This window comes from Miscanthus floridulus, unplaced genomic scaffold, assembly GCF_019320115.1.
Source record: "Miscanthus floridulus cultivar M001 unplaced genomic scaffold, ASM1932011v1 fs_31_1_2, whole genome shotgun sequence".
Taxonomy (NCBI): domain Eukaryota; kingdom Viridiplantae; phylum Streptophyta; class Magnoliopsida; order Poales; family Poaceae; genus Miscanthus; species Miscanthus floridulus.
This window is the reverse complement of record NW_027096572.1, coordinates 6689-78777: the sequence shown is the minus strand read 5'-3', so window position 1 is coordinate 78777 and position 72089 is coordinate 6689. Positions and strand designations below refer to the sequence as shown.

Sequence of the window (72089 nt, the reverse complement as noted above, 5' to 3'; positions counted from 1 at the left end):
CTCTTGCCCATTTGTTCAGCTGAGAATCACCTTTGGAGTGCAAGGGAGAGCAAGAGCCTAGTGGGGTGATTGAGATTTGATAATCCAATATTAAGGACCTCATTAGTGCATAGGGAGTAGCAAGTGTGCATCCACCTTACTCATTAGGCTTATCTTGGTCAAGTGAGAGTTTGTGCTTGTTACTCTTGTTGATCGCCATCACCTAGATGGCTCGGTGGTGATTGGGAGTTTGGTGATCATCCAGCGGAGCTTGTGGATGACCCAAGTCACTTTGTGAGCGGTTGTGGGTGATTCACCGCAATGGAGTGTCAAAGAATCAATCCATAGGGAGCACTTGATCCTTGTGCGGATCAAGGAGGAGCTATACCCTTGCGCGGGTGCTCCAACGAGGACTAGTGGGGAGTGGCGACTCTCCGATACATCAGGAAAACATCGTTGTGTTCCTTTCCCTATCTTTATTTTGAGCATTTACATTTAAACAATTCATTTTATATCTTTACATTCCTAGAATTGTCATGCTAGAGTAGGATTGGAACCTAGGGTGTAAAACTTTTGTGTGGGAGAACAATAGTAACACATTCTAGACATAAGGGGTCAAATAGGCTAAGTGTAGGGATTAATTATTACAAAAAATTAGAATTAGCCCAATTCACCCCCTCTTGGGCATCTTAATCCTTTTCACTTTGTTCCTTTCCCCACTCGTGATCGGCACATTGGTGATGGAGGCGGCGCTCAGGCTCGGGCTCTCAGCGATGGCGTGGTAGTCCCAAGCTTGGTGGTGGTGTCAGCGGCTCCCCCTCCTGCCTCTCACCCTCACCTTCATCCTCCACACATCGATCGACAACCCTACGTACGCACCTCCCACTCCCCTCCTGCCTTCACTGGACCGTCGACAACGCCCGACCATTAGGGCTGCACTGCACGCCGTGCGCGGCCAGTGGGCAGTAGGAGCAAGTAGCCGCTGCTCCACCATGGCCGTCGCGCCGCATTGGGAGCGCTTATGCCCTATAGCAAAGTGCTACCCGTCCTCTTAGAGCAACTCCAGCAACACTAAGAGCAACTTCAGCAGGCGCTCCCAAATCAGGGCCCCCAAATCTTATTTGGGTGCTGCTCCCTACTTTTGTTGGCCTAAAATTTTAGTTATACTCCAGCAGCACCACAAACAAAGGCCCACAAATACATATTGGCTGACAATGACATGGGGGACCCAATCATCATTGGGTCAAACCTCTCTTCCCCTCTCCTAGACACATAGGCACACGTAAGGAGGAGCGCATGGCCAGGCGCGGGAAGGAGCGCATGGGCGAGGCATCGAGGCTACGACCACCGAAGGGGGGAGAGAGAGCGTGTGGCAGCCGATGGAAAGCCATCGCCGCGGGCGCCGAGGTAGAGGCCGTGAGCAATGGGGTAAAGGCATTGAGGATGTGGTTGGATCTCGCCTGCGGGTGGCTGGATCCTCTCATCCAGTGGCCGCATGGACGGTGGACGGTCGGGGAGGGCGACCGTGCTCACCGGAGGAAGGCAACTAGATCTGCTCCTCTGGTGGCCGCACGAGGAAGGATAAAGGTTGCTCCCATGTGCTCACACTTGTGGTGGAAGGGAGGCGCTCGCTGAATGGGAGGGGGCACGATCGCCGGAGGGGGGTGCACCTTGAGAAGGGGAGGAGTCACGATTCCATACGGTGCGGGAGGAAATGACCGGATGGGGTCAGAGGGGTGAGCCCCCAGTAATGGGGACTGAAGGGTGGATTTGGGTGCCCACTCAAATTTCGGGACCAGAGTAGGGGTCTCACTGGAGCATGTTTTTTGGCCTGGGGCCTCATATTTAGCTATAGAGGCTCAAGTAGGGGCTCTGCTAACTATCCCACTACTTATCCACGATTTGGGTAGTGAAGGGAAAAAATCTACTCCAAACTACCTATTAGCCATGTTCATCGGTTCAGCAAACCCAGTGACCAACCTATACCCAAAGCATGCATGACCAGTCAGGCATCTTATACATGGGCTGGGTTGGGTTCCCATCAAAACCAGCTTAATGGCAAGTAGTTCTAATGGGTCACGGGTTGAACCCATGTAACCCATGGAACCCATCCTCTTCCTCTCCCCCTCCATGCTCCTCTCGAATCTCTACCGGAGACAACGTCGGTGCACCGACAGAGAAGCAGGAGGGTGGTGTCGTGTCATGGCGGCAGCAGAGGAGCTGGTGGAGAAGAAGTTGGTGCCACCGACGAGAGCCACCATGAGGTCGTGTCGTGCCATGAGGAGGCGAGGAATGAGGTCACATCGCTGGCGATTAGTCCCACAGGTGGTCGCCATGTCGCTACCGGTGGTGCATCGATGGTTTCAAGTGGTCGACCTGGAGGTCGAATCAGCCTTCCTTAGAGTCCCAGTCAGGCAGCACGGAGGCGGCGCACATGCCAATGCCCTAATCCTCTCGGTCACACCCATTGACATCTCGTCCGCTTCGTCCTTGGTGTTTGAGTCCTAGAACACGTCGTGCAACATGCTCTTAGGGGATAGCAACTCCTGCTTCGCCGGCGGCTCGTCCAAGTCACGGGCGACGGCGATGAATGGGTGCGCCACGATCTGTGTGGCTGTGGACTAGGCACCGCCGCCTCCTCCTCCTCCCTGTCCTCTTGCCCCACCTTCTCCACCTAGTCATCTAGCTCGGCGTCGATGCTCGCCACCACCTCCCTCACCTAGTCATCCGCCTCGGCACCGATGTCCCTACAGCCGCTATAGCAGCATGGCGAAACCCTTGAGGGAACCCATTGACCAACCCAACCCAGCGATTCCTTGAACCTGCCTTGAAATCACAAAAAATCAACCCAAGCAACTCGTATACTACTACTGCGGTTTGGGTTACAAATTAACCAAAAACCAGGAAACCCGGACCATAAAAAGGCTGACTACCTATGAGGCCTCCCAAATTTGTCGCCTACCCGAATACCCCTCCACTGCCCGGAGCCGGATTCAGTGACTTAGCTTCTCCAAGTCATAATGTAACATACCTTCTTATATCTGCCATTCAATGTGAATCCAAGGGCTGACAATGCTCGTAGGTGATCCAGGCCTAAAGACTACTTTTTTTAGGAGCACGCGGAGCCTCCTCGGCAAAGCACATGGATGGATGCGTTTTCCCGTGGCCGCGTGACTCCGCTCTCCCATCGCCGGGGCCCTTCCACGCCATGCCCTTCCGCTCTCCCGCCACCACAGCTCTTCCACGTCGTGCCACTCCGATCTCCTACCGCCGTAGCTCTCATGTGCTATGCCACGCCACGCCAGACCTCAGGCGCCGCCCTGGCCCAGCCATCGCGACACGCCTCGTTGCCCTCCCGCGTCGTGTTGCCCTGAGCCTAAGCAGGTTGACACTCGTGGAGGAGCTCTCTAGTGCCGTGCTGCCCCCGCCGAGGAGAAGGTCGAACTCGTGCTGCTGCTTGGGCCCCATCGTGGAGGAGGGTTCAGAGGTCGGCCTTTTCAGTAAGCTTCTCTTATTTCGATGACTTTCACAAATTAAATTTTAGTCGAACAATGCTTATGAATTTTAGATTCAGGGAACCAATTTTAGGTTAAATTGTTCGATTTAGTGATAGGATTATCATCTGCTATAGTTTTATATGCAGTTAATATTTTCATACACACTGTTATGGTATTGTTTGGGTTACAAAATTAGTTAATGTTTGGATTCTAGAACACAACTTTTGTGCAATTGCGAGTGCTGTGGAAAGGAATAGCATAATTCATCCAGGAGACACCAAAAGTTGGTTTTAGGTTTAGAAATCCAGAGGAGGCCTGGCAATACTGGGTGGCATATGGTGGTCGTATGGGCTTTGATGTGAGGAAAAGGTATACAAATGTGAGCAGCTATGATCGTAAGGTGACTTCATGCAGATATGTTTGTTCCAATGAGGGCCATCGAAGGAAAGGACTAACAGACCATGTGACAAAGTGTTTTAGAGCTGAAACAAGAACTGATTGCGAAGCTCGAATGACTCTCACATTAGATCGAGGGGAAGATAATTATGAAGTCACTGATGTTGTGCTTGAACACAATCACCTTTTTCACTTGCCAGAAACTCACCACTTGATGGCATCGCAAAGAAAAATTTCAGACTTACAAGCATTTGAAATTGAAACTGCTGATGATTCTGGAATTAGGCCAAAAGTTGCACATGAGTTGGCTAGTTGTCAAGTTGGTGGACAGCTTAACCTCAGCTACACTTGTCGTGATCGCAAAAATTATTTGCAAAGCAAATGACAGAGGGAGTTGGCTTTTGGGTAGGCTGGTAGTATGCTGAAGTATTTTCATGACAAAATCTCTGAGAACCCATCATTCCAATATGCTTTGCAGCTTGATTGTGAGGAGCATATAACCAACATATTCTGGGCTGATGCAAAAATGATCCTTGACTATGCACATTTTGGTGACGTAGTGACATTTGACACTACATTTGGCACAAACAAAGAGTATAGGCCATTTGGTGTTTTTCTTGGGCTCAACCAGTTTAGAGAAACCATTATTTTTGGTGCTGCAATACTCTTTGATGAAATAGAAGACTCTTTTACATGGCTCTTTGAGACTTTTGTAGCTGCACATAATGGAAAACAGCCTAGAACTATTTATATAGATCAAGATGCAGCTATGGGAAAGGCTATAAAATGTGTTCACAGAGTCATACCATGGTTTGTGCACCTTTCACATAATGCAGAATGCTGTCAAATATTTGTCTGCAGCAAAGGGCGAAGATGATGGTGAAGAGGAAGATGAAGAATCTCATATTCTCTCTGATTTTAGTGCTTGTATGTATGGCTATGAGGACAAGGCAGAATTTCAAGAAGCATTTGACAATATGCGATCTAAAGTGCGTAAGCAAACTTGGTTAGATAGTATCTACAAGGTGAGAGAAAAGTGGGCTGAATGTTACATGAGAGATGTCTTTAGTTTGGGGGTGAGAAGTACACAACTAAGTGAGAGCTTCAATAATTCATTGAAGAACCATTTGAAATCAGATTTTGATATTGTTAGATTTTTGAAGCACTTTGAGAGAAGAGTGGAAGAAAAAAGAGATAAGGAATTGGAATCTGAATTTGAAGCAAGAAAAAAGATACCAAGAATGCGAATGTGCACACCTATGTTGGTGCAAGCAAGCAAAGTGTACACTCCTGTTATATTTGAAGCTTTCCAGAGTGAATATGAAAGATCCATGGCTGCATGCTCTAGGCTGTTGTAACACCTCGGGTGTTAGCCTTGCATAACTTGACTTGCATAACATGGGCATGAGCATCAAGCATTCATAAATCATCATTTACATTGGAAACATCTGATCGAAACATATGAAACATTGCTTGTTATTTCATGTTCCTTGTAACATATGCATATGATCATGTGCAAATAAATGCTAGTGTGTAATGTTGGTCACTATAACACCTTAGCTACACTTAGATTAACAAAAGGAACCTTGTTCATGAAGGCCACATTTCATGATCAAGCACTTAAGCGATATTTCATGTGTTGACCTGAATAGCTATATGAGTGACCACTGCATAAAATGATTGTGTGACCTTATGAATTGCTTAAACATGTTTAGAATATCATCATGAACAACTTTGGTATTTAGTGCTAGGGCTAGTTTGGTCATTTAGCCATAGTTTGAGTATGAATCATGATTTCAATGTGACATGTTTGACTAAGGTTGAACTAGGTGTTAGGGACCTTGCATGGAGGAGTTCACTAAAGCAAAGTTGTAGTGTTTGACATAAGGAACAACTTTTATTTTTATGACATGGACTGATTTAGCTTCTAACATGCTTGAATGGGTCCCACAAAAACCAGCAAATCCAGCCTTCAACACTTAGGAAATTTTTTTCGAAGTATTTGATCAACTGGCCGACTGACAGCCAAGGTTGGGCACGAGATTACTCCATATCTATTGCGAATTAGAGCTCGATCATTGAACAACAATTGAAGCTGGTACATAGGGCTATAAATTTCGTTTAGACGTCTTATGCTTTGGAGCGACGGATTAGCGGGAAAATCAGCGGCAAATCTCGTCGTCAGGCTCGGCCATCACGTTCTGACGTAACTGAATCGCAAATGAACATGGCCGACCGGTTTCAGGCTTTGTGCGCCGCGTGTCCCCGGCGGCGGCCGCGCGTCGCCAGCGCCCTGACCGCGCAGGCCACGCCGCGCCTGGGTGCGGCCTTAACCCCGCCAGCGTCCGCCCGAGTCGCCCCGCGCTTCATTTCCATTTTCTGCTCCGTCTTCCTCGCCGCAGCGACAGCCGAGCTCGGCCCGCACCTCCGCCGTCGCCATAGCCGTCACCAGCTCATCCTCGCTGCTCCTTCGCCACCGCAATAGCACTACCGTCTCCCCAGCACCCCGTAGCTCCTTCTAGTGCCCGCCATTCGCGTTCGGTAAGCTCCAGCCGCGTGCACAGGCTCGCCGGAGTTCCGCCGTGAGCCCCGTCGTCATGGCCACGCCGCCACAGCCCTCCTCCCGCTCCGTTAGCTAGCGAGCTAGGTCCGCCGTAGTACCCTGGTGCTCGTCCGAGCCTTAGATCGAGCCACCGAGGTCGTCACCGGCGTTTTGCCGTGGTCCAGCTCCGCCGCCCCGCCATGGCCGCCGCCGTAGCCGCTAGCTCCGATGAGAAGGCCACCCAAGTAGCTCAATCGCTCCGCTAAGTCGAGTAGGTCATCGTGTGATGATGTCACCGCCGGCGAACTCACCATCGACGAGCCGTGGCCGCGCGAGCTTGCTCAGCGCCGCCGGCTCTGTTTTTACGTCACTGACGCGTGGGTCCCGCGTGTCAGCGACTCAATATTTCAAATCCAGTTCAGTTTGAATGCAGTTTCACATGTGTTTTGTTATTTTTGTATCTTTAGTTTGGTAGCTCCTAAAATTGTGAAATAAATATTATTGTGTTGCTTAGGAAGTGTAGTATTTAAGAAAAATATGTTCTTGGTTTCAACAGTAGAAATTTCAGGAGATTTAAATAGGGATTTCAAATGTGCTTTTGAATGCATTCAAATTTGTTTATTTTATATCTAGAGTTCCTGTGCTCCAAAAATTATGAAATTTTTGTGGTAGGCTATTCTTGTTATACATGAGCTTGGATAAAAATTTGAGGACCAGTGCATGTGTAGATCTATAGTTATAGATTTTTCTTTTATAAATAGTTAATCCTTGCATGAATTTTTATAAATTAATTATAAGTCCAAAATTCATGAGATTTATTGGAGATGATACTAGTACCATATGGATGTTAAGAAAAATAAGAAATCTGTTGCTTGACACTTTTCAATAGGATTTTCCATTTATGCTATTTCAAGCCTTGCTTCCTTATCATTTTTGTATAGGATGCTCTACTTAGTAAAATGACATGAAATTTTTATAGTAGTCCTTTGATAGCATTAGTAAGGCTCTGTAAATTTTTGAGAATTTATTAAGCACATCTGTTATATATTTATTATTTAACCTAGATATCTAAATAAAATGATAAAGGCAATTTAATAAATAGTTTGGGCTTTGCCATTATATTATCTTAACTATGTTTGGTATGCTTAAACTGTTGGTAGGTTCTAGGTTGTCAAATTGTGAATGATTACATAAAGTAGAGGTGCTATTACTTTATATTGCATGTTAAATCATTTCCGGACTGATTCTAGAGTATGAGGAGTTACATGTTGAAACTGATGTAGACTGTAAAAATGGTTAATAACAAGGTTGTAGAAAATTTGATAAGCTTTCCAGAAAGTCTAGGATCACTAGATTTGGAATTGCAGAACTCCAGTTATGAGTGAAACAAGTAGATACTGTTTATGGCATAGTCGATGCTTTGTAGAAGTAGTTAAGTAGTAAGCGAGAAGAGATATGCACCTACTCAAACAACGTGATGCACTTGTTAACATATATGCATTCGTAATACTTATACCATACTCATGCATCTAGGATCGGAGGAAGAGATCACGTTGCTGGAATTCGAAGAAGCAGAGGAAGGGAACCCGCAGCAGGATCCGCAAGCCGCAGCTCCCGAAGGCGTGGAGCAGAACCCTGAAGAGCTTCCGGAGTGCCCTGACCACCGTCCTACTTCCTTTCTACGAGGCAAGCCCCGGAGCATTATAAGTCTCCCAGTAATTTACAAATGTTTAATTACATACTTATGATTGATGCATTAGGTTATAAGAGTTGAATGAAACCACTTGATGCATGTACATTCCTTGTCCAGATATTACACCTTTAACCGGTATAGGTCCAGGATCGAATATATGCTTAGCCATGCTTAGACCGGTAGAAGTCGGGTGATTTCCTGTCACCTGCGAGATATAGGTGGATACCGGAGCACGATTGGTCATAATCGTCAGTGTGGAAAAGAACCATGGTTAATGTAAATGGAGACCGGGCGGGATACTGATAGAAAAGCAACAAGGCATGGAGGTCTTGGGTGTGGATCTATCCCCGTCTGTGTCGATCAAGGACCGTACCGTTGTTGGAACTTCTGACAAGATTGAACGCATGCCTCTCACTTAGCTGGCCGGATAACTCGTTCCGACCGCGAAGCCGAGTAATTCAACTCAGGCCGGGAATCGTTCTGTTGTGCGCTCTTTCCGGGGAACGATCAGACTGAGCCCAAGGGTAGGATTGGCCTGAGCATCCTGGCATCTGGTGTTCCAGATTGTGCGGCACAGTACGAACCCGCGAAATGTGTACCGGAGTTGTACCAAAGGTGACCTAAGACTATCGTGGCTGGTAGATCTGGGTTTGTGTTAGGAATAAATTCCCAGCTGGTAGAAATCGATTCGAATCGCCGTCTCTCCCGGATAGTGAGAAACTTGGCTAGCTCCAACATCGTAGTAACTGTGTTATGAAACATGATGGTTCGGATGAATATGGAATTACAATACCTGCTATGGTTACTATTGTATGATTCTAAATAATATACTACATGTTTGGCATAGGGTAGTTGCTAATCTAGAAATGGATAGTTATAATTAACTTGGTAAAGGAATCACAAGTGTACAAAGATTAATCGCCGTTTTCGCAAAACTGTTGTCAAGTTACGTCCACTTATACAGCCTTGCATGATCCTTGGAGTCATTTTATTTCTGGTTCATGACGGGTAAGTCTAGCTGAGTACCTTCTCGTACTCAGGGTTTATTTTCCCATTGTTGCAGATGGCACTGTGTATCATGGTTATTGCAAGAGTTGCTTCTATCCCGCTGTGGATGAGGAGTAAGCCTTGGGCAGGCTTCCTTAGTAATTCCTATCTTTGCTTTTGTGGATCGTGATCTGTTTTGGCACTGTATCAAACTATGTTGGAAACTTTATCTTTGAACTTATTTGCTTCCGCTTAATTTATCAAACTCGGTTTGTAATAACTTTCTATTCGTACTCTGATGATGAAACGTATCTGTGAACTTTATGTAATATGTGGCATGTATGTTGAATCCTGTACGATCTTGGTTGTTGTAAATCGTTTATCGAGACCCGTCGTGGTACTCGACGGACTACCGGGTTTATATGGGTTCAAGTATGACAGTGCGACCGCTTGCGGATTGCCATTGTACTTGTATTCTTATAAATTGGTCGGTTCTGCGACAGCTGGTATCAGAGCAAGATTCAACGTTAATTGTCACAAGTGTATTTAAAACAAAAGTTTTTGTTTTCCAAAAACCCTTCTCTAGCAACTAATAGTCAAATAATAGATATTTGAAATCTAAAGTGTGCCATTGATCACTTTCCTTATGCCCAAATTAAGGACTATTAGGTGTCTATTTAAGTACTAACATGGGGGTTTTTACTTCGTCGTCCATACGGCGTGCTATAGTATGGATGCCATTCACTTGAGTGGTAATGTATGGATCAAATGCCTCTACGCCAAGGTAAGATGAGAGTATGACCGTAAGATGTGAGCGTGCGGTCGGGAAGAGTTAGCTTTGGTACGACTATGTATACATGATTGCATGTGTATACGGTACGTATTTAATTGTGGGTTTAAATTCTTGTCGGGTAGATTGATATGGAAGTATATGTATGGGTATACATATATGGAAGTATTTACAATTACATTCTGCATATTCATTATGGGTTTAGGGCTGAAATGAAATTTTATGCAGGTACACTAACAACGAAACGTGTAGCTCGACTAGTTACGCTATTTATGAGAGAACGTATGTATGCCACCGTGTCTACCGTTAGAAACAAATTTTTCCTAAGTTTGTGAGGACGTACGGCACGAGCATGCATCATGTTAAAATACCATTCACCTAATTACATTTGTTCCTCCCCTTATAAAATTCTTACTCGGTTATGTAACTCTTATCCATTACGGCATTGTCTCACCAAGGGGTACATGTTAATGGTGCAGATGGCACGCACCAAGCAGACTGCTCGCAAGTCCACCGGAGGAAGAGCTCCTAGCCGTCAGCTTGCTCCACGTACCCGTCAACGTCACACGTTCCTTGGAGAGTTTGGGATGCCTACACTTTTGTGGAGAGTGCTCAGCTATGTAGGTTATCCTGATGGAATGGAACCCCGCTACTTCTGGGCGAATGAGCGGTTGGGAGAAGGTCTCTTAGTTACTGTGGAGGCCGTTGTTCGTCCCCGAGGTGACGATTCAGAGTGGACAGGCTGGTGCTATGAGTCGACTGGCAGGACTGCTGAAGAAGCAGCTGGTAGGGCAGCTTTTGGGATCTTGAGGAATATCATGGATCGTTTTCCTCAGGAGCTAGCAGCCGCTTTGGTTGGAGTCTTTCCAAGAGGTAATCCCTCCACTGACTCATGGCAGCAGGCAAGAGGAAGATCTTTAGAAATTGGTGCAGCAGAAAGGCAGAACAGCGATAACCCTGCAATGAGTGCCATGTTCGCAGTGATGAGAGTGTTGGATGGAGTTGAAGGTAGCCTCAGACGTGTGTCTGGTGCTCTTGGTCATGCCCACGAGGACCGCCGTCAGCTTCAGAGGGAGCACGACGCCGAGATTGAGAGGCTCACTGAAGAGATGACTCGGTTAACTCACCAGCGGAATGCAGCTTGGTCTAGGGAAGATGTCCTGAGGGCTCGACAGTTTGAGCTGGGACAGCAGCTGGCCAATGCGGAAGAATACAACGATAATCTGCATGAAGAGGTTCATCTACTGCACAATCAGCTCCACCCTTATGTCCCACCTGGAGCCGCAGAAATGGATCTAGAGGGATACGAGGAAGAAGAAGAAGAAGTGGCACCTGAAGAAGAAATAGAACCTGGGGAAGGAGATGACTCTGCGTCTGACCTCAATAGTGATCATGATGAGGATTAGATTGCTTAGCGTGTAGTGGGAAGACTAATGTATCACCTCTATTTATGTAATGGACCTGTAGTTCCAAGTTGGCACTAGTAACCAGACTATCATGTAATGTTGATCGCACGTTTGGATGAACGTCAATGCAATTCCTGTACTTTGTCGTGAACCACACTTTAAAATTGCATGCGTTATGAGCACGATAAGTGGTCAAATTGGTGATGTCATGTTGCGAGAAAGAATTATTATGCCTCTGTTTTTATTGTGATTTTGAGAATTTTCTCCAGTAATTTCAGTTTGGCATGAGTATCTAATTCATCTGCAATCTCTTGGCATCAACCAATAATCACTTATTGTTGCAACTTCGCAGATGACGCGTACCCGTGCAGGAGCTAGTAGCAGCCAGGATGGCAACCATGATGACTTGCCACCCCCACCCCCACCGTCTGCTCAGGAGTTCTTTGCCCAGTTCCTGGGTAGCCAGAGGACAATGGAAGAAGCTTTGCGCCTCATCGCGCAAAACACTGCTCGAGGCCACCCACAGCAACCAGGGGCCGAGCCAAATCAGCACAGTTCATTCAAGGAGTTTCTGGACACGAAGCCGCCAATCTTCAAGGTGGCTGAGGAACCACTGCAGGCCGATGAGTGGCTGAATACCATCGAGCAGAAATTTCGTCTGCTAAGGGTCACAGAGCACCTGAAAGCAGAATATGCTTCTCACCAATTACAAGGACCAGCAGGAATCTGGTGGACGCACTTTCTGTCGTCTCTGCCTGCTAATGCGAGAGTGACCTGGGATCAATTCAAGTTGGCTTTCAGGGGACACCATATTCCCCCAGGCCTAATGCGCATGAAAGCAGCAGAATTTATGAGGCTCACTCAGGGAACCAAGTCACTCACAGAATATATGCACGCATTCAACAACTTGTCAAGATATGCTCCAAGTTTCGTGGATACTGAAGAGAAAAAGATTGAGAGTTTCAAGCGAGGGTTGGGTACCAAATTAATGAAGACGATGGCAAATTCTCGATGTGCCACGTACAATGAGTTTATTAGCGATGCCTTGACCCAAGAAAACCACAACAACATGCATGCAGTTGCTAAAGGTCGCAAGAGGGCCTATGAGGCCGGTGCATCCGGATCTTTCCAGTCAAAAGCGCCTATCGCAGCTAGGCCACAATTCCGTCCACCTGCACCTAAGTTCAGGCCTCCACCACCGAAAGCTCAGAATAACAGGCCACAGAAACCATTTCGTAAGGCGTTCACTATTGCCTTACCAAAAGGGAATGGTAATCAGGACAGCTCCGCCGGATTCAGAAGCAATCAACCTTGTTTCAACTGCAACCAACTGGGTCATTGGTCCAAGGAGTGCCCCCACCCCAAGAGGAATGGCAACCCAAATCAGAACAATCAGAGGCAGGTGAATGCCAGGGCACGTCAGGGACAAGTGCATTATACTGCTGTGGAGGAGGTGCCCGCCGGAGAAGTTGTCACGGCTGGTATGTTTCTTGTCAACAAGCACCCCGCTGTTGTTTTATTTGATTCAGGAGCTTCTCATTCATTCATGAGTCAAGCATTTGCATCTAGACATGATCAAGAAATAATAGAAGTAAGTAAAGGGGGTTTTAACATAAGTTCAGCAGGGGGAACAGTTACTACCAAAAAGATAGTCAAAAATGTACTCATCTTGATACAAGGGAGGGAGTACACAACAGATTTGATAATATTGCCGGGGTTGTCGATAAGTGTAATCTTAGGCATGAATTGGATGAAGTATCATGGTGCTCTTATTGACACTAGCACCCGTACCATTATGTTGAGAGAACCCACGGGAGGGAATGCTTTTCTAGTTCCACTCTCCCGCGAATTCGAACCCCAACATCTAGCCTGTGCTATCCAAGCCACCACCATATGTGATATTCCCGTGGTTTGTGAGTTTCCGGATGTATTTCCAGAGGAATTACCAGGTCTACCACCGGATAGGGACGTGGAATTTAAGATTGAATTAGTGCCAGGTACCGCACCCATATCCAGAAGGCCCTATAGGATGCCACCCAATGAGTTAGCAGAACTTAAGGTTCAATTGCAAGATCTATTGGACAAAGGTCTTATCCAACCTAGCTCATCTCCGTGGGGATGTCCAGCACTGTTTGTGAAAAAGAAGGATAAGTCACTGAGGATGTGTGTTGATTACAGACCGCTCAATGCTGTGACCATCAAGAACAAATATCCGTTACCCCGCATCGACATCTTGTTCGATCAGCTAGCAAAGGCAAAAGTATTCTCCAAAATTGACTTAAGATCAGGTTACCATCAGATAAAGATCAGACCGGAGGATATACCCAAAACTGCTTTCTCTACTAGGTACGGCTTATACGAGTATTTGGTTATGTCATTCGGACTAACAAATGCTCCAGCCTATTTCATGTACCTAATGAACTCGGTATTCATGCCCGAACTGGATAAGTTCGTGGTCGTGTTTATCGATGACATATTGATTTATTCAGAAAGTGAGTCAGATCACGAAGAGCATCTGAGGATTGTCCTATCCAGACTGAGGGAGCATAAGCTATATGCCAAGTTTAGCAAATGTGAATTTTGGATGAGCAAAGTACCATTTTTAGGTCACATTTTATCGAGAGATGGAATCTCAGTAGACCCATCCAAAGTACAAGAGGTCATGGATTGGAAAGCCCCAACTTCGGTGCATGAAGTTCGGAGTTTTCTAGGGTTAGCAGGATACTATCGCCGATTTATTCCAGATTTCTCAAAGATAGCTAAGCCTATGACCAGACTACTTCAGAAAGATGAGAAGTACAAATGGACACCAGAATGTGAAACAGCTTTTCACACCCTCAGAACTTTGTTGACTACCGCACCAGTGCTAGCACAACCAGACATTGAGAAGCCTTTTGATGTATTTTGTGATGCATCAGGAATAGGTTTGGGATGTGTACTTATGCAAGAAGGGAGAGTAATTGCATATGCCTCTCGGCAACTGAGAAAACATGAAGTCAACTACCCTACACATGATTTGGAACTTGCAGCCGTTGTCCATGCATTGAAGATATGGAGACATTACTTGTTGGGCAATGTATGTCATATCTATACTGACCATAAAAGCCTCAAGTATATCTTTACCCAGCCAGAACTGAACATGAGACAACGTAGATGGTTGGAATTGATTAAGGACTATAATTTGGAAGTGCATTACCATCCAGGTAAAGCTAATGTAGTAGCCGATGCACTTAGTCGAAAGTCCCATTGCAACACAGTGGAAGCGCTATTGGAAGATGGATTCAACTTGCTACATCCTGCTGTACTACACAATATTACAATCAGTTGTTCGCTTGAGGGCAAAATCATAGAGCTACAGCAGACTGATGTAGGAATAAGTCACATCAAGAGAAAAATGCAAGAGCAAGAGACCAAACATTTTAGGTTGGACGAAAGAGGTGTATTATGGTTTGAGGACCGACTAGTGGTGCCAAAAGACCGTGAGCTAAGGAATCAAATTCTAGAAGAAGCTCACTCGTCCAAATTGTCTATCCACCCGGGTAGTAGTAAAATGTATCAAGATTTGAAAACTCATTTTTGGTGGACTAAGATGAAGAAAGAGATCGCAGCCTATGTTGCTAGGTGTGATAACTGCAGTAGAGTGAAAGCCGTCCATTTGAAAACCGCTGGATTACTTCAACCATTGCCTATTCCAGGATGGAAATGGGAGGAAATCAGCATGGACTTTATCACAGGCCTTCCAACAACGCCCCAAGGTCACGATTCAATCTGGGTCATTATTGATCGTCTCACCAAGTCAGCACATTTTGTACCAGTTCACACAACATATCACGCAGGTAAATACTCTGAGTTATATGTTTCCCAGATCGTGAAATTGCATGGAGTACCCAGGACCATAATCTCAGATAGAGGACCACAGTTCATAGCTCGTTTCTGGGAGCACTTACACCAAGCTTTGGGAACCAAGCTAATCAGAAGCTCAGCTTATCATCCGCAAACTTCAGGACAGACAGAGAGAGTAAACCAAATCCTAGAAGATTTACTTAGAGCGTGTGTTATATCTTCAAAAGGTTCATGGGAGAAATGGTTACCTTTAGCGGAATTCTCCTATAACAACAGTTATCAAGCGAGTATCAAAATGGCTCCATTTGAAGCCTTGTATGGCAGAAAGTGCAGAACTCCATTGAATTGGATTGAGCCCGGTGAAAGGAGATATTTTGGGATTGATTTTGTCAATGAAGCCGAAGAACAAGTACGTATCATCCAACAACACATGAAAGCAGCTCAATCAAGACAGAAAAGTTATGCCGATAGAAGAAGAAGACCACTAACTTTTGAAGTAGGTGACTATGTGTACTTGAGAGTATCACCCATGAAAGGTGTGAAGAGATTTGGGATGAAAAAGAAGCTTTCACCAAGATATGTAGGGCCATACAAAATTTTGGAACGAAAAGGAAATGTTGCGTACAAGCTACAACTCCCACCAGAGATGAGTGCAATCTTTGATGTGTTCCATGTTTCGCAGCTAAAGAAATGTCTTCGAGTACCGGAAGAAGCTATTGCACCCACCAACGTGCAACTTCAATCGGATTTGACCTATGAAGAAAAGCCAATTCGAGTATTAGAAGAGATGGAGAGAGTAACAAGAAGTAAGATCATTAAGTTTTATAAGGTGGTGTGGAACAATCATAGTGAACAAGATGCTACATGGGAAAGAGAAGATTATCTGCAAGAAGTTTATCCCGCCTTTTTCCAAGAATGGTAGGTCTTGCAAATCTCGGGACGAGATTTTTATAAGGGGGAGGGGCTGTAACACCTCGGGTGTTAGCCTTGCATAACTTGACTTGCATAACATGGGCATGAGCATCAAGCATTCATAAATCATCATTTACATTGGAAACATCTGATCGAAACATATGAAACATTGCTTGTTATTTCATGTTCCTTGTAACATATGCATATGATCATGTGCAAATAAATGCTAGTGTGTAATGTTGGTCACTATAACACCTTAGCTACACTTAGATTAACAAAAGGAACCTTGTTCATGAAGGCCACATTTCATGATCAAGCACTTAAGCGATATTTCATGTGTTGACCTGAATAGCTATATGAGTGACCACTGCATAAAATGATTGTGTGACCTTATGAATTGCTTAAACATGTTTAGAATATCATCATGAACAACTTTGGTATTTAGTGCTAGGGCTAGTTTGGTCATTTAGCCATAGTTTGAGTATGAATCATGATTTCAATGTGACATGTTTGACTAAGGTTGAACTAGGTGTTAGGGACCTTGCATGGAGGAGTTCACTAAAGCAAAGTTGTAGTGTTTGACATAAGGAACAACTTTTATTTTATGACATGGACTGATTTAGCTTCTAACATGCTTGAATGGGTCCCACAAAAACCAGCAAATCCAGCCTTCAACACTTAGGAAATTTTTTTCGAAGTATTTGATCAACTGGCCGACTGACAGCCAAGGTTGGGCACGAGATTACTCCGTATCTATTGCGAATTAGAGCTCGATCATTGAACAACAATTGAAGCTGGTACATAGGGCTATAAATTTCGTTTAGACGTCTTATGCTTTGGAGCGACGGATTAGCGGGAAAATCAGCGGCAAATCTCGTCGTCAGGCTCGGCCATCACGTTCTGACGTAACTGAATCGCAAATGAACATGGCCGACCGGTTTCAGGCTTTGTGCGCCGCGTGTCCCCGGCGGCGGCCACGCGTCGCCAGCGCCCTGACCGCGCAGGCCACGCCGCGCCTGGGTGCGGCCTTAACCCCGCCAGCGTCCGCCCGAGTCGCCCCGCGCTTCATTTCCATTTTCTGCTCCGTCTTCCTCGCTGCAGCGACAGCCGAGCTCGGCCCGCACCTCCGCCGTCGCCATAGCCGTCACCAGCTCGTCCTCGCTGCTCCTTCGCCACCGCAATAGCACTACCGTCTCCCCAGCACCCCGTAGCTCCTTCTAGTGCCCGCCATTCGCGTTCGGTAAGCTCCAGCCGCGTGCACAGGCTCGCCGGAGTTCCGCCGTGAGCCCCATCGTCATGGCCACGCCACCACAGCCCTCCTCCCGCTCCGTTAGCTAGCGAGCTAGGTCCGCCGTAGTACCCTGGTGCTCGTCCGAGCCTTAGATCGAGCCACCGAGGTCGTCACCGGCGTTTTGCCGTGGTCCAGCTCCGCCGCCCCGCCATGGCCGCCGCCGTAGCCGCTAGCTCCGATGAGAAGGCCACCCAAGTAGCTCAATCGCTCCGCTAAGTCGAGTAGGTCATCGTGTGATGATGTCACCGCCGGCGAACTCGCCGTCGACGAGCCGTGGCCGCGCGAGCTTGCTCAGCGCCGCCGGCTCTGTTTTTACGTCACTGACGCGTGGGTCCCGCGTGTCAGCGACTCAATATTTCAAATCCAGTTCAGTTTGAATGCAGTTTCACATGTGTTTTGTTATTTTTGTATCTTTAGTTTGGTAGCTCCTAAAATTGTGAAATAAATATTATTGTGTTGCTTAGGAAGTGTAGTATTTAAGAAAAATATGTTCTTGGTTTCAACAGTAGAAATTTCAGGAGATTTAAATAGGGATTTCAAATGTGCTTTTGAATGCATTCAAATTTGTTTATTTTATATCTAGAGTTCCTGTGCTCCAAAAATTATGAAATTTTTGTGGTAGGCTATTCTTGTTATACATGAGCTTGGATAAAAATTTGAGGACCAGTGCATGTGTAGATCTATAGTTATAGATTTTTCTTTTATAAATAGTTAATCCTTGCATGAATTTTTATAAATTAATTATAAGTCCAAAATTCATGAGATTTATTGGAGATGATACTAGTACCATATGGATGTTAAGAAAAATAAGAAATCTGTTGCTTGACACTTTTCAATAGGATTTTCCATTTATGCTATTTCAAGCCTTGCTTCCTTATCATTTTTGTATAGGATGCTCTACTTAGTAAAATGACATGAAATTTTTATAGTAGTCCTTTGATAGCATTAGTAAGGCTCTGTAAATTTTTGAGAATTTATTAAGCACATCTGTTATATATTTATTATTTAACCTAGATATCTAAATAAAATGATAAAGGCAATTTAATAAATAGTTTGGGCTTTGCCATTATATTATCTTAACTATGTTTGGTATGCTTAAACTGTTGGTAGGTTCTAGGTTGTCAAATTGTGAATGATTACATAAAGTAGAGGTGCTATTACTTTATATTGCATGTTAAATCATTTCCGGACTGATTCTAGAGTATGAGGAGTTACATGTTGAAACTGATGTAGACTGTAAAAATGGTTAATAACAAGGTTGTAGAAAATTTGATAAGCTTTCCAGAAAGTCTAGGATCACTAGATTTGGAATTGCAGAACTCCAGTTATGAGTGAAACAAGTAGATACTGTTTATGGCATAGTCGATGCTTTGTAGAAGTAGTTAAGTAGTAAGCGAGAAGAGATATGCACCTACTCAAACAACGTGATGCACTTGTTAACATATATGCATTCGTAATACTTATACCATACTCATGCATCTAGGATCGGAGGAAGAGATCACGTTGCTGGAATTCGAAGAAGCAGAGGAAGGGAACCCGCAGCAGGATCCGCAAGCCGCAGCTCCCGAAGGCGTGGAGCAGAACCCTGAAGAGCTTCCGGAGTGCCCTGACCACCGTCCTACTTCCTTTCTACGAGGCAAGCCCCGGAGCATTATAAGTCTCCCAGTAATTTACAAATGTTTAATTACATACTTATGATTGATGCATTAGGTTATAAGAGTTGAATGAAACCACTTGATGCATGTACATTCCTTGTCCAGATATTACACCTTTAACCGGTATAGGTCCAGGATCGAATATATGCTTAGCCATGCTTAGACCGGTAGAAGTCGGGTGATTTCCTGTCACCTGCGAGATATAGGTGGATACCGGAGCACGATTGGTCATAATCGTCAGTGTGGAAAAGAACCATGGTTAATGTAAATGGAGACCGGGCGGGATACTGATAGAAAAGCAACAAGGCATGGAGGTCTTGGGTGTGGATCTATCCCCGTCTGTGTCGATCAAGGACCGTACCGTTGTTGGAACTTCTGACAAGATTGAACGCATGCCTCTCACTTAGCTGGCCGGATAACTCGTTCCGACCGCGAAGCCGAGTAATTCAACTCAGGCCGGGAATCGTTCTGTTGTGCGCTCTTTCCGGGGAACGATCAGACTGAGCCCAAGGGCAGGATTGGTCTGAGCATCCTGGCATCTGGTGTTCTAGATTGTGCGGCGCAGTACGAACCCGCGAAATGTGTACCGGAGTTGTACCAAAGGTGACCTAAGACTATCGTGGCTGGTAGATCTGGGTTTGTGTTAGGAATAAATTCCCAGCTGGTAGAAATCGATTCGAATCGCCGTCTCTCCCGGATAGTGAGAAACTTGGCTAGCTCCAACATCGTAGTAACTGTGTTATGAAACATGATGGTTCGGATGAATATGGAATTACAATACCTGCTATGGTTACTATTGTATGATTCTAAATAATATACTACATGTTTGGCATAGGGTAGTTGCTAATCTAGAAATGGATAGTTATAATTAACTTGGTAAAGGAATCACAAGTGTACAAAGATTAATCGCCGTTTTCGCAAAACTGTTGTCAAGTTACGTCCACTTATACAGCCTTGCATGATCCTTGGAGTCATTTTATTTCTGGTTCATGACGGGTAAGTCTAGCTGAGTACCTTCTCGTACTCAGGGTTTATTTTCCCATTGTTGCAGATGGCACTGTGTATCATGGTTATTGCAAGAGTTGCTTCTATCCCGCTGTGGATGAGGAGTAAGCCTTGGGCAGGCTTCCTTAGTAATTCCTATCTTTGCTTTTGTGGATCGTGATCTGGTTTGGCACTGTATCAAACTATGTTGGAAACTTTATCTTTGAACTTATTTGCTTCCGCTTAATTTATCAAACTCGGTTTGTAATAACTTTCTATTCGTACTCTGATGATGAAACGTATCTGTGAACTTTATGTAATATGTGGCATGTATGTTGAATCCTGTACGATCTTGGTTGTTGTAAATCGTTTATCGAGACCCGTCGTGGTACTCGACGGACTACCGGGTTTATATGGGTTCAAGTATGACAGTGCGACCGCTTGCGGATTGCCATTGTACTTGTATTCTTATAAATTGGTCGGTTCTGCGACAGCTGTTGGGTAGAGATAACATATACGGTGTTTCTATTGGTAATTTAAGTAGTGATATAAGTTTTGAGGAAGAGCGGATAGTGACAGGTGATCCTTTCAACCAAACAACTTCATGTAGTTGTGGAATGTTCAATAGGACAGGAATATTGTGCGCACATGGCTTGAAAGTTCTTGATTTAATGAATGTAAAAATATTGACAACACATTATGTTTTAAAGAGATGGACTAGAGAAGCACGCAATGGAAGTATACAAGATAGGCAAGGAAGAAAAGTTTTAGAAAATCCAAGACATGAAGCTCAACTCAATTACAAGTGTTTGTCTTATAAATTTCTGAACTTGACATACAAAGCAGCTAGCTCTCTAGAATGTTGTTTGCTACTATACAATGCATTGGATTGCCTTGGTACACAGCTGGAGGAAAAACTAAATATTTCTTCTAGTGTGATGAATGAAAAATCATGTAATGACCAAGAAAATGTTGAGCCAAATGTGCAACAAAGAGATGACTTGCTTAGTGCTGCACAATTGAAGAAAAAGGACATTCAGTCCAAAAACTCAAGGCGAAAGAGAACTTGGATCGATAAGTTATATAAGGTGAGGCGCAAGTCGACTAAATCTTCTGTGGCAACAAAGAAGACAGCAAAGGTGTGTTGCAGCTACAATTTTAACATTTCTATATGTACTGCAATCTATAAACTAAGTAGTTGACATCTCTATATGTTGCTTTTTTTAGATCAATCTCTATATGTTGCTGTTATCCTAAACTAATTATATGTGCTTCATTGACAGCAGCAAAAGAAAAAAGGTGGTATAGAGCCTCAAGTAGAACTGGAACATGATGGCAACAACAAAGAAGTTGAGCTTCAAGAGTACGTTGTTATTGGGAATTTTACCCAGCTCATAACAACTCCAACTTTGGCAAATGTGGAGCTTCCAGATCTGTTCTAGCTTCTAAAGCTAGTTAGATAGTATTTTGGACATAGTTGACTATAGTATTTTACGGGATAACTATAACATTTTGTGTAGTATGTCACAATGCCAATCAATACAAATGTAAGTAGTTCATGGTTGTTTTTAAGCACTTGATTAGCTATGCTCTTGTTGCTACTGTTAGAAAGCACCAAGCAATAGCATAATTGAATTGCTCCAGGGACTTGTTTGTCAGCCCAAGGCTAATATTTGGATAATCAGTACTCAGCGACTTCTTGTCAATTGAAGCCTAATATATTTGAATGATTTAGTGTTATGCACGTGCTCTTTTTTTTCTTGTGCTATATTTGTTAGTACTAGCGGCAGCTGGGAAGTATATCACTGATTGATTAATTCGTGATTGATTAATTTCTACTATTATTGTTGCGGAGGTCTGTCTTCACAGTTGAGAAAAAAGACTAAGTTCCGGTCCTAGATCACTTATAACCATTATCACTCTAGATTTATGCTGGACAATAGGTGGAAGAGGTATGTTACGTTGTGACTTGGACAAGCTAAGTCACTGAATCTAGCTCCCCCACTGCCCAGTCGTGTTGGGCCAAAACACAGTAACAGACTACCCAAAAATCCGCTCGTTCGTTTTTCTCCCGCAGGCGCGCGGCTTCCTCCCGTCCGCCCCCATCCCGTGGTCGCCGGCCTCCGTCCCCACCACCACCGCCGCCCCAGGCCCGTCGCCGGACCTCCCATCTGCCGGATCGGGAGGTCCTCCGCCGCGGCTGCGGCTTTCCTCCGCCGGATCCGGATCCCGCCGCTCCGTCCTCCCCCGGCGAATCCCGCCCGCCGCCCTGTCCATCGCCGGCCGGGAGGCTCCCCGACGCCCTGTTCAACGTCGGCCAAGACTCCGCCAGCCGCTCGCCCCCGTCCCCTGCACAGCCGCTGCCGACGCATCTCGGGCGCCCCACCGTCGCGTCCTCGTGGCCTCCCCGACGCCGACGTCCATTATACGCGCTCGCCGCCTTCCATCCTCCCTGACCACAAGGTATGACGCCCTACTGTGCGAAACTGCTGCTCCCATATGAAGCTGTCTGAATAATTTCATATGTGGAACCCTGATTTGTATATCATCCTTGCAGATTATTTCTTTGGTGCACTCATGATTTAGCACCAGCCACATTGTCCTCCAACTCTGGTGACATAGGCTGTTGCTAGGGTAGCAAATCAAGAGCTAAGAATGGCGGATTCAATGGTAGCGAGCTTCTGGGGGCCTGTTACATCAACGACTGAGTTGTGCGAGGAGAATTATGCACACTCATCATATATCGCAGAATTCTACAATACCATCTCTAATGTCCCATGCGTTCTTTTGGCGCTTATTGGATTAGTGAACGCTTTCCGCCAAGGTTTTGAGAAACGGTTCAGTGTCCTTCACATATCCAATATGATACTTGCTATTGGGAGTATGATTTTCCATGCCACCTTGCAACTTCTGTAAGTTTTCTCTTAAATTGAAACTTCTTTATGTTTATGTGAAATGTCACTTTTAACTTTGTGATTACTGGTAATTACTTGAGAAACTGTTATAACTAGAGCTTATTATTTTCCCAATGCACTTGATCGAGTTCAGGTCATTATGGAATGGCCTTGTGCATTGTATTCTTGTGTTGTTTGTTTGCCATGGTATACCTTCTCTTGGTGTTATAAGTTATTAATTAATTACCTATATGTTTTTCTCTACTCCCTCCGGTCACAAAAACATGTCGGTTAAGACAAGATTTGGTCAAACCTTAATAAAAATTAGAAACATGAATAATTTTTGAATTATTGAGTTTGGAAACATGTAATTCATATTAAAAAATACTCTAGAAGTCAAAGATATGCATCAAAGACCATTAGTCAATTGTGACAAGTATTTTTTGACTGGAGGGGGTATGTATGTATTAAAGTTAGAACTGTCGATACCATTTTTGGGAAAGGGCCATTGGCATAAGGCTGGAAATTATTTCTCCATCTAGCCGTTTTGCGTATAAAACTGCACAGAAGATGAGCTGTTCATCTGTTATAAAATAAAAGTGTGTTAGCCATTAACTGTAAGGAGATTTCTAATTTATTGCTTCTAGATTTGATGCTTCATCAAGAACATCTGCATTATTTATCTTTCTTGAGTATTCATCTTTTTGCTTTTCTCTGTAGAATTATAGATATGGAACTGATCCAATGTTTCATAGTTTTTTATATATAAAAAAATTTCATTACACAGTTGGCTTGCTCCTTTTATTTTGTGCAATCTTTTCTAGTATTATATATTTTGACTCAAAACCGGAAGATATCTATCTCTTGGATTATGTGCAAATTCAGTAGATGAACTTTCAGAATATTGAGATACCTATTAAGCGGCGAAGCCAGGAAAAAACATTTGAGGGTGGGGGCATAGCAATATTAAGTTACTAGGGTCCTAAACTTGAATTTTTGAGTGACTTATATGGTGAATACACGTGCATATGGTGGGTGCACCAGGCATTTTTTTGGGGGGGGGGGTTAATTGGGTGAACTTTGCGTGCATTCTGTCAAAACCACCAAGGAACTGTTGATTTAAGATTTGTTGCTACAAGGCTACATATTTTAGCGCAATTTGTTGTGTTGAGCTGAAGGCCATTGGGTGACATGGAACATAGCATTATTGGGCTCTTTTTGTGCAATCTTTCCCTTTTTGTCACGCGCATTGCAGTTTTCACGTGCATTTGGCGCTGCACAGTGGGCTCAGGATGTAGCGTTTGCATTGGTCTTCTGTTTTTGTGCAAAAAAAGTCACAGCTTACAACAATTCTGTTACTACACATATGGTTCCATTTTTGGCAATATATTGATGCACTTGCTGACCAACACACCGATTGGCATATGTTGTGATTGTGATGCCCAAAATTCTCTGTTCTGATGTCCATTGATAAATCTCAGCATTTGTCTACCGCATTTGTTGAAAGATCTGCTTTTGTTCTATTTTGTTGTATCTGCTTCTAATCAGTCTTCATCAACAGAAGATGAGCTGTTCATCTGTTATAAAATAAAATTGTGGTTGCCATTAACTGTAAGGAGATTTCTAATTTATTGCTTCTAGATTTGATGCTTCATTCAAGAACATCTGCATTATTTATCTTTCTTGAGTATTCATCTTTTTGCTTTTCTCTGTAGAATTATTGATATGGAACTGATCCAATGTTTCATAGTTTATTATATATAAAAAAAATTCATTACAGTTGGCTTGCTCCTTTTATTTTGTGCAATCTTTTCTAGTATTGAAGGGCGGGCCTGGTGCAAGCGGTAGAGTCTTACCGCCTGTGACCGGAAGGTCCCGGGTTCGAGTCGTGGTCTCCTCGCATTGCACAGGCGAGGGTAAGGCTTGCCACTGACACCCTTACCCAGACCCCGCACAGAGCGGGAGCTCTCTGCACTGGGTACGTCCTTTTAATCTTTTGTAGTATTATATATTTTGACTCAAAACCAGAAGATATCTATCTCTTGGATTATGTGCAGATTCAGTAGATGAACTTTCAGAATATTGAGATACCCATTAAGCGGCGAAGCCAGGAAAAAACTTTTGAGGGTGGGGGCATAGCAATATTAAGTAACTAGGGTGCTAAACTTGAATTTTTGAGTGACTTATATGGTGAATACATGTGCATATGGTGGGCGCACCGGGCATTTTTTTTTGGTGTGTGTGTGTGGGGGGGGGGGGGGGGGGGGGGGGGGTTACTTGGGTGAATTTTGCGTGCATTCTGTCAAAACCACCAAGGAACTGTTGATTTAAGATTTGTTGCTACAAGGCTACATATTTTAGCGCAATTTGTTGTGTTGAGCTGAAGGCCATTGGGTGACATGGAACATAGCATTGTTGGGCTCTTTTTGTGCAATCTTTCCCTTTTTGTCACGTGCATTTGGCGCTGCACAGTGGGCTCAGGATGTAGCGTTTGCACTGGCCTTCTATTTTTGTGCAAAAAAAGTCACAGCTTACAACAATTCTGTTACTGCACAAGCTTTCTCAGGAGTGTTCTTCTACATAATGTCTTGATTGACATGAGTCCATGTGTCGGTGTTTCGTACAAGCACCGGCAAGTAAATTTATAGTAATGCGCGTTAGGCCCGGATGGTGCACTAAAGGACACAAGATTTATACTGGTTCGGGCCGAATGTCCCTACGTCCAGTCTGTTGTTGCTCGTGTTATTAGCACCGAAAAATAGTTCGTAGTAGGGGGGTACAAACGATCGAGAGAGGGACTGGTCCCAAGTCTCTGATAGAAGGATCGAAAGGATGCCAAGAGCTTGGTAGCAGCTTGACTATGTGTGTTGTGTTGTCAAGAGTCGGTCCCTTTGTTGGAGGAAGCACATCCCCTTTTATAGATGAAGGGGACGGCTTTATAAGTAAGAGGTCTAGGGTGTGTACGCTACCTAGCCTTGTTGTTCACGTCTACCAAGCCTTGTTGTCCATTCCGGTGTGTGTGAAAGGATGATAAGCGCCTACAATACTATCGATGCCACTGTAGAATGTTCAGGATGGCTACAGAGTACTGCTCCGCGTAGGGTATGGACGCTGGTACAGTGGTTTTGACTTATGAGCCTTGCCCAGCCTTGCTCCGCACGCCTTCTGGTTCCTATGAGTCTCTGTCGGAGGGACGCGGGGTCGGGGTCCGGAGTAGCGCTGTGGGCAAGGTCTTCCGATTGGAGAGGGTGTCCGGAGGCTGAAGCGAGCTCTCCGATCTGGTGGACCCGAGGGGCCGGGAAGCGGACGCCGCTCCCCTGTGATCATAACGTGGTGACCGCACATCCGTCATTTGTGGAGGACGCGAGTCCTTTCCTGGACCGTAGTGGTTGTCGCATATCTACGTCGGGTTCCGTGTCCCAGAGCTGAAGGCGGCGCCTACAACTCTACAGGGCGAAGAGCACGCACCCGCAACACTTTTCAGACTCTGCTACGTCCGGGAGGGTCTAGAGCACCCATCCCGTCGTTCCCTGGCAGTACTTTTCCTGCCGAGGCGCGGGGTATGGTCCTTGAAGCCGCAGTTGACCCGAACGTCTTGTCCTACCCTGCACCTATCATCATGAGGGAACGGGGAGAGGTTGTCAGGCAAGACGAAACCAGTCCTTGGACATCGAGTGAGGCGAGGTTCGTCCTCGGACGTCGGGCGAGGCAGAGTTCAGTCCTTATCCCTCGGGCGAGACCGAGCCCATCCCTCGGGGGTCGGGCGAGGCGGAGTCAATCCCCAAGCTCTCGGGCGAGGCGGAGCTGGCCCTTATCCCTCGGGCAAGACCGAGCCCATCCCTCGGGGGTCGGGCGAGGCGGAGTCAATCCCTAAGCTCTCGGGCGAGGCGGAGCTGGCCCTTATCCCTCGGGCGAGACCGAGCCTGGCCCTCAGGGGTCGGGCGAGGCGGAGTCTATCCCTAAACCCTCGGGCGAGGTGGAGCTGGCCCAAAGGCGTCGGGCGAGGCGGAACCAAACTCCCGTCACTCGGGCAAGAAACGCAGCGGCGCCCTTGTCCGTCCAGAAGTTTTTAACGTTCGATGGTTATTGGTTCCACCTCCTGGGGTACCCCGGTGTTAGGTCCCCGACACCATGTGCTAGAGTAGTGTGTCAACTTCTGGCACAGGTCTTTTAACAGTAGCATGCACAAAATTTATTTCCACTCTAAACCCTGAAAGCATAGCTCTCCTGCACAAAAATTCTAGCTGGCAAACAAAGATGGTTGAAATTGTCTGTAAAACATTGGTATATTGCTTAGATGTTCGGTATTCTTTCTTGTGTTCCGTTTCGGATTCTTGGGTTCATTTTGTGCAAAAAATGGTTCCTGATCTACCTCTTAAGTTAACGGCTCCCTGGACGCACCAAATACACTTTGCATGCACATGCCTGCAGAAACTACCTCAAATGCATAAATTTTGTGTTCCATTTTGGCACATATGGTTCCATTTTTGGCAATATATTGATGCACTTGCTGACCAACACACCGATTGGCATATGTTGTGATTGTGATGCCCAAAATTATCTCTGTTCTGATGTCCATTGATAAATCTCTGCATTTGTCTACCGCATTTGTTGAAAGATCTGCTTTTGTTTCATTTTGTTGTATCTGCTTCTAATAAATCTTCATCAACAGTTTCATGGAAAAAACCAAGGTAATCTAGTCATCTCTTATGATGGATGAACTGGCAGCTTCAGCCTGACCAATCATTGAGTGTATCGAATGACAAAAAACCACTAACATGTAACAATGGTTAATTTTGACCTTTGCCATATACTAAACTCAGCATAGAGAACTCATTTGAAATTGGGGCGCATCTGTTTAACTTTATATTGCCTGCCTGAAACGAGGACTAGAATCCATACTCAAAGCTCAAGGGTTTCTCTGCCTTTTAGGAATGTGAGGGGTTGTAATTTGCTGGATCATCACCTTTTGTGTGTGTTTGGGGGGGGGGGGGCACTGTACTTTTAGCATACTGGTCACTGTTGGATGTTTTCATAAACTTCCTACCTCTGTGACCTGTTTAGTCATCTTGTAGTTAATTTCCATAACGTTTACTCTATTTTGTGCAACATATCCTTTTTTGGTAACATGCTGCTTTGTCGATGTTCTGTTTTCCAGTCTACAACAGAGTGATGAGACTCCGATGGTTTGGGAGATCCTTCTTTATATGTATGTCCTTTATTCACCGGACTGGCATTACAGGAGCACGATGCCAACTTTCCTTTTCCTATATGGTGCTGCCTTTGCTGTAGTTCATTTCCTTTGCCCGGTTCCAAGTTGTATTCAAGCTGCATTACATTGGCCTCTGCTTCCTCTGCATCCCCCGGATGTACAAGTACTACATGCAGACGAAAGACGTGGCTGCGAAGCGGCTTGCAAAGCTGTGGGTTCTTACATTAACCCTTGGGACTCTCTGCTGGCTAGTTGATCGCATCTTCTGTAAGAAGCTTTCGCATTGGTACGTCAACCCGCAGGGGCACGCATGGTGGCATGTGCTTATGGGCCTCAACTCATACTATGCAAACACATTCCTAATGTTCTGTCGAGCTCAGCAACGTGGGTGGGAGCCGCGGATCACACACCTTCTTGGATTCTTGCCTTATGTCAAGGTCCAGAAACCAGAAAAGAGGGAATGATTTGTCTCTGTTGAACACTCTATTCAGTCCGCCACCAGTAAGCTAATGCCCCCCAATGTGCGCAGACAAGTTGTGGCATTTTTGTATATGGGCATCCAAATGATTATGGACTATAATGTTCTGATGTCACAATAGATTTTGGTAACTTTTGACTGACACCTGTTCTGTACCATACTTAATCATCGAACAGATATTAGTTGGTTGTGTTGGTGTCCTAGTTTTGGCCATCTTTCTTTTGGTTTCTTTGCAATTGCCTTTTGGTGCTAATAGGACTGAGTTATTTATTTATTCGTTTGTGTCGTTGAATGAAGTCCAGTTGTACTAGTTACCACTCCGCATGGAGATACATCCATCCATATGATGACCGTTGATTCATTGACTTGTGTTGCTGCCAATAGACAACTCTCCTGAGTTGAGCTGTTCTTGCTCTGATGGTTATTTTTGTATGCACTGCGTCGGAGGAAGCATGCCTGCTGGTGTCCTAGTCTGTTTATCTGGATAGGAATAATTAGTAAAAGTGTGTCTGCGGTTGGCGTAGGCTGTTTATATCAGGAAAGTAAAAGCGTGCCTGCCGGTTGGCGTAGGCTGTTTATCTGGAAATGGTTATTATGCGCTCCCATTGTTTGCACGGTATCCTACTTGTGGAAACATCTGCACTCTTTGGAGGGTTCGTGCCATTTGTGGATGTTTGGATGACTACACAGTATTCTCTGCCAGCAAGCAAGTTGCAAACACTCATCCAACAAAAGCTTACATGTCAACAACAAAAGTGCTAGAGCTTCTTCACATGGATCTATTTGGACCAACAACTAACAAGTGTTTGGGAGGAAATCTCTATTGTCTTGTGATAGTTGATGACTACTCTAGATATACTTGGGTGTTCTTCCTTCATGACAAGACCGAAGTGGCTGCATGTTTTAAGAAGTTTGCCAAGAGAGCATAAAATGAATTTGAAGTGAACCTCAAGAAGATAAAAAGTGACAACGGAAAATAATTTGACAACACAAATATTGAAGCATACTGTGATGAAGTAGGGATCAAACATGAGGTCTCCGCAACATACACCCCTCAACAAAATGGCATAGTAGAGAGAATGAACTGGACACTTATCACCCTTGCAAGAACAATGCTTGATGAGTACAATACACCCAAAGCTCTATGGGCAGAAGCTATCAACACCGCATGTTATTCATCCAATCACCTATTTCTTCAAAAATTTCTTGGCAAGACCCCTTATGAGTTGCTCAATGGGAAGAAGCCAGACGTATCATTCTTCTGGGTGTTTGGTTGCAAATGCTACATCTACATCAAGTGGTAACACCTAGGGAAGTTCCAAAGATGTTGTGATATTAGTTTTCTTATTGGTTACTCATCAAAGTTTAAAGCATATCGAGTATTCAATCATGCCACTGGCTTGGTTGAAGAAACATATGATGTGGAATTTGATGAATCTAACGGCTTCCAAGGAGCACATGAGAACCTTGATGATGTAGGTGATGAACCATTGATGGAGGCCATGAAGAACATTCCGGTTGGAGACATCAAGCCCAAAGATGATGAAGATTGTGTACAAGTGATTGATCCACATTCTTCATCAAATGTGCTACACGATGATGATAAAGATGGAAGAGTAGAAAATGAAGATACTCATATCTCTGATGATCAAATGGTGGCACAAGCTCAAGATGTTGATGCTCCACAACCTCCCCCTCAAGTGGTTGATAGAAGAAATTCACCTCTACTACAAGCACATCCACAAGATCTCATCACAGGGAGTCCTTCAAATGGTGTAATGACTCACTCTCAAAAACTTGCTTCATTTATTTAATATCACTCGTTTGTTTCTTGCATTGAGCCTAAAAATATAAAAGAAGCTCTTTAAGATCCGGATTGGATAAATGATATGCATGAAGAATTGAACAACTTCACCTGAAATAAAGTTTGGACACTTGAAGAGCGACCACAAGATGCAAGAGTCATTGGAACAAAGTGGGTGTTCCACAACGAACAAGATGATCAAGGCATCGTTGTTAGGAACAAGGCAAGGCTAGTTGCGAAGAGGTTCTCCCAAGTTGAAGGGTTCGATTTTGGAGAGACCTTTGCACCGGTTGCAAGACTTGAAGCCATTCGTATCTTTCTTGCATATGCATCTCATCATAAAATAAAATTATATCAAATGGATGTTAAAAGTGCATTTTTAAATGGTTTCATAAATGAGCTAGTCTATGTTGATCAACCTCTTGGGTTTGAAGACCCTAGATATTCTAATCATGTCTATAGGTTGTCCAAGGCGCTATATGGGCTTAAGCAAGCCCCAAGAGCTTAGTATGAGCGCCTTTGGGATTTCCTCATTAAGAAGGGCTTCACCATTGGGAAGGTCGATACCACACTATTCACTAAGAAGTTTGATGGAGAGATCTTCATTTGTCAAGTATATGTTGATGATATCATTTTTGGCTCATCAAATGAAGACTATTGCAAAGAGTTTGGTGAATTGATGTCAAAGGAGTTTGAGATGTCTATGATTGGAGAGCTTACATTCTTTCTTGGTTTTCAAGTCAAGCAAATGAGAGAGGGGATTTTCATCTCTCAAGAAAAATATACCAAGGACCTTCTCAAGAGGTTCAAAATGGATGAATGTAAGCCAATCAATACACCAATGCCATCTAATGGACATCTCAACCTAGATGAGGGAGATAAATCGGTTGATCAAACTCTCTACCATTCTATGATGGGTAGTTTATTATATTTGACCGCATCTAGGCCCGACATCATGTTTAGTGTGTGTATGTGTGCTAGATTTCAAGCTAATCCTAAGGAGGATCACATGGTTGTCGTTAAAAGAATCCTTAGGTACCTTAAGCCACACCAAGCATTGGTCTTTGGTATCCCAAAGGAGCTAGATTCCAACTAGTTGGCTATTCTGATTCAGATTATGCTAGTTACAAAATTGATAGAAAAAGCACATCCGGAGGGTGCCATTTGCTTGGTAGATCACTAGTGTCTTGGTCCTCCAAGAAGCAAAATAGTGTGGCTTTGTCCACCGCCAAGGCGGAGTACATTGCCACGAGTGCATGTTGTGCACAAATTCTTTACATGAAACAAACTCTTCTAGACTATGGTGTAGTTCTAGAAAAGGTACCTCTCTTATGTGACAATGACAGCACGGTAAAGCTTGCTAATAATCTGGTTCAACACTCTCACACCAAGCACATAGATATCCGCCATCATTTTCTTAGAGATCAAGTTGCGAAAAATGATATATCACTAGAAGGTGTAAGGACCGAGGATCAATTCATGGATATCTTCACTAAACCGCTAGATGAGGCTACATTTTGTCAGTTGAGGAATGAGCTTAATGTGCTTGACTCTAGTAACTTCACTAAAAAATAAGCTTGTGTTGTCCCTTGCATTGCATTGTGATATAAAATATGTTTAATTTTTAGTAATGCATTGAGGGCTTGTCTAACATGGTTAAGATAACCGCCAAAAAACATGTGAAGAAGCTTAACCTTGGATCAAACTTGACAAGCAACTAGACTTACTTTCAAGTATTGCATTGCATGTGCATATGTGTTGCTTTGTCGTTTCTTTTCGGTTATCTTTTGAGCATCGGCTGTGTTTATCCACAAATAGGGAGAGCATTTGAAGCTCCTATTGGTCATAAAACCCTCTTGTGTGGTCACATGGTGCTCCTCGCCCCTTTTGTTGCCTATTTTCTTAAAAAGAATTATAGCCAAAGGCAAATTATTTAGCAAAACTTGAGGGTTTGAGAGAAGTCTCTCATATCAGTCCAAATTTGTATTTTATTAGGATCTTATTGAAGTTTGGGACTTGATTGGGAGAAAGCGTCGCGAAGAAAGGAGGAGTTTCAGCAGTTGAAGAGGGACCGGACACAGGGACCGAACTCACCTGTTGCAGCATCCGGTCAGTACAAAAGGAGGAGATACAGTTGCTGAAGGAGGACCGGACGATAAACAGTGTTTCTACAGCGTCCGGTGTGACGATGTTTCTATGTCCAGTCAGTGCAGGATGGATCTTAGGTAAGGATCAGACTCTGTGCTGAGTTTGGTCAAGGGTCATCGGACACGTTCGGTCATGATTTGAGGGTCTTTGGACCTCTCTATTGTTGACCGGTCTCTGGAGGGTTGCGTCTAATCATCTTTGCCGGTGCGTCCGGTCACTGGAGTGCAAGTGGAAACGTTTTCTCTTTTCTTTCCTTGTCTGTCATGGGGGGGCCATCGTATTACCGTTCTCTCTCGCCGCACCCGCACCCGTGCCTACGCCTGCATCTCCACCGCCTTGCCCTTGCCATGCCCATGCCTGCATCTCTATCGCTGCACCCATGACTGCCTCTCTGCCACCACACCCATGCCTACCTCTCTACCATTGTGCAGCCCACACACCCGCACTGCCTGCATCGTGCTGCCGTGCCACCAGATGTGTCTCACCTGCCGCCATGTGCTCGTACTCCACTCCGCTGCCGCATGCTTGTGCACCACCAGGTTTCCATCCTCTCGTGCCGATGGTTTCCTAGCGCTGCGCCTTCTCGGCCGCTGCAATGCTTCATAGCACCAACCCTAGCCCTAAGGTGCCATTGTCGTTCCCATGTGGTGTCCCTATGATTGATAACTATCCCTTCGCACATCTCGAGATTATTCTAAGGTAGCAAGCCATATTCGCTCATTACTTTCCTACTGCTTGCTTTCCCTTAGGTCATTCACTTCCCTAGTATATAAAGTTGCTTATATATACTTCCTATACTATCGTGCAGTTAGTTCGAGCAGTGAGTCGGCTTGGCTGTTGGGTAGTTAATAGATTTACTCGGGGCCAAGCCTATGAGTATGGATTAAGGCCAAGCCTCATGAGTGTCAGTTGGCAGTTGTTCCTTATCAGTGGTAGTGATTCTTGTCATCTTCAGAGATGGCTCGTTGCAAGAACATCGTGGGTGGTTACGGCGATGAGGATCCAATGCCTCTGCCTCACCTGACTGCTCAGCAAAAAGGAAAGGCGAAAAAGACTACAAAGAAGAAGCGCAAGTTCAATGATGTTGAGGTAGAGAGAGCAGTAGCAGTTGCAGCCGCCGTAGAGCAAGCTAAGATAGGTGGATCTGGTAGTGGCATTCGCATAGGGGATCAGTTGTCACTGGCTTAGAGAGCCGCCGTCAAGAGGATTGAGGCTGATCTTGGTAGTCCACCCGAGACCATCATGCTTGGAGGACGGCATGTATCTTTAGAGGAGAGTCAGACTCAGGGGGTGACTGAGCAGCAGACACAGTCGACAAAGCAGACAGAGGACGTTCAGCAGGGAGAGCAGGTTGAGGAGACAGAGCAGGCAGTAGAGCCATAGCTTCAACGCTTTAGTCGCACATGCACTCAGGTGTCACCAAGGCCTCAGACACAGAGGTAGGGCTCTCATCCACCTCCTAGACCATAGGGTCTACCTCCAGTGGTTCACCTTGACCTAAGGGCAGCCACGACCAGATAGGTGCAACAGCTATGGTTCGTACAGTTTGAGGATTGGTTTCCGTCGAGGTGGGATGAACGTGCCTCAGAGCACTTCTACATTATGTTGCATGAGGACTTCTATAGTGCATATCTCAATAGCGGTGTTGCTTTCAGACCTTAGCGTGTCTGCTCCCTAGAGTCTCTAGTTACAGCTGCAGGCGAGCAGATCCGTTCTCCCCTCTCTTATCTGCCAGGCTTGTTAGATCTCCTTGGATGGGTTGGTCAGTATGTTCCATCTTGGGTCCGTGAGTTCTACTCCTCCTTGTGGATTGACCCGAGACACAAGTTTATTCATTTTCCTTTCTGAGGGCATGACTATAGGCTCTAGAGCTTGAGGGTTAGAGAGATACTAAGAATTCCAGAGTCACCTATTCGTCTTCACGAGACATGCTATGGACAGGTAGAGCCTCCAAGATGCCCTCACGGTGGACTTATGCTACCTAAATATCTTGTCAGACCATGCTTCACAGAGCTGTTTGGCGAGGGGTCGAGCAGGACACCTCGTGACCTTACACCCACAGCTCAGCTCCTTGATGCTATTATGAGGACTCTGCTTTAGAGGATGGGATACCGCGAGGGCCTGACTCGAATTCAACTATGGCTAGTGCATTACCTAGTGTCTTAGACTATCTTTGATATTTAGGATGTGATGCTTTCAGAGATGGAGGACACACTAGTAGAGGGCTTTAGAGGTCACCGTTAGCAGCCTTATGCTCAATGGATCACTTTCTTACTCCAAAAGGCAGTTTCACACAAGTCCCTAGAGACAATGGTAGTGGATAGGTGCTACTACTGAGTTTCCATAGTATGACATGAGCCAGATGCTACCTCATAGTCCTGCGAGGACACCTTGCCAGCCGAGTAATCGCCTAGAAGTACTAGAGATATCAACTCAGCAGGATGAGATCATCAGGGGCATCGTAGAGACAAAGGAGGAGGAGCTTGATGCACAACAGGAAGATGAGGTCGAGAATGACTTGAGTGACAGCTCAGACAATGACTATCAGCCAATTCCACAGATGGCACCTCGTCCACACGACAGAGAGGCCAGTGGCTCTAGCTTAGCTCCACCACAGCCACCATAGATAGACCCAGCACTTCTAGCTATACTTGGGCGGATGAGGCAAGACCAGGCACACTAGGCATAGGAGACCATAGCTACACTTGCTCAGGTTCAGGCACAACAGGATGAGTTTCAGCGGCAGCAGCAGGCCATGCAGCAACAACAGCTAATGATTCAGCAGCAGTTACTTGGCTTCATGCAGCATGTATTCACTGCTATCGGGGTTGATCCTCAGCAATCTACATTTCAGATAGGCTAGCCTACCACCACTACTCTAGTGACTCTAGCTGTATAGCCCAGTGGGCTTCTAAGTCAGAGATAGCCAGCTCCTCAGTTTGCCTCACCTACAGGGCAGGTGTCTCAGTGGTTTGCTTCACCAGGGATAGCTCAGGGTACACATTTTACTCCTATTGTTACATGCTTCACTCTGACTCAAACTTCTTCGGCGTTGGTGATAGACACCCCAGTCTCCAAGAGTCTCAGCGCTACCTTTAGTGAGCTTATAGGGCAGCCTACACCTCCAGTGTTCTGAGGCTCTGGTCCTACCACAGCTGCTCTAGTTACTAGGACTACCAAGACAATTTCGTCGTCTATTGCATCATCTGGGCCACCTCAAATAGTCACTCCTCCACTTGAGGCTTCAGCGACAACGACAACGATAGATGTGGCTCCCCTTCCTACAGTGACACCTACATAGTCACAGGCTGCGCCAGTTACTGACCAGACCCAGATTGCTTCACCTTCACTTCTAGCGATAGAGGGTCAGACCCCTCAGAGTTTAGGGTCAGAGGATGATCCAGCTCAGTTCTAGGTCTCTCACCGCACCTCAGCGCCCGACTCGACTGCTCCTGTCCCATCGTTCGACCTTTAGATTTTGATGCTTGACGCCAAAGGGGGAGAGGGACCAAGTATATTAGATTTAGGGGGAGTGTGTGAGATGGACTCGATTTGGTCTTTCGTGTGTGATACTTTGGACTCGATTCTTTTGGTCTTTCGTGCGTGATACTTTGTGCATTCATGTTACTTTCATGCATTGTATTTTATACATGTGATGGTGAGACTTATGTGATATGTGTGCTCTCTACATTGTTTTATATATGTCATGTCACTTGGTTATGCTCATTGGCTTTGCTTTCGTGTTTTACTCCGATTCAAATGAGTTTTACTTCATATACTCATGCTTAATTCATATCTTTTGAGTACACCATGTTGGCTTGAGTCATATAAGCATGCCTAACTTCCTTGTTCTTATTGTCAAAAGCTTATGTGAACCAAGTATGTTGAAAACCTCACTCATCTCTTTTACATACTCGAGGTTGTGTTATCATCAATCACCAAAAAGGGGAAGATTGAAAGCATCTAGGCTCCCAATTGGGGTTCGGTGATTAATGATGACATGAGATTACTATGACTAACGTGTGTTTTGTAGAGGCAATTGGAGTTAGGTCATGGTAATGGAAATTGATTGGACAATCATGGTTGTCATGCCCCTATCGATGGAAATCATTTTGGTTTTCAAAGGATGGATGACAAGGTTAAGGATGGACTAGTTCTAAGTATCGTTTGGTGTTGGAGAGACACTTAGAATAGTTTAGGACTTTGTTTTTTCTTTGGCCATACTATTAAGGGGGTATGGACTAGTAGCTTAACCTAGGTGAGTCTAATGGATTAGATGTGGTGCACACTTGTTAAACTTAGCACTAGGTAGCTCAGGAATAGCCTTAAGAATGATAGAAGACAACTTCATTTACAAAGAAATTCGAATTGGAAGTAAATGGAGTCAAATGACTGACCAAACGCTCATTTGGTTATGACCGGACGCAGCTTGGAGAGTCCGGTTAGTTCATTTGATCGACAGTGGTAGTCAGAGTGCGACCGGACGCTGGACACCAGTATTCACCGGACGCGACACTAGCCATATCTGTAGAAGCGTGGACAGGCTGTTGACCACAGACCGGACGCTAAACAGAGAAGTGACCAGAATCTAGGTACCAGCATCCAGTCAACATCAGTAAGGTTCTAGAGAGGGTTTTTGATGACCGGACGCGTCTGGTGGGTGCTGATCGGACACAAGCCAGAGTCTAGTTAGAGCAAACAGCACTTTCTGACACGCTGATGTATTGCACTGACCGGTGCGTCCGGTCACCTTGATCGGAGCGTCCGGTCATCCCAATACTTGCTGAGTTGGACCTCAACCATTATGTTTTGAATGGGGGGGTATAAATACATATCCCACTTGTCCATTTGAGGTCTCTTGCCCATTTGTTCAGCTGAGAATCACCTTTGGAGTGCAAGGGAGAGCAAGAGCCTAGTGGGGTGATTGAGATTTGATAATCCAATATTAAGGACCTCATTAGTGCATAGGGAGTAGCAAGTGTGCATCCACCTTACTCATTAGGCTTATCTTGGTCAAGTGAGAGTTTGTGCTTGTTACTCTTGTTGATCGCCATCACCTAGATGGCTCGGTGGTGATTGGGAGTTTGGTGATCATCCAGCGGAGCTTGTGGATGACCCAAGTCACTTTGTGAGCGGTTGTGGGTGATTCACCGCAATGGAGTGTCAAAGAATCAATCCATAGGGAGCACTTGATCCTTGTGCGGATCAAGGAGGAGCTATACCCTTGCGCGGGTGCTCCAACGAGGACTAGTGGGGAGTGGCGACTCTCCGATACATCAGGAAAACATCGTTGTGTTCCTTTCCCTATCTTTATTTTGAGCATTTACATTTAAACAATTCATTTTATATCTTTACATTCCTAGAATTGTCATGCTAGAGTAGGATTGGAACCTAGGGTGTAAAACTTTTGTGTGGGAGAACAATAGTAACACATTCTAGACATAAGGGGTCAAATAGGCTAAGTGTAGGGATTAATTATTACAAAAAATTAGAATTAGCCCAATTCACCCCCTCTTGGGCATCTTAATCCTTTTCACTTTGTTCCTTTCCCCACTCGTGATCGGCACATTGGTGATGGAGGCGGCGCTCAGGCTCGGGCTCTCAGCGATGGCGTGGTAGTCCCAAGCTTGGTGGTGGTGTCAGCGGCTCCCCCTCCTGCCTCTCACCCTCACCTTCATCCTCCACACATCGATCGACAACCCTACGTACGCACCTCCCACTCCCCTCCTGCCTTCACTGGACCGTCGACAACGCCCGACCATTAGGGCTGCACTGCACGCCGTGCGCGGCCAGTGGGCAGTAGGAGCAAGTAGCCGCTGCTCCACCATGGCCGTCGCGCCGCATTGGGAGCGCTTATGCCCTATAGCAAAGTGCTACCCGTCCTCTTAGAGCAACTCCAGCAACACTAAGAGCAACTTCAGCAGGCGCTCCCAAATCAGGGCCCCCAAATCTTATTTGGGTGCTGCTCCCTACTTTTGTTGGCCTAAAATTTTAGTTATACTCCAGCAGCACCACAAACAAAGGCCCACAAATACATATTGGCTGACAATGACATGGGGGACCCAATCATCATTGGGTCAAACCTCTCTTCCCCTCTCCTAGACACATAGGCACACGTAAGGAGGAGCGCATGGCCAGGCGCGGGAAGGAGCGCATGGGCGAGGCATCGAGGCTACGACCACCGAAGGGGGGAGAGAGAGCGTGTGGCAGCCGATGGAAAGCCATCGCCGCGGGCGCCGAGGTAGAGGCCGTGAGCAATGGGGTAAAGGCATTGAGGATGTGGTTGGATCTCGCCTGCGGGTGGCTGGATCCTCTCATCCAGTGGCCGCATGGACGGTGGACGGTCGGGGAGGGCGACCGTGCTCACCGGAGGAAGGCAACTAGATCTGCTCCTCTGGTGGCCGCACGAGGAAGGATAAAGGTTGCTCCCATGTGCTCACACTTGTGGTGGAAGGGAGGCGCTCGCTGAATGGGAGGGGGCACGATCGCCGGAGGGGGGTGCACCTTGAGAAGGGGAGGAGTCACGATTCCATACGGTGCGGGAGGAAATGACCGGATGGGGTCAGAGGGGTGAGCCCCCAGTAATGGGGACTGAAGGGTGGATTTGGGTGCCCACTCAAATTTCGGGACCAGAGTAGGGGTCTCACTGGAGCATGTTTTTTGGCCTGGGGCCTCATATTTAGCTATAGAGGCTCAAGTAGGGGCTCTGCTAACTATCCCACTACTTATCCACGATTTGGGTAGTGAAGGGAAAAAATCTACTCCAAACTACCTATTAGCCATGTTCATCGGTTCAGCAAACCCAGTGACCAACCTATACCCAAAGCATGCATGACCAGTCAGGCATCTTATACATGGGCTGGGTTGGGTTCCCATCAAAACCAGCTTAATGGCAAGTAGTTCTAATGGGTCACGGGTTGAACCCATGTAACCCATGGAACCCATCCTCTTCCTCTCCCCCTCCATGCTCCTCTCGAATCTCTACCGGAGACAACGTCGGTGCACCGACAGAGAAGCAGGAGGGTGGTGTCGTGTCATGGCGGCAGCAGAGGAGCTGGTGGAGAAGAAGTTGGTGCCACCGACGAGAGCCACCATGAGGTCGTGTCGTGCCATGAGGAGGCGAGGAATGAGGTCACATCGCTGGCGATTAGTCCCACAGGTGGTCGCCATGTCGCTACCGGTGGTGCATCGATGGTTTCAAGTGGTCGACCTGGAGGTCGAATCAGCCTTCCTTAGAGTCCCAGTCAGGCAGCACGGAGGCGGCGCACATGCCAATGCCCTAATCCTCTCGGTCACACCCATTGACATCTCGTCCGCTTCGTCCTTGGTGTTTGAGTCCTAGAACACGTCGTGCAACATGCTCTTAGGGGATAGCAACTCCTGCTTCGCCGGCGGCTCGTCCAAGTCACGGGCGACGGCGATGAATGGGTGCGCCACGATCTGTGTGGCTGTGGACTAGGCACCGCCGCCTCCTCCTCCTCCCTGTCCTCTTGCCCCACCTTCTCCACCTAGTCATCTAGCTCGGCGTCGATGCTCGCCACCACCTCCCTCACCTAGTCATCCGCCTCGGCACCGATGTCCCTACAGCCGCTATAGCAGCATGGCGAAACCCTTGAGGGAACCCATTGACCAACCCAACCCAGCGATTCCTTGAACCTGCCTTGAAATCACAAAAAATCAACCCAAGCAACTCGTATACTACTACTGCGGTTTGGGTTACAAATTAACCAAAAACCAGGAAACCCGGACCATAAAAAGGCTGACTACCTATGAGGCCTCCCAAATTTGTCGCCTACCCGAATACCCCTCCACTGCCCGGAGCCGGATTCAGTGACTTAGCTTCTCCAAGTCATAATGTAACATACCTTCTTATATCTGCCATTCAATGTGAATCCAAGGGCTGACAATGCTCGTAGGTGATCCAGGCCTAAAGACTACTTTTTTTAGGAGCACGCGGAGCCTCCTCGGCAAAGCACATGGATGGATGCGTTTTCCCGTGGCCGCGTGACTCCGCTCTCCCATCGCCGGGGCCCTTCCACGCCATGCCCTTCCGCTCTCCCGCCACCACAGCTCTTCCACGTCGTGCCACTCCGATCTCCTACCGCCGTAGCTCTCATGTGCTATGCCACGCCACGCCAGACCTCAGGCGCCGCCCTGGCCCAGCCATCGCGACACGCCTCGTTGCCCTCCCGCGTCGTGTTGCCCTGAGCCTAAGCAGGTTGACACTCGTGGAGGAGCTCTCTAGTGCCGTGCTGCCCCCGCCGAGGAGAAGGTCGAACTCGTGCTGCTGCTTGGGCCCCATCGTGGAGGAGGGTTCAGAGGTCGGCCTTTTCAGTAAGCTTCTCTTATTTCGATGACTTTCACAAATTAAATTTTAGTCGAACAATGCTTATGAATTTTAGATTCAGGGAACCAATTTTAGGTTAAATTGTTCGATTTAGTGATAGGATTATCATCTGCTATAGTTTTATATGCAGTTAATATTTTCATACACACTGTTATGGTATTGTTTGGGTTACAAAATTAGTTAATGTTTGGATTCTAGAACACAACTTTTGTGCAATTGCGAGTGCTGTGGAAAGGAATAGCATAATTCATCCAGGAGACACCAAAAGTTGGTTTTAGGTTTAGAAATCCAGAGGAGGCCTGGCAATACTGGGTGGCATATGGTGGTCGTATGGGCTTTGATGTGAGGAAAAGGTATACAAATGTGAGCAGCTATGATCGTAAGGTGACTTCATGCAGATATGTTTGTTCCAATGAGGGCCATCGAAGGAAAGGACTAACAGACCATGTGACAAAGTGTTTTAGAGCTGAAACAAGAACTGATTGCGAAGCTCGAATGACTCTCACATTAGATCGAGGGGAAGATAATTATGAAGTCACTGATGTTGTGCTTGAACACAATCACCTTTTTCACTTGCCAGAAACTCACCACTTGATGGCATCGCAAAGAAAAATTTCAGACTTACAAGCATTTGAAATTGAAACTGCTGATGATTCTGGAATTAGGCCAAAAGTTGCACATGAGTTGGCTAGTTGTCAAGTTGGTGGACAGCTTAACCTCAGCTACACTTGTCGTGATCGCAAAAATTATTTGCAAAGCAAATGACAGAGGGAGTTGGCTTTTGGGTAGGCTGGTAGTATGCTGAAGTATTTTCATGACAAAATCTCTGAGAACCCATCATTCCAATATGCTTTGCAGCTTGATTGTGAGGAGCATATAACCAACATATTCTGGGCTGATGCAAAAATGATCCTTGACTATGCACATTTTGGTGACGTAGTGACATTTGACACTACATTTGGCACAAACAAAGAGTATAGGCCATTTGGTGTTTTTCTTGGGCTCAACCAGTTTAGAGAAACCATTATTTTTGGTGCTGCAATACTCTTTGATGAAATAGAAGACTCTTTTACATGGCTCTTTGAGACTTTTGTAGCTGCACATAATGGAAAACAGCCTAGAACTATTTATATAGATCAAGATGCAGCTATGGGAAAGGCTATAAAATGTGTTCACAGAGTCATACCATGGTTTGTGCACCTTTCACATAATGCAGAATGCTGTCAAATATTTGTCTGCAGCAAAGGGCGAAGATGATGGTGAAGAGGAAGATGAAGAATCTCATATTCTCTCTGATTTTAGTGCTTGTATGTATGGCTATGAGGACAAGGCAGAATTTCAAGAAGCATTTGACAATATGCGATCTAAAGTGCGTAAGCAAACTTGGTTAGATAGTATCTACAAGGTGAGAGAAAAGTGGGCTGAATGTTACATGAGAGATGTCTTTAGTTTGGGGGTGAGAAGTACACAACTAAGTGAGAGCTTCAATAATTCATTGAAGAACCATTTGAAATCAGATTTTGATATTGTTAGATTTTTGAAGCACTTTGAGAGAAGAGTGGAAGAAAAAAGAGATAAGGAATTGGAATCTGAATTTGAAGCAAGAAAAAAGATACCAAGAATGCGAATGTGCACACCTATGTTGGTGCAAGCAAGCAAAGTGTACACTCCTGTTATATTTGAAGCTTTCCAGAGTGAATATGAAAGATCCATGGCTGCATGCTCTAGGCTGTTGTAACACCTCGGGTGTTAGCCTTGCATAACTTGACTTGCATAACATGGGCATGAGCATCAAGCATTCATAAATCATCATTTACATTGGAAACATCTGATCGAAACATATGAAACATTGCTTGTTATTTCATGTTCCTTGTAACATATGCATATGATCATGTGCAAATAAATGCTAGTGTGTAATGTTGGTCACTATAACACCTTAGCTACACTTAGATTAACAAAAGGAACCTTGTTCATGAAGGCCACATTTCATGATCAAGCACTTAAGCGATATTTCATGTGTTGACCTGAATAGCTATATGAGTGACCACTGCATAAAATGATTGTGTGACCTTATGAATTGCTTAAACATGTTTAGAATATCATCATGAACAACTTTGGTATTTAGTGCTAGGGCTAGTTTGGTCATTTAGCCATAGTTTGAGTATGAATCATGATTTCAATGTGACATGTTTGACTAAGGTTGAACTAGGTGTTAGGGACCTTGCATGGAGGAGTTCACTAAAGCAAAGTTGTAGTGTTTGACATAAGGAACAACTTTTATTTTTATGACATGGACTGATTTAGCTTCTAACATGCTTGAATGGGTCCCACAAAAACCAGCAAATCCAGCCTTCAACACTTAGGAAATTTTTTTCGAAGTATTTGATCAACTGGCCGACTGACAGCCAAGGTTGGGCACGAGATTACTCCATATCTATTGCGAATTAGAGCTCGATCATTGAACAACAATTGAAGCTGGTACATAGGGCTATAAATTTCGTTTAGACGTCTTATGCTTTGGAGCGACGGATTAGCGGGAAAATCAGCGGCAAATCTCGTCGTCAGGCTCGGCCATCACGTTCTGACGTAACTGAATCGCAAATGAACATGGCCGACCGGTTTCAGGCTTTGTGCGCCGCGTGTCCCCGGCGGCGGCCGCGCGTCGCCAGCGCCCTGACCGCGCAGGCCACGCCGCGCCTGGGTGCGGCCTTAACCCCGCCAGCGTCCGCCCGAGTCGCCCCGCGCTTCATTTCCATTTTCTGCTCCGTCTTCCTCGCCGCAGCGACAGCCGAGCTCGGCCCGCACCTCCGCCGTCGCCATAGCCGTCACCAGCTCATCCTCGCTGCTCCTTCGCCACCGCAATAGCACTACCGTCTCCCCAGCACCCCGTAGCTCCTTCTAGTGCCCGCCATTCGCGTTCGGTAAGCTCCAGCCGCGTGCACAGGCTCGCCGGAGTTCCGCCGTGAGCCCCGTCGTCATGGCCACGCCGCCACAGCCCTCCTCCCGCTCCGTTAGCTAGCGAGCTAGGTCCGCCGTAGTACCCTGGTGCTCGTCCGAGCCTTAGATCGAGCCACCGAGGTCGTCACCGGCGTTTTGCCGTGGTCCAGCTCCGCCGCCCCGCCATGGCCGCCGCCGTAGCCGCTAGCTCCGATGAGAAGGCCACCCAAGTAGCTCAATCGCTCCGCTAAGTCGAGTAGGTCATCGTGTGATGATGTCACCGCCGGCGAACTCACCATCGACGAGCCGTGGCCGCGCGAGCTTGCTCAGCGCCGCCGGCTCTGTTTTTACGTCACTGACGCGTGGGTCCCGCGTGTCAGCGACTCAATATTTCAAATCCAGTTCAGTTTGAATGCAGTTTCACATGTGTTTTGTTATTTTTGTATCTTTAGTTTGGTAGCTCCTAAAATTGTGAAATAAATATTATTGTGTTGCTTAGGAAGTGTAGTATTTAAGAAAAATATGTTCTTGGTTTCAACAGTAGAAATTTCAGGAGATTTAAATAGGGATTTCAAATGTGCTTTTGAATGCATTCAAATTTGTTTATTTTATATCTAGAGTTCCTGTGCTCCAAAAATTATGAAATTTTTGTGGTAGGCTATTCTTGTTATACATGAGCTTGGATAAAAATTTGAGGACCAGTGCATGTGTAGATCTATAGTTATAGATTTTTCTTTTATAAATAGTTAATCCTTGCATGAATTTTTATAAATTAATTATAAGTCCAAAATTCATGAGATTTATTGGAGATGATACTAGTACCATATGGATGTTAAGAAAAATAAGAAATCTGTTGCTTGACACTTTTCAATAGGATTTTCCATTTATGCTATTTCAAGCCTTGCTTCCTTATCATTTTTGTATAGGATGCTCTACTTAGTAAAATGACATGAAATTTTTATAGTAGTCCTTTGATAGCATTAGTAAGGCTCTGTAAATTTTTGAGAATTTATTAAGCACATCTGTTATATATTTATTATTTAACCTAGATATCTAAATAAAATGATAAAGGCAATTTAATAAATAGTTTGGGCTTTGCCATTATATTATCTTAACTATGTTTGGTATGCTTAAACTGTTGGTAGGTTCTAGGTTGTCAAATTGTGAATGATTACATAAAGTAGAGGTGCTATTACTTTATATTGCATGTTAAATCATTTCCGGACTGATTCTAGAGTATGAGGAGTTACATGTTGAAACTGATGTAGACTGTAAAAATGGTTAATAACAAGGTTGTAGAAAATTTGATAAGCTTTCCAGAAAGTCTAGGATCACTAGATTTGGAATTGCAGAACTCCAGTTATGAGTGAAACAAGTAGATACTGTTTATGGCATAGTCGATGCTTTGTAGAAGTAGTTAAGTAGTAAGCGAGAAGAGATATGCACCTACTCAAACAACGTGATGCACTTGTTAACATATATGCATTCGTAATACTTATACCATACTCATGCATCTAGGATCGGAGGAAGAGATCACGTTGCTGGAATTCGAAGAAGCAGAGGAAGGGAACCCGCAGCAGGATCCGCAAGCCGCAGCTCCCGAAGGCGTGGAGCAGAACCCTGAAGAGCTTCCGGAGTGCCCTGACCACCGTCCTACTTCCTTTCTACGAGGCAAGCCCCGGAGCATTATAAGTCTCCCAGTAATTTACAAATGTTTAATTACATACTTATGATTGATGCATTAGGTTATAAGAGTTGAATGAAACCACTTGATGCATGTACATTCCTTGTCCAGATATTACACCTTTAACCGGTATAGGTCCAGGATCGAATATATGCTTAGCCATGCTTAGACCGGTAGAAGTCGGGTGATTTCCTGTCACCTGCGAGATATAGGTGGATACCGGAGCACGATTGGTCATAATCGTCAGTGTGGAAAAGAACCATGGTTAATGTAAATGGAGACCGGGCGGGATACTGATAGAAAAGCAACAAGGCATGGAGGTCTTGGGTGTGGATCTATCCCCGTCTGTGTCGATCAAGGACCGTACCGTTGTTGGAACTTCTGACAAGATTGAACGCATGCCTCTCACTTAGCTGGCCGGATAACTCGTTCCGACCGCGAAGCCGAGTAATTCAACTCAGGCCGGGAATCGTTCTGTTGTGCGCTCTTTCCGGGGAACGATCAGACTGAGCCCAAGGGTAGGATTGGCCTGAGCATCCTGGCATCTGGTGTTCCAGATTGTGCGGCACAGTACGAACCCGCGAAATGTGTACCGGAGTTGTACCAAAGGTGACCTAAGACTATCGTGGCTGGTAGATCTGGGTTTGTGTTAGGAATAAATTCCCAGCTGGTAGAAATCGATTCGAATCGCCGTCTCTCCCGGATAGTGAGAAACTTGGCTAGCTCCAACATCGTAGTAACTGTGTTATGAAACATGATGGTTCGGATGAATATGGAATTACAATACCTGCTATGGTTACTATTGTATGATTCTAAATAATATACTACATGTTTGGCATAGGGTAGTTGCTAATCTAGAAATGGATAGTTATAATTAACTTGGTAAAGGAATCACAAGTGTACAAAGATTAATCGCCGTTTTCGCAAAACTGTTGTCAAGTTACGTCCACTTATACAGCCTTGCATGATCCTTGGAGTCATTTTATTTCTGGTTCATGACGGGTAAGTCTAGCTGAGTACCTTCTCGTACTCAGGGTTTATTTTCCCATTGTTGCAGATGGCACTGTGTATCATGGTTATTGCAAGAGTTGCTTCTATCCCGCTGTGGATGAGGAGTAAGCCTTGGGCAGGCTTCCTTAGTAATTCCTATCTTTGCTTTTGTGGATCGTGATCTGTTTTGGCACTGTATCAAACTATGTTGGAAACTTTATCTTTGAACTTATTTGCTTCCGCTTAATTTATCAAACTCGGTTTGTAATAACTTTCTATTCGTACTCTGATGATGAAACGTATCTGTGAACTTTATGTAATATGTGGCATGTATGTTGAATCCTGTACGATCTTGGTTGTTGTAAATCGTTTATCGAGACCCGTCGTGGTACTCGACGGACTACCGGGTTTATATGGGTTCAAGTATGACAGTGCGACCGCTTGCGGATTGCCATTGTACTTGTATTCTTATAAATTGGTCGGTTCTGCGACAGCTGGTATCAGAGCAAGATTCAACGTTAATTGTCACAAGTGTATTTAAAACAAAAGTTTTTGTTTTCCAAAAACCCTTCTCTAGCAACTAATAGTCAAATAATAGATATTTGAAATCTAAAGTGTGCCATTGATCACTTTCCTTATGCCCAAATTAAGGACTATTAGGTGTCTATTTAAGTACTAACATGGGGGTTTTTACTTCGTCGTCCATACGGCGTGCTATAGTATGGATGCCATTCACTTGAGTGGTAATGTATGGATCAAATGCCTCTACGCCAAGGTAAGATGAGAGTATGACCGTAAGATGTGAGCGTGCGGTCGGGAAGAGTTAGCTTTGGTACGACTATGTATACATGATTGCATGTGTATACGGTACGTATTTAATTGTGGGTTTAAATTCTTGTCGGGTAGATTGATATGGAAGTATATGTATGGGTATACATATATGGAAGTATTTACAATTACATTCTGCATATTCATTATGGGTTTAGGGCTGAAATGAAATTTTATGCAGGTACACTAACAACGAAACGTGTAGCTCGACTAGTTACGCTATTTATGAGAGAACGTATGTATGCCACCGTGTCTACCGTTAGAAACAAATTTTTCCTAAGTTTGTGAGGACGTACGGCACGAGCATGCATCATGTTAAAATACCATTCACCTAATTACATTTGTTCCTCCCCTTATAAAATTCTTACTCGGTTATGTAACTCTTATCCATTACGGCATTGTCTCACCAAGGGGTACATGTTAATGGTGCAGATGGCACGCACCAAGCAGACTGCTCGCAAGTCCACCGGAGGAAGAGCTCCTAGCCGTCAGCTTGCTCCACGTACCCGTCAACGTCACACGTTCCTTGGAGAGTTTGGGATGCCTACACTTTTGTGGAGAGTGCTCAGCTATGTAGGTTATCCTGATGGAATGGAACCCCGCTACTTCTGGGCGAATGAGCGGTTGGGAGAAGGTCTCTTAGTTACTGTGGAGGCCGTTGTTCGTCCCCGAGGTGACGATTCAGAGTGGACAGGCTGGTGCTATGAGTCGACTGGCAGGACTGCTGAAGAAGCAGCTGGTAGGGCAGCTTTTGGGATCTTGAGGAATATCATGGATCGTTTTCCTCAGGAGCTAGCAGCCGCTTTGGTTGGAGTCTTTCCAAGAGGTAATCCCTCCACTGACTCATGGCAGCAGGCAAGAGGAAGATCTTTAGAAATTGGTGCAGCAGAAAGGCAGAACAGCGATAACCCTGCAATGAGTGCCATGTTCGCAGTGATGAGAGTGTTGGATGGAGTTGAAGGTAGCCTCAGACGTGTGTCTGGTGCTCTTGGTCATGCCCACGAGGACCGCCGTCAGCTTCAGAGGGAGCACGACGCCGAGATTGAGAGGCTCACTGAAGAGATGACTCGGTTAACTCACCAGCGGAATGCAGCTTGGTCTAGGGAAGATGTCCTGAGGGCTCGACAGTTTGAGCTGGGACAGCAGCTGGCCAATGCGGAAGAATACAACGATAATCTGCATGAAGAGGTTCATCTACTGCACAATCAGCTCCACCCTTATGTCCCACCTGGAGCCGCAGAAATGGATCTAGAGGGATACGAGGAAGAAGAAGAAGAAGTGGCACCTGAAGAAGAAATAGAACCTGGGGAAGGAGATGACTCTGCGTCTGACCTCAATAGTGATCATGATGAGGATTAGATTGCTTAGCGTGTAGTGGGAAGACTAATGTATCACCTCTATTTATGTAATGGACCTGTAGTTCCAAGTTGGCACTAGTAACCAGACTATCATGTAATGTTGATCGCACGTTTGGATGAACGTCAATGCAATTCCTGTACTTTGTCGTGAACCACACTTTAAAATTGCATGCGTTATGAGCACGATAAGTGGTCAAATTGGTGATGTCATGTTGCGAGAAAGAATTATTATGCCTCTGTTTTTATTGTGATTTTGAGAATTTTCTCCAGTAATTTCAGTTTGGCATGAGTATCTAATTCATCTGCAATCTCTTGGCATCAACCAATAATCACTTATTGTTGCAACTTCGCAGATGACGCGTACCCGTGCAGGAGCTAGTAGCAGCCAGGATGGCAACCATGATGACTTGCCACCCCCACCCCCACCGTCTGCTCAGGAGTTCTTTGCCCAGTTCCTGGGTAGCCAGAGGACAATGGAAGAAGCTTTGCGCCTCATCGCGCAAAACACTGCTCGAGGCCACCCACAGCAACCAGGGGCCGAGCCAAATCAGCACAGTTCATTCAAGGAGTTTCTGGACACGAAGCCGCCAATCTTCAAGGTGGCTGAGGAACCACTGCAGGCCGATGAGTGGCTGAATACCATCGAGCAGAAATTTCGTCTGCTAAGGGTCACAGAGCACCTGAAAGCAGAATATGCTTCTCACCAATTACAAGGACCAGCAGGAATCTGGTGGACGCACTTTCTGTCGTCTCTGCCTGCTAATGCGAGAGTGACCTGGGATCAATTCAAGTTGGCTTTCAGGGGACACCATATTCCCCCAGGCCTAATGCGCATGAAAGCAGCAGAATTTATGAGGCTCACTCAGGGAACCAAGTCACTCACAGAATATATGCACGCATTCAACAACTTGTCAAGATATGCTCCAAGTTTCGTGGATACTGAAGAGAAAAAGATTGAGAGTTTCAAGCGAGGGTTGGGTACCAAATTAATGAAGACGATGGCAAATTCTCGATGTGCCACGTACAATGAGTTTATTAGCGATGCCTTGACCCAAGAAAACCACAACAACATGCATGCAGTTGCTAAAGGTCGCAAGAGGGCCTATGAGGCCGGTGCATCCGGATCTTTCCAGTCAAAAGCGCCTATCGCAGCTAGGCCACAATTCCGTCCACCTGCACCTAAGTTCAGGCCTCCACCACCGAAAGCTCAGAATAACAGGCCACAGAAACCATTTCGTAAGGCGTTCACTATTGCCTTACCAAAAGGGAATGGTAATCAGGACAGCTCCGCCGGATTCAGAAGCAATCAACCTTGTTTCAACTGCAACCAACTGGGTCATTGGTCCAAGGAGTGCCCCCACCCCAAGAGGAATGGCAACCCAAATCAGAACAATCAGAGGCAGGTGAATGCCAGGGCACGTCAGGGACAAGTGCATTATACTGCTGTGGAGGAGGTGCCCGCCGGAGAAGTTGTCACGGCTGGTATGTTTCTTGTCAACAAGCACCCCGCTGTTGTTTTATTTGATTCAGGAGCTTCTCATTCATTCATGAGTCAAGCATTTGCATCTAGACATGATCAAGAAATAATAGAAGTAAGTAAAGGGGGTTTTAACATAAGTTCAGCAGGGGGAACAGTTACTACCAAAAAGATAGTCAAAAATGTACTCATCTTGATACAAGGGAGGGAGTACACAACAGATTTGATAATATTGCCGGGGTTGTCGATAAGTGTAATCTTAGGCATGAATTGGATGAAGTATCATGGTGCTCTTATTGACACTAGCACCCGTACCATTATGTTGAGAGAACCCACGGGAGGGAATGCTTTTCTAGTTCCACTCTCCCGCGAATTCGAACCCCAACATCTAGCCTGTGCTATCCAAGCCACCACCATATGTGATATTCCCGTGGTTTGTGAGTTTCCGGATGTATTTCCAGAGGAATTACCAGGTCTACCACCGGATAGGGACGTGGAATTTAAGATTGAATTAGTGCCAGGTACCGCACCCATATCCAGAAGGCCCTATAGGATGCCACCCAATGAGTTAGCAGAACTTAAGGTTCAATTGCAAGATCTATTGGACAAAGGTCTTATCCAACCTAGCTCATCTCCGTGGGGATGTCCAGCACTGTTTGTGAAAAAGAAGGATAAGTCACTGAGGATGTGTGTTGATTACAGACCGCTCAATGCTGTGACCATCAAGAACAAATATCCGTTACCCCGCATCGACATCTTGTTCGATCAGCTAGCAAAGGCAAAAGTATTCTCCAAAATTGACTTAAGATCAGGTTACCATCAGATAAAGATCAGACCGGAGGATATACCCAAAACTGCTTTCTCTACTAGGTACGGCTTATACGAGTATTTGGTTATGTCATTCGGACTAACAAATGCTCCAGCCTATTTCATGTACCTAATGAACTCGGTATTCATGCCCGAACTGGATAAGTTCGTGGTCGTGTTTATCGATGACATATTGATTTATTCAGAAAGTGAGTCAGATCACGAAGAGCATCTGAGGATTGTCCTATCCAGACTGAGGGAGCATAAGCTATATGCCAAGTTTAGCAAATGTGAATTTTGGATGAGCAAAGTACCATTTTTAGGTCACATTTTATCGAGAGATGGAATCTCAGTAGACCCATCCAAAGTACAAGAGGTCATGGATTGGAAAGCCCCAACTTCGGTGCATGAAGTTCGGAGTTTTCTAGGGTTAGCAGGATACTATCGCCGATTTATTCCAGATTTCTCAAAGATAGCTAAGCCTATGACCAGACTACTTCAGAAAGATGAGAAGTACAAATGGACACCAGAATGTGAAACAGCTTTTCACACCCTCAGAACTTTGTTGACTACCGCACCAGTGCTAGCACAACCAGACATTGAGAAGCCTTTTGATGTATTTTGTGATGCATCAGGAATAGGTTTGGGATGTGTACTTATGCAAGAAGGGAGAGTAATTGCATATGCCTCTCGGCAACTGAGAAAACATGAAGTCAACTACCCTACACATGATTTGGAACTTGCAGCCGTTGTCCATGCATTGAAGATATGGAGACATTACTTGTTGGGCAATGTATGTCATATCTATACTGACCATAAAAGCCTCAAGTATATCTTTACCCAGCCAGAACTGAACATGAGACAACGTAGATGGTTGGAATTGATTAAGGACTATAATTTGGAAGTGCATTACCATCCAGGTAAAGCTAATGTAGTAGCCGATGCACTTAGTCGAAAGTCCCATTGCAACACAGTGGAAGCGCTATTGGAAGATGGATTCAACTTGCTACATCCTGCTGTACTACACAATATTACAATCAGTTGTTCGCTTGAGGGCAAAATCATAGAGCTACAGCAGACTGATGTAGGAATAAGTCACATCAAGAGAAAAATGCAAGAGCAAGAGACCAAACATTTTAGGTTGGACGAAAGAGGTGTATTATGGTTTGAGGACCGACTAGTGGTGCCAAAAGACCGTGAGCTAAGGAATCAAATTCTAGAAGAAGCTCACTCGTCCAAATTGTCTATCCACCCGGGTAGTAGTAAAATGTATCAAGATTTGAAAACTCATTTTTGGTGGACTAAGATGAAGAAAGAGATCGCAGCCTATGTTGCTAGGTGTGATAACTGCAGTAGAGTGAAAGCCGTCCATTTGAAAACCGCTGGATTACTTCAACCATTGCCTATTCCAGGATGGAAATGGGAGGAAATCAGCATGGACTTTATCACAGGCCTTCCAACAACGCCCCAAGGTCACGATTCAATCTGGGTCATTATTGATCGTCTCACCAAGTCAGCACATTTTGTACCAGTTCACACAACATATCACGCAGGTAAATACTCTGAGTTATATGTTTCCCAGATCGTGAAATTGCATGGAGTACCCAGGACCATAATCTCAGATAGAGGACCACAGTTCATAGCTCGTTTCTGGGAGCACTTACACCAAGCTTTGGGAACCAAGCTAATCAGAAGCTCAGCTTATCATCCGCAAACTTCAGGACAGACAGAGAGAGTAAACCAAATCCTAGAAGATTTACTTAGAGCGTGTGTTATATCTTCAAAAGGTTCATGGGAGAAATGGTTACCTTTAGCGGAATTCTCCTATAACAACAGTTATCAAGCGAGTATCAAAATGGCTCCATTTGAAGCCTTGTATGGCAGAAAGTGCAGAACTCCATTGAATTGGATTGAGCCCGGTGAAAGGAGATATTTTGGGATTGATTTTGTCAATGAAGCCGAAGAACAAGTACGTATCATCCAACAACACATGAAAGCAGCTCAATCAAGACAGAAAAGTTATGCCGATAGAAGAAGAAGACCACTAACTTTTGAAGTAGGTGACTATGTGTACTTGAGAGTATCACCCATGAAAGGTGTGAAGAGATTTGGGATGAAAAAGAAGCTTTCACCAAGATATGTAGGGCCATACAAAATTTTGGAACGAAAAGGAAATGTTGCGTACAAGCTACAACTCCCACCAGAGATGAGTGCAATCTTTGATGTGTTCCATGTTTCGCAGCTAAAGAAATGTCTTCGAGTACCGGAAGAAGCTATTGCACCCACCAACGTGCAACTTCAATCGGATTTGACCTATGAAGAAAAGCCAATTCGAGTATTAGAAGAGATGGAGAGAGTAACAAGAAGTAAGATCATTAAGTTTTATAAGGTGGTGTGGAACAATCATAGTGAACAAGATGCTACATGGGAAAGAGAAGATTATCTGCAAGAAGTTTATCCCGCCTTTTTCCAAGAATGGTAGGTCTTGCAAATCTCGGGACGAGATTTTTATAAGGGGGAGGGGCTGTAACACCTCGGGTGTTAGCCTTGCATAACTTGACTTGCATAACATGGGCATGAGCATCAAGCATTCATAAATCATCATTTACATTGGAAACATCTGATCGAAACATATGAAACATTGCTTGTTATTTCATGTTCCTTGTAACATATGCATATGATCATGTGCAAATAAATGCTAGTGTGTAATGTTGGTCACTATAACACCTTAGCTACACTTAGATTAACAAAAGGAACCTTGTTCATGAAGGCCACATTTCATGATCAAGCACTTAAGCGATATTTCATGTGTTGACCTGAATAGCTATATGAGTGACCACTGCATAAAATGATTGTGTGACCTTATGAATTGCTTAAACATGTTTAGAATATCATCATGAACAACTTTGGTATTTAGTGCTAGGGCTAGTTTGGTCATTTAGCCATAGTTTGAGTATGAATCATGATTTCAATGTGACATGTTTGACTAAGGTTGAACTAGGTGTTAGGGACCTTGCATGGAGGAGTTCACTAAAGCAAAGTTGTAGTGTTTGACATAAGGAACAACTTTTATTTTATGACATGGACTGATTTAGCTTCTAACATGCTTGAATGGGTCCCACAAAAACCAGCAAATCCAGCCTTCAACACTTAGGAAATTTTTTTCGAAGTATTTGATCAACTGGCCGACTGACAGCCAAGGTTGGGCACGAGATTACTCCGTATCTATTGCGAATTAGAGCTCGATCATTGAACAACAATTGAAGCTGGTACATAGGGCTATAAATTTCGTTTAGACGTCTTATGCTTTGGAGCGACGGATTAGCGGGAAAATCAGCGGCAAATCTCGTCGTCAGGCTCGGCCATCACGTTCTGACGTAACTGAATCGCAAATGAACATGGCCGACCGGTTTCAGGCTTTGTGCGCCGCGTGTCCCCGGCGGCGGCCACGCGTCGCCAGCGCCCTGACCGCGCAGGCCACGCCGCGCCTGGGTGCGGCCTTAACCCCGCCAGCGTCCGCCCGAGTCGCCCCGCGCTTCATTTCCATTTTCTGCTCCGTCTTCCTCGCTGCAGCGACAGCCGAGCTCGGCCCGCACCTCCGCCGTCGCCATAGCCGTCACCAGCTCGTCCTCGCTGCTCCTTCGCCACCGCAATAGCACTACCGTCTCCCCAGCACCCCGTAGCTCCTTCTAGTGCCCGCCATTCGCGTTCGGTAAGCTCCAGCCGCGTGCACAGGCTCGCCGGAGTTCCGCCGTGAGCCCCATCGTCATGGCCACGCCACCACAGCCCTCCTCCCGCTCCGTTAGCTAGCGAGCTAGGTCCGCCGTAGTACCCTGGTGCTCGTCCGAGCCTTAGATCGAGCCACCGAGGTCGTCACCGGCGTTTTGCCGTGGTCCAGCTCCGCCGCCCCGCCATGGCCGCCGCCGTAGCCGCTAGCTCCGATGAGAAGGCCACCCAAGTAGCTCAATCGCTCCGCTAAGTCGAGTAGGTCATCGTGTGATGATGTCACCGCCGGCGAACTCGCCGTCGACGAGCCGTGGCCGCGCGAGCTTGCTCAGCGCCGCCGGCTCTGTTTTTACGTCACTGACGCGTGGGTCCCGCGTGTCAGCGACTCAATATTTCAAATCCAGTTCAGTTTGAATGCAGTTTCACATGTGTTTTGTTATTTTTGTATCTTTAGTTTGGTAGCTCCTAAAATTGTGAAATAAATATTATTGTGTTGCTTAGGAAGTGTAGTATTTAAGAAAAATATGTTCTTGGTTTCAACAGTAGAAATTTCAGGAGATTTAAATAGGGATTTCAAATGTGCTTTTGAATGCATTCAAATTTGTTTATTTTATATCTAGAGTTCCTGTGCTCCAAAAATTATGAAATTTTTGTGGTAGGCTATTCTTGTTATACATGAGCTTGGATAAAAATTTGAGGACCAGTGCATGTGTAGATCTATAGTTATAGATTTTTCTTTTATAAATAGTTAATCCTTGCATGAATTTTTATAAATTAATTATAAGTCCAAAATTCATGAGATTTATTGGAGATGATACTAGTACCATATGGATGTTAAGAAAAATAAGAAATCTGTTGCTTGACACTTTTCAATAGGATTTTCCATTTATGCTATTTCAAGCCTTGCTTCCTTATCATTTTTGTATAGGATGCTCTACTTAGTAAAATGACATGAAATTTTTATAGTAGTCCTTTGATAGCATTAGTAAGGCTCTGTAAATTTTTGAGAATTTATTAAGCACATCTGTTATATATTTATTATTTAACCTAGATATCTAAATAAAATGATAAAGGCAATTTAATAAATAGTTTGGGCTTTGCCATTATATTATCTTAACTATGTTTGGTATGCTTAAACTGTTGGTAGGTTCTAGGTTGTCAAATTGTGAATGATTACATAAAGTAGAGGTGCTATTACTTTATATTGCATGTTAAATCATTTCCGGACTGATTCTAGAGTATGAGGAGTTACATGTTGAAACTGATGTAGACTGTAAAAATGGTTAATAACAAGGTTGTAGAAAATTTGATAAGCTTTCCAGAAAGTCTAGGATCACTAGATTTGGAATTGCAGAACTCCAGTTATGAGTGAAACAAGTAGATACTGTTTATGGCATAGTCGATGCTTTGTAGAAGTAGTTAAGTAGTAAGCGAGAAGAGATATGCACCTACTCAAACAACGTGATGCACTTGTTAACATATATGCATTCGTAATACTTATACCATACTCATGCATCTAGGATCGGAGGAAGAGATCACGTTGCTGGAATTCGAAGAAGCAGAGGAAGGGAACCCGCAGCAGGATCCGCAAGCCGCAGCTCCCGAAGGCGTGGAGCAGAACCCTGAAGAGCTTCCGGAGTGCCCTGACCACCGTCCTACTTCCTTTCTACGAGGCAAGCCCCGGAGCATTATAAGTCTCCCAGTAATTTACAAATGTTTAATTACATACTTATGATTGATGCATTAGGTTATAAGAGTTGAATGAAACCACTTGATGCATGTACATTCCTTGTCCAGATATTACACCTTTAACCGGTATAGGTCCAGGATCGAATATATGCTTAGCCATGCTTAGACCGGTAGAAGTCGGGTGATTTCCTGTCACCTGCGAGATATAGGTGGATACCGGAGCACGATTGGTCATAATCGTCAGTGTGGAAAAGAACCATGGTTAATGTAAATGGAGACCGGGCGGGATACTGATAGAAAAGCAACAAGGCATGGAGGTCTTGGGTGTGGATCTATCCCCGTCTGTGTCGATCAAGGACCGTACCGTTGTTGGAACTTCTGACAAGATTGAACGCATGCCTCTCACTTAGCTGGCCGGATAACTCGTTCCGACCGCGAAGCCGAGTAATTCAACTCAGGCCGGGAATCGTTCTGTTGTGCGCTCTTTCCGGGGAACGATCAGACTGAGCCCAAGGGCAGGATTGGTCTGAGCATCCTGGCATCTGGTGTTCTAGATTGTGCGGCGCAGTACGAACCCGCGAAATGTGTACCGGAGTTGTACCAAAGGTGACCTAAGACTATCGTGGCTGGTAGATCTGGGTTTGTGTTAGGAATAAATTCCCAGCTGGTAGAAATCGATTCGAATCGCCGTCTCTCCCGGATAGTGAGAAACTTGGCTAGCTCCAACATCGTAGTAACTGTGTTATGAAACATGATGGTTCGGATGAATATGGAATTACAATACCTGCTATGGTTACTATTGTATGATTCTAAATAATATACTACATGTTTGGCATAGGGTAGTTGCTAATCTAGAAATGGATAGTTATAATTAACTTGGTAAAGGAATCACAAGTGTACAAAGATTAATCGCCGTTTTCGCAAAACTGTTGTCAAGTTACGTCCACTTATACAGCCTTGCATGATCCTTGGAGTCATTTTATTTCTGGTTCATGACGGGTAAGTCTAGCTGAGTACCTTCTCGTACTCAGGGTTTATTTTCCCATTGTTGCAGATGGCACTGTGTATCATGGTTATTGCAAGAGTTGCTTCTATCCCGCTGTGGATGAGGAGTAAGCCTTGGGCAGGCTTCCTTAGTAATTCCTATCTTTGCTTTTGTGGATCGTGATCTGGTTTGGCACTGTATCAAACTATGTTGGAAACTTTATCTTTGAACTTATTTGCTTCCGCTTAATTTATCAAACTCGGTTTGTAATAACTTTCTATTCGTACTCTGATGATGAAACGTATCTGTGAACTTTATGTAATATGTGGCATGTATGTTGAATCCTGTACGATCTTGGTTGTTGTAAATCGTTTATCGAGACCCGTCGTGGTACTCGACGGACTACCGGGTTTATATGGGTTCAAGTATGACAGTGCGACCGCTTGCGGATTGCCATTGTACTTGTATTCTTATAAATTGGTCGGTTCTGCGACAGCTGTTGGGTAGAGATAACATATACGGTGTTTCTATTGGTAATTTAAGTAGTGATATAAGTTTTGAGGAAGAGCGGATAGTGACAGGTGATCCTTTCAACCAAACAACTTCATGTAGTTGTGGAATGTTCAATAGGACAGGAATATTGTGCGCACATGGCTTGAAAGTTCTTGATTTAATGAATGTAAAAATATTGACAACACATTATGTTTTAAAGAGATGGACTAGAGAAGCACGCAATGGAAGTATACAAGATAGGCAAGGAAGAAAAGTTTTAGAAAATCCAAGACATGAAGCTCAACTCAATTACAAGTGTTTGTCTTATAAATTTCTGAACTTGACATACAAAGCAGCTAGCTCTCTAGAATGTTGTTTGCTACTATACAATGCATTGGATTGCCTTGGTACACAGCTGGAGGAAAAACTAAATATTTCTTCTAGTGTGATGAATGAAAAATCATGTAATGACCAAGAAAATGTTGAGCCAAATGTGCAACAAAGAGATGACTTGCTTAGTGCTGCACAATTGAAGAAAAAGGACATTCAGTCCAAAAACTCAAGGCGAAAGAGAACTTGGATCGATAAGTTATATAAGGTGAGGCGCAAGTCGACTAAATCTTCTGTGGCAACAAAGAAGACAGCAAAGGTGTGTTGCAGCTACAATTTTAACATTTCTATATGTACTGCAATCTATAAACTAAGTAGTTGACATCTCTATATGTTGCTTTTTTTAGATCAATCTCTATATGTTGCTGTTATCCTAAACTAATTATATGTGCTTCATTGACAGCAGCAAAAGAAAAAAGGTGGTATAGAGCCTCAAGTAGAACTGGAACATGATGGCAACAACAAAGAAGTTGAGCTTCAAGAGTACGTTGTTATTGGGAATTTTACCCAGCTCATAACAACTCCAACTTTGGCAAATGTGGAGCTTCCAGATCTGTTCTAGCTTCTAAAGCTAGTTAGATAGTATTTTGGACATAGTTGACTATAGTATTTTACGGGATAACTATAACATTTTGTGTAGTATGTCACAATGCCAATCAATACAAATGTAAGTAGTTCATGGTTGTTTTTAAGCACTTGATTAGCTATGCTCTTGTTGCTACTGTTAGAAAGCACCAAGCAATAGCATAATTGAATTGCTCCAGGGACTTGTTTGTCAGCCCAAGGCTAATATTTGGATAATCAGTACTCAGCGACTTCTTGTCAATTGAAGCCTAATATATTTGAATGATTTAGTGTTATGCACGTGCTCTTTTTTTTCTTGTGCTATATTTGTTAGTACTAGCGGCAGCTGGGAAGTATATCACTGATTGATTAATTCGTGATTGATTAATTTCTACTATTATTGTTGCGGAGGTCTGTCTTCACAGTTGAGAAAAAAGACTAAGTTCCGGTCCTAGATCACTTATAACCATTATCACTCTAGATTTATGCTGGACAATAGGTGGAAGAGGTATGTTACGTTGTGACTTGGACAAGCTAAGTCACTGAATCTAGCTCCCCCACTGCCCAGTCGTGTTGGGCCAAAACACAGTAACAGACTACCCAAAAATCCGCTCGTTCGTTTTTCTCCCGCAGGCGCGCGGCTTCCTCCCGTCCGCCCCCATCCCGTGGTCGCCGGCCTCCGTCCCCACCACCACCGCCGCCCCAGGCCCGTCGCCGGACCTCCCATCTGCCGGATCGGGAGGTCCTCCGCCGCGGCTGCGGCTTTCCTCCGCCGGATCCGGATCCCGCCGCTCCGTCCTCCCCCGGCGAATCCCGCCCGCCGCCCTGTCCATCGCCGGCCGGGAGGCTCCCCGACGCCCTGTTCAACGTCGGCCAAGACTCCGCCAGCCGCTCGCCCCCGTCCCCTGCACAGCCGCTGCCGACGCATCTCGGGCGCCCCACCGTCGCGTCCTCGTGGCCTCCCCGACGCCGACGTCCATTATACGCGCTCGCCGCCTTCCATCCTCCCTGACCACAAGGTATGACGCCCTACTGTGCGAAACTGCTGCTCCCATATGAAGCTGTCTGAATAATTTCATATGTGGAACCCTGATTTGTATATCATCCTTGCAGATTATTTCTTTGGTGCACTCATGATTTAGCACCAGCCACATTGTCCTCCAACTCTGGTGACATAGGCTGTTGCTAGGGTAGCAAATCAAGAGCTAAGAATGGCGGATTCAATGGTAGCGAGCTTCTGGGGGCCTGTTACATCAACGACTGAGTTGTGCGAGGAGAATTATGCACACTCATCATATATCGCAGAATTCTACAATACCATCTCTAATGTCCCATGCGTTCTTTTGGCGCTTATTGGATTAGTGAACGCTTTCCGCCAAGGTTTTGAGAAACGGTTCAGTGTCCTTCACATATCCAATATGATACTTGCTATTGGGAGTATGATTTTCCATGCCACCTTGCAACTTCTGTAAGTTTTCTCTTAAATTGAAACTTCTTTATGTTTATGTGAAATGTCACTTTTAACTTTGTGATTACTGGTAATTACTTGAGAAACTGTTATAACTAGAGCTTATTATTTTCCCAATGCACTTGATCGAGTTCAGGTCATTATGGAATGGCCTTGTGCATTGTATTCTTGTGTTGTTTGTTTGCCATGGTATACCTTCTCTTGGTGTTATAAGTTATTAATTAATTACCTATATGTTTTTCTCTACTCCCTCCGGTCACAAAAACATGTCGGTTAAGACAAGATTTGGTCAAACCTTAATAAAAATTAGAAACATGAATAATTTTTGAATTATTGAGTTTGGAAACATGTAATTCATATTAAAAAATACTCTAGAAGTCAAAGATATGCATCAAAGACCATTAGTCAATTGTGACAAGTATTTTTTGACTGGAGGGGGTATGTATGTATTAAAGTTAGAACTGTCGATACCATTTTTGGGAAAGGGCCATTGGCATAAGGCTGGAAATTATTTCTCCATCTAGCCGTTTTGCGTATAAAACTGCACAGAAGATGAGCTGTTCATCTGTTATAAAATAAAAGTGTGTTAGCCATTAACTGTAAGGAGATTTCTAATTTATTGCTTCTAGATTTGATGCTTCATCAAGAACATCTGCATTATTTATCTTTCTTGAGTATTCATCTTTTTGCTTTTCTCTGTAGAATTATAGATATGGAACTGATCCAATGTTTCATAGTTTTTTATATATAAAAAAATTTCATTACACAGTTGGCTTGCTCCTTTTATTTTGTGCAATCTTTTCTAGTATTATATATTTTGACTCAAAACCGGAAGATATCTATCTCTTGGATTATGTGCAAATTCAGTAGATGAACTTTCAGAATATTGAGATACCTATTAAGCGGCGAAGCCAGGAAAAAACATTTGAGGGTGGGGGCATAGCAATATTAAGTTACTAGGGTCCTAAACTTGAATTTTTGAGTGACTTATATGGTGAATACACGTGCATATGGTGGGTGCACCAGGCATTTTTTTGGGGGGGGGGGTTAATTGGGTGAACTTTGCGTGCATTCTGTCAAAACCACCAAGGAACTGTTGATTTAAGATTTGTTGCTACAAGGCTACATATTTTAGCGCAATTTGTTGTGTTGAGCTGAAGGCCATTGGGTGACATGGAACATAGCATTATTGGGCTCTTTTTGTGCAATCTTTCCCTTTTTGTCACGCGCATTGCAGTTTTCACGTGCATTTGGCGCTGCACAGTGGGCTCAGGATGTAGCGTTTGCATTGGTCTTCTGTTTTTGTGCAAAAAAAGTCACAGCTTACAACAATTCTGTTACTACACATATGGTTCCATTTTTGGCAATATATTGATGCACTTGCTGACCAACACACCGATTGGCATATGTTGTGATTGTGATGCCCAAAATTCTCTGTTCTGATGTCCATTGATAAATCTCAGCATTTGTCTACCGCATTTGTTGAAAGATCTGCTTTTGTTCTATTTTGTTGTATCTGCTTCTAATCAGTCTTCATCAACAGAAGATGAGCTGTTCATCTGTTATAAAATAAAATTGTGGTTGCCATTAACTGTAAGGAGATTTCTAATTTATTGCTTCTAGATTTGATGCTTCATTCAAGAACATCTGCATTATTTATCTTTCTTGAGTATTCATCTTTTTGCTTTTCTCTGTAGAATTATTGATATGGAACTGATCCAATGTTTCATAGTTTATTATATATAAAAAAAATTCATTACAGTTGGCTTGCTCCTTTTATTTTGTGCAATCTTTTCTAGTATTGAAGGGCGGGCCTGGTGCAAGCGGTAGAGTCTTACCGCCTGTGACCGGAAGGTCCCGGGTTCGAGTCGTGGTCTCCTCGCATTGCACAGGCGAGGGTAAGGCTTGCCACTGACACCCTTACCCAGACCCCGCACAGAGCGGGAGCTCTCTGCACTGGGTACGTCCTTTTAATCTTTTGTAGTATTATATATTTTGACTCAAAACCAGAAGATATCTATCTCTTGGATTATGTGCAGATTCAGTAGATGAACTTTCAGAATATTGAGATACCCATTAAGCGGCGAAGCCAGGAAAAAACTTTTGAGGGTGGGGGCATAGCAATATTAAGTAACTAGGGTGCTAAACTTGAATTTTTGAGTGACTTATATGGTGAATACATGTGCATATGGTGGGCGCACCGGGCATTTTTTTTTGGTGTGTGTGTGTGGGGGGGGGGGGGGGGGGGGGGGGGGTTACTTGGGTGAATTTTGCGTGCATTCTGTCAAAACCACCAAGGAACTGTTGATTTAAGATTTGTTGCTACAAGGCTACATATTTTAGCGCAATTTGTTGTGTTGAGCTGAAGGCCATTGGGTGACATGGAACATAGCATTGTTGGGCTCTTTTTGTGCAATCTTTCCCTTTTTGTCACGTGCATTTGGCGCTGCACAGTGGGCTCAGGATGTAGCGTTTGCACTGGCCTTCTATTTTTGTGCAAAAAAAGTCACAGCTTACAACAATTCTGTTACTGCACAAGCTTTCTCAGGAGTGTTCTTCTACATAATGTCTTGATTGACATGAGTCCATGTGTCGGTGTTTCGTACAAGCACCGGCAAGTAAATTTATAGTAATGCGCGTTAGGCCCGGATGGTGCACTAAAGGACACAAGATTTATACTGGTTCGGGCCGAATGTCCCTACGTCCAGTCTGTTGTTGCTCGTGTTATTAGCACCGAAAAATAGTTCGTAGTAGGGGGGTACAAACGATCGAGAGAGGGACTGGTCCCAAGTCTCTGATAGAAGGATCGAAAGGATGCCAAGAGCTTGGTAGCAGCTTGACTATGTGTGTTGTGTTGTCAAGAGTCGGTCCCTTTGTTGGAGGAAGCACATCCCCTTTTATAGATGAAGGGGACGGCTTTATAAGTAAGAGGTCTAGGGTGTGTACGCTACCTAGCCTTGTTGTTCACGTCTACCAAGCCTTGTTGTCCATTCCGGTGTGTGTGAAAGGATGATAAGCGCCTACAATACTATCGATGCCACTGTAGAATGTTCAGGATGGCTACAGAGTACTGCTCCGCGTAGGGTATGGACGCTGGTACAGTGGTTTTGACTTATGAGCCTTGCCCAGCCTTGCTCCGCACGCCTTCTGGTTCCTATGAGTCTCTGTCGGAGGGACGCGGGGTCGGGGTCCGGAGTAGCGCTGTGGGCAAGGTCTTCCGATTGGAGAGGGTGTCCGGAGGCTGAAGCGAGCTCTCCGATCTGGTGGACCCGAGGGGCCGGGAAGCGGACGCCGCTCCCCTGTGATCATAACGTGGTGACCGCACATCCGTCATTTGTGGAGGACGCGAGTCCTTTCCTGGACCGTAGTGGTTGTCGCATATCTACGTCGGGTTCCGTGTCCCAGAGCTGAAGGCGGCGCCTACAACTCTACAGGGCGAAGAGCACGCACCCGCAACACTTTTCAGACTCTGCTACGTCCGGGAGGGTCTAGAGCACCCATCCCGTCGTTCCCTGGCAGTACTTTTCCTGCCGAGGCGCGGGGTATGGTCCTTGAAGCCGCAGTTGACCCGAACGTCTTGTCCTACCCTGCACCTATCATCATGAGGGAACGGGGAGAGGTTGTCAGGCAAGACGAAACCAGTCCTTGGACATCGAGTGAGGCGAGGTTCGTCCTCGGACGTCGGGCGAGGCAGAGTTCAGTCCTTATCCCTCGGGCGAGACCGAGCCCATCCCTCGGGGGTCGGGCGAGGCGGAGTCAATCCCCAAGCTCTCGGGCGAGGCGGAGCTGGCCCTTATCCCTCGGGCAAGACCGAGCCCATCCCTCGGGGGTCGGGCGAGGCGGAGTCAATCCCTAAGCTCTCGGGCGAGGCGGAGCTGGCCCTTATCCCTCGGGCGAGACCGAGCCTGGCCCTCAGGGGTCGGGCGAGGCGGAGTCTATCCCTAAACCCTCGGGCGAGGTGGAGCTGGCCCAAAGGCGTCGGGCGAGGCGGAACCAAACTCCCGTCACTCGGGCAAGAAACGCAGCGGCGCCCTTGTCCGTCCAGAAGTTTTTAACGTTCGATGGTTATTGGTTCCACCTCCTGGGGTACCCCGGTGTTAGGTCCCCGACACCATGTGCTAGAGTAGTGTGTCAACTTCTGGCACAGGTCTTTTAACAGTAGCATGCACAAAATTTATTTCCACTCTAAACCCTGAAAGCATAGCTCTCCTGCACAAAAATTCTAGCTGGCAAACAAAGATGGTTGAAATTGTCTGTAAAACATTGGTATATTGCTTAGATGTTCGGTATTCTTTCTTGTGTTCCGTTTCGGATTCTTGGGTTCATTTTGTGCAAAAAATGGTTCCTGATCTACCTCTTAAGTTAACGGCTCCCTGGACGCACCAAATACACTTTGCATGCACATGCCTGCAGAAACTACCTCAAATGCATAAATTTTGTGTTCCATTTTGGCACATATGGTTCCATTTTTGGCAATATATTGATGCACTTGCTGACCAACACACCGATTGGCATATGTTGTGATTGTGATGCCCAAAATTATCTCTGTTCTGATGTCCATTGATAAATCTCTGCATTTGTCTACCGCATTTGTTGAAAGATCTGCTTTTGTTTCATTTTGTTGTATCTGCTTCTAATAAATCTTCATCAACAGTTTCATGGAAAAAACCAAGGTAATCTAGTCATCTCTTATGATGGATGAACTGGCAGCTTCAGCCTGACCAATCATTGAGTGTATCGAATGACAAAAAACCACTAACATGTAACAATGGTTAATTTTGACCTTTGCCATATACTAAACTCAGCATAGAGAACTCATTTGAAATTGGGGCGCATCTGTTTAACTTTATATTGCCTGCCTGAAACGAGGACTAGAATCCATACTCAAAGCTCAAGGGTTTCTCTGCCTTTTAGGAATGTGAGGGGTTGTAATTTGCTGGATCATCACCTTTTGTGTGTGTTTGGGGGGGGGGGGGCACTGTACTTTTAGCATACTGGTCACTGTTGGATGTTTTCATAAACTTCCTACCTCTGTGACCTGTTTAGTCATCTTGTAGTTAATTTCCATAACGTTTACTCTATTTTGTGCAACATATCCTTTTTTGGTAACATGCTGCTTTGTCGATGTTCTGTTTTCCAGTCTACAACAGAGTGATGAGACTCCGATGGTTTGGGAGATCCTTCTTTATATGTATGTCCTTTATTCACCGGACTGGCATTACAGGAGCACGATGCCAACTTTCCTTTTCCTATATGGTGCTGCCTTTGCTGTAGTTCATTTCCTTTGCCCGGTTCCAAGTTGTATTCAAGCTGCATTACATTGGCCTCTGCTTCCTCTGCATCCCCCGGATGTACAAGTACTACATGCAGACGAAAGACGTGGCTGCGAAGCGGCTTGCAAAGCTGTGGGTTCTTACATTAACCCTTGGGACTCTCTGCTGGCTAGTTGATCGCATCTTCTGTAAGAAGCTTTCGCATTGGTACGTCAACCCGCAGGGGCACGCATGGTGGCATGTGCTTATGGGCCTCAACTCATACTATGCAAACACATTCCTAATGTTCTGTCGAGCTCAGCAACGTGGGTGGGAGCCGCGGATCACACACCTTCTTGGATTCTTGCCTTATGTCAAGGTCCAGAAACCAGAAAAGAGGGAATGATTTGTCTCTGTTGAACACTCTATTCAGTCCGCCACCAGTAAGCTAATGCCCCCCAATGTGCGCAGACAAGTTGTGGCATTTTTGTATATGGGCATCCAAATGATTATGGACTATAATGTTCTGATGTCACAATAGATTTTGGTAACTTTTGACTGACACCTGTTCTGTACCATACTTAATCATCGAACAGATATTAGTTGGTTGTGTTGGTGTCCTAGTTTTGGCCATCTTTCTTTTGGTTTCTTTGCAATTGCCTTTTGGTGCTAATAGGACTGAGTTATTTATTTATTCGTTTGTGTCGTTGAATGAAGTCCAGTTGTACTAGTTACCACTCCGCATGGAGATACATCCATCCATATGATGACCGTTGATTCATTGACTTGTGTTGCTGCCAATAGACAACTCTCCTGAGTTGAGCTGTTCTTGCTCTGATGGTTATTTTTGTATGCACTGCGTCGGAGGAAGCATGCCTGCTGGTGTCCTAGTCTGTTTATCTGGATAGGAATAATTAGTAAAAGTGTGTCTGCGGTTGGCGTAGGCTGTTTATATCAGGAAAGTAAAAGCGTGCCTGCCGGTTGGCGTAGGCTGTTTATCTGGAAATGGTTATTATGCGCTCCCATTGTTTGCACGGTATCCTACTTGTGGAAACATCTGCACTCTTTGGAGGGTTCGTGCCATTTGTGGATGTTTGGATGACTACACAGTATTCTCTCCGTACTAAAAAATTAAAGTCGTTTTAGGATAAGATTTGGGTTCAAACATTGGAAATATAAATCATGAATAACTTCTAAGTTGTTGAGTTTGGAAATGTGAAAACCATATGTATAGATTTGTCTTGAAAAATACTTTCACAAAAATTTACATATATCACTTTTTGATAAATATCTTTATAAAAATAAGTAGTCAAAGTTATGCTTTGGAGATCGTGTTGCTGTCCAAAATGACTTCATTTTTTAGTATGAGGGAGTACTATCTTTGTTTGGAACTTATAAAAGACGTATGGGGTGATTAGTTGCTTTAGTGACGGGGAGTCGGGATGGAGAGCCGATCTACGATGGTGAGATTCATACTCAAATCGTACACCCAGTCGTGTTTAGGTTGTCTTTGTTGTTGGTCTAGTATGAGATGAGATCTTGTTTGGTTGCATGCATGGATGAGAGTTTTGAGTGTATGACATATGAGCCTCTGTACCATGGGTGCATCACGCCGTCTGCGGGGGAAGTGGGAATTGAGAAGACGGAGCCATGCAGGACGGAGGGGTGGAGATGAATGAGACGGAGCAAGGAAAGGATGCGAGGCAGGCATCCAAACACGGCTAAGTGCACCAAATGGTGCTGGGATGGGGCTCAGGATGGCCTCTTGCGTGCAACCAATCACCCCGTACTGAAGCTTAGCATCATTAGGGCAGTCCCAATGCTAAAAACTATATGTAGTTTCTATACCTATTAATTTTTATAGGCACTACATATAGAAACTATGATCCAAATGGATAGTTTCTACAGAACAATTTTTTATCCAGTCATATATGTTCTCTCTCCCTTCTTTACCAACCACATCCCTTCATGTCTTGGTTCTCGTGTAGACATGATTTCTAACTTAGACCCGATTTCTATGATTTTTGCTCTCTCTCTCTTCAATAACTACCTTGCCACATCAGCAACCACATTCGTCTTCATTCGTCTCCTCTAAACTTGATGGGATATAAAGAGATGTTGTGCTTGACTCTGGGATAACCCAATCATTGGGGTTCACCGTAGATCCATGAGACCCTGAGGGTTCCGCAGTGGGCCACACAACCTTAGGAACTGTGGGGGTATTAACCCCTATACCCTTATGGCTAAGCTTGGGCTGGCCCGGATCGGTGGGTCCGGTCCACCAAAAGACGACGTGCGGCCCAGCCAACCTGTTCGGAGTCCCGCGCGAGGAGTCAAGGCGGATTTGGCGATCAATCAAGGTCCTGGTCGGTTAGAATAGGAATCCTTATCCGACCACATATGGCAATTGTAACTGGCTAGGATTAGTTTCCAGATCTGTAACCCTGCCCCCCGGACTATATAAGGCGGGCAGGGGACCCCTCTAAAAATCATCTCTCATTGACATACAGCAATACAAATCAGACGCAGGACGTAGGTATTACGCCTTCTTGGCGGCCGAACCTGGATAAAACCTCGTGTCTGTCTTGCGTCACCGTCTTGTTTATGGCTTGCGCATCTGTCTGCCGACAATCTACTACCTTGGGCATACCCCTAGGTAGACTACCGACCATATTTCGTCGACAGTGGCGCATCAGGTAGGGGGTGTGCGTACTGCTCTCCAAGCAAACAAGATGGTCATCATCTCCGGCTCTATGGCTACGCCGAACGGCCTCACGTTCACCGTTGGCCAGATCACCTGGACCACCGGCTCCGACGACTTCATCGCCATGACCTCGGGGGAGGCGTGGATTCAGTCTGCGCCGACCACTGCTTCACCTGCATCGGCTATGGCTCCGACCACGACAGATACGGCTCCGACCACGACGGATACGGCTCCAACCACGACGGATCTGGCTCCGACCATGGTACATCTGGCTCTGACCACGCCTGCATCACCTTCAGCCACACCGACAACTCGTCATCCGCTTCCCCGCTACAAAGGGAAGCAGATCGACAACATCGACCTGCTCGACTCCATTAATCGGGTCGGCACCAAACTCACTGAAACCCTAGCTCTGGTAAGTACAATTCAAAGTCAACCTAATGAGCAGGTAACCGCTCCCCACAACAGATCTACCCGACCAGCTCGGACCAGTCGTCCTGCACGACTTGGAACAGATCTCGTGGTCACATCTACTCCTGAAGGGCGCTCTGCTCGTCGCCGGCCAGCCTTCGCGATGGGTCTCCGGCTCTCCGAGTACGAAGCCTCGACGAAGAACCACCAGGTCCAGCCCTACGGCCTGCGAAATGCTGCCTCCAGCTACGCCTACAACCTACAACGCCGCTTGGATCTGTGTTTTATGCACCAACCTCGGCCGAAGCCACGCAACTTCGTCAACATGATCCGGATTGAAGATTATCAAGAAGGATCCGTCCACACAGTCCAAGAGGGCGACTCCAGCTCCTCGTCTGGCACCGCATCTAATGCATCTGTCCACACCGAGCTTCAGCATCACGAAGATGAAGGCGTCAAGTACGATCTGGATATCCCAGACCACGCCCCGGGGTTCTCACAATTCCCGTCTTTCCCGCCAAGATGAGGGGATTTGATCCATGTTGTCAGCAATGACGAACCGCCAGCAGTTGGCAAAACAGAACAAGAAAGGACTGCACGCGAAGCACGTAATATTGACCGGTTTAATCGCCGACAAATCGAAGCCAAAGCAGACCAGGAGGCACGACGCATAAGGGTCTAGCCACGTGACCTCAACGATGCTTTCGACGGGGTGGGGGACAAACAGGTCTTCAGGACTCCAAGTGCCAACGTAGCCGTCGCCATGGCAGCAATGCAATGGCTACCCAACACCCCGGAAACCCAAGCAGTTCGCGATGAAATACAAGCCTATCTGACGGCTGCTATGGCCCAGACCGCGGAGATTGTAAACCAAGCTCGGGCTCCATCCATCTCAGTCGAGTCAAGCCATAGCCGCCAGCACCCAAGTCGCTCACAGCCACTCAACTAACGTGGCTCGCGCAACAACGACCCATCAGACAACCGTCAAGGTGGAAACGGTGGCCATGATGGTGGCTAGGATGACAACCGCCATCGGGACGACAACCGCCGCGACGTCCAGGATGATAATCGCCGGGACAACCGCGACAATCGCCGCGATAACCACGGTCGCAGGGCTAATCCAGATGGCAATCGAGATCGCCGTGATGGCAATAACGATCTCCGCCATTACCTCGGTGGACGCAATCTGCGCGCTCGCATCAACCAGAGAGCCGACGATCGAGCATCCCACGAAAGTTATCACCGTATGGAATATGACACTGCCCACGGCCTGTCGGGTTTGAAGCAGTTTACTCCACACCTTCGCCAAGTCATATGGCCCAAGAATTTCAAGCTCGAGAAACTTCAGAAGTACGACGGCAAGGAAAACCCCGAATTATGGGTCATGCTTTACAAGACTGCGTGCAGATTAGCCATGGCTGACGAGCACGTCATGTCTAACTATTTCCTAGTCGCTGTTGGCCATGCGGGCCACCAATGGCTGGTCAGCTTGCCGGCGAACTATTTCGACTCTTGGCAGGAGCTCAAGCAAGCCTTCATCAACAACTTCATTGCTGCTTATGAACAACCAGGCAACAAATACGATCTGCAACAGATTCGAGATCGAAAAGATGAGCCACTGTGCGAGTACGTCCGGCGTTTCTCGGAGATGCGCATCAAGGTCCCATCAATCTCCGACAATGAGGCAATTGAGGCTTTCATTACTGGCCTCCGCTTCCACGACGCCCTAAGGGACAAGCTCCTCCGCAAGAGACCTGAATCGATCACAGCGCTCCTGGCCACCGCTAAGAAATATGCTGACGCCGATGACGCTAAAAAGATAATTATTAAAGAAGCAGCAAGGGTTCCACGCTCCGACCACCCCCCACACCGCGACGACTACCGCGGCAACCGTGGTCGGAACGACAATTTTGACCGCCGCAACCAGCGCAATGACTCCCGCGACCACTGTGACCAACGTAATCAGCGGCGTAACCGCCATGACGATTACAGGAGCAAGCGTGCTCGGGAAGACGACGGCGAGGTCAACACCATTAAAAAGGGTGGCGGACGTCGTAACTATGAAGACAACTACGCCAAAGCATTGAAAGGGCCCTGCCAGCTCTATCCTAAGTCAAACCATACCATGGAGAATTGCCACGTCCTCAAGTCTATCTACACGCGTCAACAGGCTCCGGATACGTCCGACAAGCCTAACGACGTAGGGGAACAGCGCAACGAGGATAACGACGATGATGATGCAGACCCTCGTCACAAGTACGTCAAGCCAACCAATCGCGTGCACACCATCATCGGAGGCAAAGTGTCCATCGAGACCAAACAAGAACGCAAGTTGCTCGCCCGCGCTTGCTTGAACGTGGCCAACACCAATAATCTCCTCACCGATCCGCGGCTCCCTCCGTGGTCTCACCACGAGATCTCCTTCAGCAGAAAGGACCAATGGGCCACAATACCTGAGCCAGGGCGTTTTCCCCTGGTCCTCGATCCTTATATCAACAAGGTTCAGTTCGATAGAGTACTGATCGACGGCGACAGCTCCATCGATATACTGTTCAAGAATAGTCTGCCCGCCCTAAAGATAGCTCAGGCGGACCTCAAGCCGTACGAGGCACAGTTCTGGGGTGTTCTCCCTGGACAGAGCTCTACACCTCTCGGGCAGATCATGCTACCTGTGCAGTTTGGGACCCCGGACCACTTCCGCACCGACTACGTCAACTTCATGGTCGCCGACTTCGACGACACCTACCATGCTATTCTTGGTCAACCGTCGCTCACCAAGTTCATGGCCATACCTCATTACAGGTATCTGGTGCTCAAGATGCCTACCGAGAAAGGAGTTCTAACCCTCCGAGGCAATGTGTACACAGCTTATACCTGCGAAGATGACAGTTTCAAAATAGCAGAGGCTTACGACCTCTCTATTCGCATGGCCAATACTGTGCTCGATGCCAAGAAGACCTCGACCGACCACCAGGAGATCCTGAAGCTCGAGGCTCCATGCAAGAACATCAAGTCCAAGGAGCACAAGGTGATCTAGCTAGTCAACAGTGATCCCAGCAAAACGGCCCTTATCAGGGCCAACCTGGATCCCAAATAGGAAGACGCGCTCGTCAGGTTCTTGAGGAGCAACATGGATGTGTTCGCATGGAAACCTACTGACATGCCCGGTGTACCTCGGAACTTGATTGAGCACTCCTTAAATGTCAACGGCAAGGCCAAACCTATCAAGCAGAAGCTACGATGGTTCGCTCGTGACAAAAAGGAGGCGATTAGGGTAGAAGTTACACGGCTTTTGGCAGCCAGATTTATCAGAGAAGTGTATCATTCGGAGTGGTTAGCCAACCCGGTTCTTGTACGCAAAAAGAATAATGAATGGAGAATGTGCGTTGATTACACTGATCTCAACAAACACTACCCTAAGGACCCCTTCGGCTTACCTCGCATAGACGAGGTCATAGATTCAACCGCC

At 45.5% G+C, this 72089-nt stretch overlaps 4 pseudogenes; all 4 read left to right on the top strand.

Annotated features, from left to right (window-relative positions):
• Positions 1-21417, top strand: part of LOC136531294 (protein FAR1-RELATED SEQUENCE 5-like) — a 25315-nt pseudogene extending 3898 nt beyond the window's left edge.
• A 571-nt stretch (positions 21418-21988) lies between these two features.
• On the top strand, positions 21989-28747 carry LOC136531296 (alkaline ceramidase-like; annotated as a pseudogene).
• Positions 28748-33468: 4721 nt separating this feature from the next.
• On the top strand, positions 33469-58783 carry LOC136531293 (protein FAR1-RELATED SEQUENCE 5-like; annotated as a pseudogene).
• Positions 58784-59354: 571 nt separating this feature from the next.
• Positions 59355-66113, top strand: LOC136531295 (alkaline ceramidase-like; annotated as a pseudogene).
• Positions 66114-72089: the final 5976 nt, after the last annotated feature.